The sequence below is a fragment of the Urocitellus parryii genome, chromosome 7, assembly GCF_045843805.1.
Source record: "Urocitellus parryii isolate mUroPar1 chromosome 7, mUroPar1.hap1, whole genome shotgun sequence".
NCBI classification, from domain to species: domain Eukaryota; kingdom Metazoa; phylum Chordata; class Mammalia; order Rodentia; family Sciuridae; genus Urocitellus; species Urocitellus parryii.
The window spans coordinates 122,898,385-122,960,154 of record NC_135537.1 but is presented as its reverse complement, the minus strand read 5'-3'; the positions used below and the strand labels follow the sequence as shown (position 1 = coordinate 122,960,154).

Here is a 61,770-nt window from a genome sequence, read left to right as displayed (position 1 = left end):
ACTATGTAAGTCTTGAAAATAATGTGGAGGAAATATATTTAATGAAATGAGGATACATTCGTGATGCATACATATTGCACTTATCGTTTTCTGGGGCACTTGCTATGGGCCAGAAATTGTGCTAAACCTCTCATTTAATACCTACAATAATCCCACAGTGAAAGAGCTATGACCTTCTAAGACGCCCAGAAAGCTGGTCAATAGCAGAACCAAAATGTGAACTTTGGTCATCGGAAGCCGAGACACCATATTCTTAACCACTCAACTCTCTCAGATGTATAGTCTCAGATTTCTATCATGATAATAATAAAAGCAAAACCCAAAAGATTTCAAAGTTGGAGGAACCAATGAAATTGCGTTCTTTTAACACTACACATCGTGGTTTGGATCTTAAGGGTCCCCCAAAGACCATATGCTAAAAGGCTTAGCATTCAGCCTTTGGCACAATAGGGAGGAAATGGACCCTTTAGGAGGCGAGGCCTGGTGGAAGCAAGTTAGGTTTCTGGGGGCATGTCACTCCCTTTCTCTGTTTAATTCCTGAATTCCATAAAGTCAAAAGCTTTCCTGCACCATGTGCTTCCCACCACAATGCTCTGCCTCACCTCCGGCCCAAAAGCAATGGAGCCAGCCCACCATGGACTGAAATTCCTGAAATAATGAGCCAAAATAAATCTTTCGTCCTTATAAGTTACCTCTCTCATGTATTTTGTCATAGCATTGGAAGACTGACTAATACACTGTTTCCAAGTTCTGATATAGGATGGGGAAAACAAATTTGAATGGAGTTGAACATATAATGGGAATAATTGGGATGAATAATCATGCATCTCAGGCCTCCATTACAAAATCTGTGACTTTCTGGCTTAAGAGGAGGAAGTACACACTGGGTCCACTCCAAGGTGTGGCCAGGAGGGCCACCGGCAAGTGCCCTACTTCATCTTTTGCACTGCCTCCACAGGAGTCTCACATCCAGGCACAGAGGGAGGATGACACTATTGAAGTAAGTTGTGTGTCTCACAATATGGACGGTAAAACACAAGCATTTATATAGACTTAGAGTTTGATAATCTTATTCTGTCCTTTTAAAATCATATCTGGATGCTCAAAAGAAAAGAAGTGACCTATATCTTCCTTTATCTCGAGTGACTTTTAATGTGCCAAAAGTTTATTGGTTTATTGGTTGTTCAAAACCTTACAAAGCTCTTGACATATCATATTTCAAACATTAGTTTCAAGTGAGTTATGAACCAATAAAAAAAAATTAAAAAAAATAAAGACAGAAAATCTATTAAAAATAAATAAATAAATATACATTAAAAAAAAACCACAAAAGTTTATTGGTTTAGGTGTGTGATTTTTGAAGATTAGAATCCTTATTACCCATAGCAAAATCATGATTGACATGTGGTTCAGATAAGTAAAAGTACCCTGAAAATTATGGTCAGTTTAACCAAGGGGAAAAGCCCTGTGTGGTACCAATGGTCCATCATCTACTACTGTATCATTTTATTTTTCAGAAAATCTCTTTTTCTCTCTCTCTCTTTCTCTCTCTCTCTTCTCTCTCTCTCTCTCTCTCTCTCTCTCTCTCTCTCTCTCTCTCTCTCTCTCTCTCTCTCCTCTTTCTTTCTTCCTCTCTCTTCTTTCACCCCCTCCCCTCTCGCATTTCCCAGCCTCACAGTATACACCCATAGTAAATAACATTAATATCTGAGTTCCACTACCTTGTGAGAGTCTCAATGATTGGAAGACCTCGGGACCTTTTTTAATTTTTCATCTCACCAAGGTATTTTCACAAGTCTTCCCCCAGGGAAGACTTCTTTTAGTGTCTCACTCTTATGTACTTCAGTCACTTGATATGCAGTTATGCCTTGGTGATTCCCTAGAAGGAGACTGGACTACAAAGCCTTTCCTAAACGTACTGAGCCTTGGAAACTTTGTTCCCAGGTTATTACCAAGACTTGGGTTCCTGAACCTCCCTGCTGGCTTCAGTGGCCTTCTTCCCTGACTTTCTAGTCTTCATCAAGGTAGGAAATAAGACTGTTGTCATCTCAGAAAAGGAAAAGGCATATTTGAAGGCAGGAGGTGTTGACTAAGGACTCCGGGCCAGCTAACTTTCCCCAGACAGGGAACAGAAAACACCAGTCGTGGCCAACATTGAGTAGAAATCCCCAAGAGATTTGTTGCTGTGATCCCGGGGTGAGGAGTTGGGTAGATGTGGTCTGAGGTCACGCAGTGCTCCAAGATAGAGCCACATTGTTCCCCCATGGCTGCTCGGGCTCTCTTGTCGTATTTTGGAGAAGAACACAGTGTTTTGACTCCGGGAGTAGCCTTCCCATGGTCTTTGGAAGAGTTCCCTGGGACCCAGTTAAGGTGTTATATAAATGAGCCCAAGATGGCCTCTGCATATTGAATTGTTTGTTTCTTTTACTACAGGCTGAGACTTATTAGCTCAAAAGTCGAATGCTGTCAGATTCAAATGTTTTATACTTCTAGTTATTGTTAAAGGAATTTCAAAACAAAAACTCCATATTTTTAGACCTATAGAACTTATTTATTTAAAGTACCCCATGAAACCTCAACCCATATCTTCTACCCATGGATAAGACAGAGCCTCGTGGTTATAAGAACTCCACTGGCTACAGCCCTTCAGAGTTCTCGGACTCAGAGAACTGCTGAGTGGCATTGATGCCACCTAGGCATGGAGGCCCCACTCTCTGACATTCTCTCCCCCTAGGTATTCCTTTTCCTCTTCCCCTTTTGGATAGTGGCTCTTGAGCTGTAACCCCTGAAAAACATGCCATGCCATGAAGGGCATTCCTCCTCATGCAGGAACCACCAATAAAAGTTGTTGTGGAGGCTCCTGAGGCTGAAGCAGGAGGATCGCGAGTTCGAAGCCAGCCTCAGCAACAGCGAGGCGCTCAGCAAGTCAGTGAGACCCTGTCTCTACATAAAATACAAAACAAGGCTGTGGATGTGGCTCAGTGGTGGAATGCCCCCTGAGTTCAGTCCCTGGTACCGCCCCCACCCCCCCAAAAGTTGTTGTGTTTTACTGCCCCTTGTTGTCACATTGTTTCCTCTACTAGTCCCCAAAGTCCCTTGAATGACCCTCCACATATAGACAGAAAGAGATGAATGCAGAGGAATACTGGAACTGGGGCACAGAAAAATCAGTGATGTTCCAAGTGTTCTTGCATGCAAAGAGGGACATGAAGGAAATCATTTATCCTTTAGAGGAAAAGAAGCATCCTGGTGGTGACGGGCCACAAGCCACCCCAGCTTCCTCAAATAACCCAGCTGAAGGATTTCTTCCACAGAACCCAGGGAGAAAGTGATTGACAGGGATTGCCAATTACAGACCTCCTCAGCTGAAAGCCTCTGAATAAAAGGCCTTCGTACCATCAAGCTAAGAGGGAGATCCCCAAAATGAGGCGGAATGCACGAGCTACTCAGCTAGGGTGCTGAGGCTGATAATCAGCTGTTACACAAACCTGTGTGCAAGCCTGGTGGTCGTCCACGAGCATGCTACACAGACAGTGGAAGACGTATGCTTCCACTTTGGGGACTGAGGGAGCCATTTTTCATTCTACAATTTCAGGACCCAATTTTCAACCCTTCTCCTTGCCATACATGCTGTGTGAATGCCTTAACAGCTTCACACTGCAGCATCAGTTCCCGGTCTCTAGAAGTGGGTTTTTAAATAAAGGAAACAAAAGCCATGCAGTTTCCCTTACTAAGGTCACTGGACTGTGCGGACTTCTTCCATGAGGCAAGAGTAAACAGAAGATGACTAAGTGTATTTGGCATCCAAAGCCATCCTCAGGCAGAACCAGACTCGGGGAGAAACGTATGCTGACCATCTTAATCTCATCTCTGGGAAGAGAAGGGAAACTGAAGCCTTTTTTTAATATAATATTCTCTCGATAGATACTCACCGAGTGAGGACGATAGGCCAGGAGTCACTTCAATCTTATGCAGAAATAGCCACACATACTTCCTGGTCTCATATGCATGGCCCCTTGCAATGTAACTTTTCTGTCATCTCCATAAAGACATGGAGTCTCTCCCTCCATTCTTTGAATCTGGACCTGGCCATGCTTTGGCCAGTGTGATATTAACAATGTAGCACAGTAGAGGCTATAAAAATACTTACTCCTTGGGACCTATTCTCTTGATGATGGGGACTTTTCCACCATCATCTGAACAAGCTCATGGAAGTTTCTGGATATTATTGGTAGGCAACATGTAGAGAGATCCCAACCAGTCCAGCCATCAAAGCTCAGGCTCTAGACGTGAACCACCCAGACAGACAAACTAAGAGCCCGGCCTGGGCAAGAAGAGTTGCCAAAGAAAGCCCATCCATCCCTTAACATTAAGAGATCCAATAATTCACTGCTTTAAATCAATGAATTTGGGGTGGTTTGTTACACAGCCGAAGCTAGATGATACATTCATGTTCCTAGAACTATGGTTAGATACCAATCATTATATTTAGAAAAGGACTCGATGCCATCTGGGGCAGAGACAATGACCCCTGCCACAGCAAATTAACTTCCACTTGCTTCTGCACTTCTAGGATCTGAAAACATTGATTTAATAGTTGGCTTAGTAGCATCTCCAAAATAGCAGAGTGCAAATCCAGAGAGACTGAGAAGATTCCTAAGGTTCTGTGGGAATTGCTTGACTCAGGAGACCCAGGCATTTTCTGAGACTTTTATGGTTCTGGGTAGAATCAGTCCTATAAGTCTGAAAAGAGTCCTAAGGACTTTGGAGAATTCTAAGTTGCATTGTAAAGCAGGCCTTCTCAAACTAACTGTGGTGAGGTATTATGTTGGCTTGTTCTTTATTTCTATTCACCATGATCTACAGGTCATGGGAGATAGACTTGCCCACTGACTGTGCATTTGGATGCCCTTGGAACATCACATTGCAATAAAACTGTCTAAATTCTTACTCTCTTCATCTACATTTATCTCATGGTAGGCGAGTAATAGTCTACAAACTAGCATGGTTTTGCTGTGCAGCCTACACTTTGAGTAACTTTGCTATAGGGTACTCTGAGATAAGCCTTACAGATATGCAGTCCCAGGCCTGGTACCATGAATTCACATCTATGACACGAGTTTGACTATTAACACTTTTCTTTGAACACTTATCCAAGTGGTGTTTCTTCCATCCCCAGTGCAAGGCCTATGGAAAATCAAATAACAGGAAATCTTTTATGAAGAACAGAACTTTTCTTTAGGAAGGGTGCTAAATTACAAAAATAAGAACTCTCCACACTTAGCATCTTATTGGCTGGGGGAAAAAATAGTTGGAATAGAAAGCATTGTTCTACAACCAGGTGTGAGTTTTTGCCAGCATTGATTCAATGGATGCTGATTCTTCCCTTAAAACTGCTTCCAGGACCACTGCGTGCAGTTGGAAATAGCTGCAGGAACATCTCACCTTGCTGTCTGTGCTGCAGTTGAGCGTTTTACCAAAACTGTATTGCATTCTGAGGGTTCCATAGAACAAGTTCAGTATTTGTCAGGGGAAAGTCCAAGGGAGATTTCATAATAGATATATAAAAGAATTCTAAAGGAACGGAGAAGTCCTGCAGTAAGAACAAAATGAAAACCTATCTACAGCCTGCTTATTAGCCTATTAGCATTCTTTTCTCCTGAAATCCAAAATGGGTGATAGATGGGTTGCTACCTGGTATTTCTGACATATAAATAGCACAATCTATTGGATCTGGGTTGCCTTTTTATTTGTCTGTTTTGACCTCGGGTACTCTTCCTTTTCACTGGGCCTGGAAGAACGGCCTTGCATAGAGGATGGTGAGAAGAAGGGCTGTTTTTCCATCAATGTAGCGGTGATCCAAGAATACATCATCAACAATCACAAGCATATCCATGGAGTGACGTTTGAGAAGCAGGCCTCTCGGTAACTCAGAGATTTGGGGATTTGCCGTGAAGGAGATGGGATTCCAGATGCATGCATGAATTCTAGGCTCAAGGAAGCTAAGTCAAAGGAATCAGGATTGTCCCATATTATTCTTGTGGGTAATTGTCCAGGAGTGCCATGAGGATGAAGTTTGGCCAAACAAGCTCTTTACTTTGGTGACCTATGTCCCTGTTACTTCTTTAAAAAATCTATGGAGATGAGAACTGACTACTGATTGTCAAATAAAGTTATAAAACACCATTTCAGACTCATAGCAGATATTCTGAAATGGTTGTACAATAAAAGTAATGATAGCTGGGCACAGTGGCTATAATCCCAGTGGCTCAGGATGCTCAGATAGGAGCATCGTGAGTTCAAAGCCATCCTCAGCAATGGTGAGGCACTAAGCAACTCAGTGAGATCATGTCTCTAAATAATAGTGGTGATTATCAAAATAGGGCTAGGGATGTGGCTTAGTGGCCAAGCGCCCCTGAGTTCAATCCCCGGTTCTCATCCCACCACCAAAAAAAGTCAATGTTAAACTTATAATTCTGAGCAGAAGGTAAGTGGCCCAGCATGTCCCAGGCATGAATCTTTCACCAAATGTTTTGCTTTGTTTTGTTTTTCGCTTGCGCTCTCACAACACAAAACCGTAAATCTGATTGTCATCCTGTTGCCTGACGAGGCAGAGAACCTGTGACAGGTTGTTCTTCACGCAGAGGTAGTTACTGACAGATGGGAAGGGGGCACCTCAGGCTGTCTTAGCTGAGCCTAGCTAGAGGACTGGAAGTTAGTATTTTATTCAGCTTTTTCACTGCTGTGACAAAAGTCCCAACAAGAACAATTTTAGTGGAGGAAAAGTTTATTTAGAGATCAAAGTTTCAGAGGATTGCTCTGGGTCCAAAATGAGGCAGAACATTATGGGAGAAGAGGAAAGCAGGTCAAGACACGGCACCAGGAAGCAAAGAGACCCAACTCACTAGGGACAAGATATATACCTCAAAGGCACATCCCTAGTGACCTACCTCTTCCAGCCACAGTTAATCTCTATCAGGGGAGTAATGCACTGATCATGTTAAGGTTCTCATAATCTAATCATTTCACCTCTAAACTCTCTTGCAGTTTCTTACAGCTGAGCTTTTGGGGAACACTTCACACCCAAACCATAATAGAGAGGTAAAGATTCTTGAGTCCCTTTATGTTCCCAGTTCAAGCTCACAAGTTCTTTATAACAAGCCTCCTTTCTCTTCACCTCTTGCTATTTTTCACAATCCAAATGCCTAGTTCACACATCAAAGTTTTTTTTTGTTGTTGTTTTTGTTTTTGATACTTCTCAAAGTCATAGTTGGAGATTCATTGATTTAGGTTACAAGTGTTAAAATAGGCATAGTTTTATCAGAAAATTCCTCGTGGTGGCCGATGAAAGAAGTTCCCTAGAGGAGGACCCCAGGGATCAGAGAGAGGGACAAGAGATGAAGAGAGAGAATTCTAGAAGGAGGCAGTTCCCTGGGATAGTGCAGGCTGCTGCTGGGGCAATCTGGTAGGTCAGGGGATACCAGGAGGCAGCTGGTGCTTGGGTAAGGGGGTACCAAGAACATGCAGAAAAAAGACAAGCTAAAGGCAGTTAATGGGCACAGAATGTCCCAGATCCTAAATGCTTATTGCAGTTTCTTATGTACCTTCACCGTAACCTTATAATCCCAGATTAATGAAGTCTCAGAGAAATTCAATGAGATACCCAAAGTCATGCAGTTATTATAGGCTTATAAAGAACTACTACTATATGGATCCCCAACAAAATCACTTTTTTTTTTTTTACCACTAATGATCTGATTTTAGAAATACTTTATTTTTTTCCCCCTCAACTCTTCTTAATGCTTAAAGTGGACAATGTTGGTACGTCAACCAAATACTGTCAAATCCCATCTTAGCATTTCTTCTTCTTTTTTTTTTAAAGAGAGAGAGAGAGAGATACAGAGAATTTTTTTAAATTTATTTTTTTTTTAGTTTTTCAGCGGACACAACATCTTTGTTTGTATGTGGTGCTGAGGATTGAACCCAGGCCGCACACATGCCAGGAGGGCGCGCTACCGCTTGAGCCACATCCCCAGCCCCCATCTTAGCATTTCTGTGTGCCTGCTCCTCACCCTGCCCCCCATCAGTGGGCTTCCAACGACCTTTACCTATCTTTCTCCTTTGAAGGGCTGCCCTGCCGGACCACTGTATCTACCAGCAGGAGAAACTAGAAATGCCTGGGAGCTCACCTGTCATCCTGCTATTCCCACCTTGACCCCTAATCAGAACTTCAAGTTGAGGATAATAAAGTCCTTTGCTTTGGGTTGGGGCAATTCTTAAATGTAACTTACCCTCCAGTGTTCCCTATGGGATCAGGATTAAAAAAAAAAAAAAAAAAAAAAAAACCTTCTGCAGAATTTGTCCTGAGCTCATGTCTTTGTTTGGCTTCTCTGGCTCAGCTTCTACTTTACCAGACTTCCCTGGGGGCAGTTGATCAATAGATCACTCAGGAATTCTCTCCTTACTGCCTCATCCTGGGGAAACTGATCCAAGGCAACACCTCACATCTTCTTGGAGGAAGTTGAAAAGGAAAGAGGAGAAGGGAGAGAAGCTGAAAAGTGGGAACAATACATTCACATTGGATTACCCTTCGTTGGTTGTGGCTTCATCAAACATTAGCTTCAAGTTTCTGAGACATTTCTTTCCACACCACTGCTTAATAAAATCATTGCTATTATGTCTAAAATTACAAAGATAATTTGACATTTACAGTTTTTCCAAAATACTTAAATAAACTGGAGGGATCTCTCAGAGGTTGAAAACCGACAGCTGATAAACTAAACTCAGCTTACAGACGTGTTTGGTCTATATAGTACGGGGCCACTGTGGCTTAAAATTGAATTCATTATCAGCATTTTGAACTTGGAGTCACAAGAAGATCTCTATTTCTGACTTCTCCTGAAAAGTTGGGAGATTTGATTTGGCAATGCCAAGCCTACATTACTCTGTGGCAGTAATGATTTGAAACTGAGTAATGACTTATGATTAAATAATGTATTAGTCAAGATAGAATGGGGCCTACTAAAACAGCAAATAAAATCCCAAATCATAGTGACTTGATCCAGTGAAAGATTATTCTCATTCACTCCAAGTCCAGTTAGAGTTGGTGAAGACTATACTCCAAGTGGTGACTCAGGCAATCAGGATGCCTCCTTGTGACCCATCCTATCAACACGGAGCATCCAAGGCAGTTGGAAAGGAAAGAAAGGTTGAAGGAGATAATGTTGGCTCTTAATCATCTGCACTATATTTTTTTCTCTTCGGATTTAAATGATTTAATTGGCAAAAATTACTCCAGTGGACCCAAAAGCAGGTAGGGAGATGTAGGAGAGCACACATTACCTAATGAACATTTTCTCTGCATCCATGGCTGTGTGTTCTCTGTTTTACCAAGTATCCACAGATCATATGGCCTCCCTGATACCGACATTCATTTGTTGTTTATTAGCTTACACAACCCTCTTCACTCATTATGTTACTCCAGGTTAGAAGAATCAGTAGGAAGTTAGGGAGTCTCTGGATCCATAAGAATAGCACTCCCTGCCTTCAAGACCTGACCCTCGGGTAGGCCTCCCAGTCCTTCCAGCCATCAGAGAAAATCTCCATCCACTGCCCCAAAGATGCCCTTTACCAAGCAGAGGTGACACCCAGTTATTCGCAGAGGTCAGACCCATCAAGGGCATCTCTACTTTCCCCAAGCCCTCTTAAACACTGAGTATAGTCCCCTCTAACTCCTTTTAGATGCCTTTTCCTGAGTCTCAAGTTGTTTTTGCTTTCTCACACATATGTGCTGATCAGTTCTCTGCAGATTTACTGAGCTCACTTGTCCACTCTCTCCCTTATCTTGTACTCTAGTGCTCTGAACCCCAGCTGCCTCACACTTCCCAGACTCTCAGCTCTTTCTCCTCAACTCAGGGAGTTCCCTGGGCTCTTCCCAGATTCCTCCTCACTGAGCCATGGGCTGGAAACCTCAGCATTGAAAGCAGGGGCTCTCACAACTTATTTATTTATTTCTCATTGCTCAGGAATCACTGTTCTTTGTTGTCAGATGCCCAGTGTCTCGAATACTGTCATCCTATTTACTTTGTCTGGTGTTTGTTTGCTTGTTTGTTGTCATTTCTGGCCAGAGAATAAATCATGTCCCTAATACTCAGTCCTGGGCAGAAATAGAAGTCTCCTTGTTTTGGGGGTTTTTTTTGACCCATGTTTTGCAAACAAGTGAGGGTCTTTCTCAACGCTTGACAGGATTAGCACATGATTTATCCCCCAAGCATCTGATCCAAGACCTCCTCCTTTGCAAATCTCCTGTCATCTACCACCTCCCACTGTGCACTGTACACAGAAGAGAATCTTCCTATTCATGAGGGATGCTTTCTGAGCATGTCATGATTTCCCATATTGGTCTCCACCCATGCATTATATTTTTTCTCTCAAAATGTTTATTTTCTGGGTAAGAACAACTGCTCCCTCCAAAGATTTTTAATTTCTCCTCACTTCTGTCATGATTCATTGAAGATGGCTTCTGTCTCAAGGTGGTTTTTCACAACAATACTGAGATAGCATTATAGCACATGCTGCGGCCGCCATGGAGAACCAAGCGTCTCTGAGATACGGGTGTTATGAGAAGCCAGATGAGCCCCTCAATTGTTTGGTGACTTGTCCCTGCTTGTTACTCTCAAGCCCCTACATTTCATGCTGTGCCTCAGCAAAATGAAAATCACTGCATGTCACAGATCTGGGAGACTGCTCACAGACTGCTGACACCATGAATAAAAAATCCAGTTGTTATGGACATAATTATGCTTTGCTGCATAATTCTTTATTGGATTACTCCCAGTAGGATGCAAGCCTGTGAAAGACCAGGTCTTGTCTTACCATTTTTATATTCCTATGCCTTATTATACTTGTGGTCATAAAATATATATTTGTTGATTGAACGAATTAATGAAAATATAATTGGAAAAACATACAAATCTCCAGACTTCCATGTATGAATAGAATGCCTACACTGTGATGACCCTGTGTTTAAGTGCACCACACTTCAGCAGTTAAATATTGCTTTGAACTTTTTTTTTTTGACGGGGAGGGGTTACCAGGGATTGAACTCAGGGTCACTCAACCACGGAACCACCTTCCCAGCCCTATTTTGTATTTTATTTAGAGACAGGGTCTCACTGAGTTGCTTAGCACCTCACTTTGGCTAAGGCTGGCTTTGAACTTGGAGTCCTCCTGGGTCAGCCTCCCAAGCCATTGGGATGACAGGCATGTGCCATCATGCCCAGCTGCTTTGAACTTCTTGACAGCTCACTTACTTTTATTATTTCAAACTTTCCAATCTAAGAAGTCATTGAGTGTCCATTCTGTCATTTAGACTTTAAGACAGGATTTAGGGGGGGGGGAAGGAAGAAGAATGTGGTACTGTGATATCAGAGAATGTCTCCAGAATACCTCGTACATTGATAAGCACTTCTTGAAAAGACTCTTAGGTTATTCTTCTTATCTCCATCACCTCTGATGCTTCCTGAATGCTTCTTAATATGCAGGGACTCTGAGGGTTTTCCTAGGACAAAGCAAAGTCCCTTTTGTTTTTCAATTTGATTAATAATTTGGAGGCCGCACATCTTTCTTTTATTTCATTTTAGTAAGTCTTTTTATCGGTGCATTATAATCACACATGATAGCTGCTTTGTCATTACAAATTTGTACAGATACATAACATAATTTGGTCTTTTCATTCTGTTTTCCACCCCTCCTCCCTCCTTTGATCCTATCCCTCTATTCTACTGGTTTTCTACTTCCATGAGATTTCTCTTATTTTCCCCCTTTTTTTTCTCTTTATCTTTCATGTATGAGATAAAGCATATGACCCTTGATTTTTTGAGTTTGGCTTATTTTGCTTGACATAATAGTTTCAAGTTCCATCCATTTTCCTGTAGATGACATAATTTCATTATTCTTTTTTTTTAAGTACCCTTAACTTTCCCTCCCCCTCCCTGCCCTCATTATTCTTTATGGCTGAGTAAAACTCCACTGTATACATATATCACATTTTCTTTATCTATTCATTGATTGACAGACTACCTAGGCTGATTTTATAGTTTGGCCATTGTGTATTGTTCTGCATTAAAATGGGCAGGCATCTATCACTGTAGCATGCTGACTTTAATTATTTTGTATTAACACCAAGGAGTGGCATTACCTGGGTCATATGGTTCCATTCCTGGTCTTTTGAGGAGACTTCATACTGATTTCCATAATGGTTATACTAATTTACAATTCTACCAACAGTATATAAGTGTTCCTTCCCCCCACACACACATTCTTACCAACATTTATTATTATTTGTAATCTTGATGACTGACATACTGACTGGTGTGAGATAAATCTCCATGTAGCTTTGTTTTGTATTTATCTGATTGCTAGAGATAGTTGAGAATTTTTCATATATTTGTTGGCCGTTTGCATTTCTTCTTTTGAGAAGTAGGAAAACACATCTTTCCTATTATTTTAGACATCAGGAAAATGAGATTCAGAGACTAGAGAAACTTGCCAAAGACCCTTAGCAAACCTGACTGCAGTTGGGTCCTGCTCATCAGCATAATGCAGTTCCAAGAGCTCAGTCTAAAACTAGCTTTCTTAGTGGATTGCTTTTATCTCAGAAGGATAAACACTTCATGGTGTTTGGTTACTAGAACAGTGGATCTAACACTTGACCGGCCGCTGCCTGCAACAGGATCCAGATTTTATGTGAGTTATTTGAAGGCCTCTGATGAAGTCCGAGTATAGAGTCATATTCCAAGCATCTAAGGGACTGAACTATGTTTATCCAGACCTGGCAATTCCTGTGTGAAAAACTATTTTCCTGGAGCACCCTGGAGGGCTTAGTCTTTGCCAGAGAATGTTCTTACAGTGTCTCTCTGGAGTCAGAGGAAAGCACTCGCCCAACTCTGTACGTGCAGATGACGAGAGCAGCTGTCTGTTCTGCTGCTCACAGGCAGGTCACAGGGATGAGGGAACACACAGTTTTCATCCAAACTCTTATAAACACCCCCTTTCGTTGTAAAGCCTTCTGAGCAAGTGCATGGCGACACTCTGACCATATGGATTTCCTGATCATCAGACTGGTTTATGGACAAGCCTTTCTATATAGCTTAGGGATGCTATTGCTCTCTTTCTACAAATTCCAGCCACAGGCTGCCTACATGTGAGCCCATGGATCTATGACAAAATGACAGCAGCTGCCATGTAGGACTTCCCCTCTGGAGCCAAAAGGCAGCAGGGGAATTGAATGGCATTGATCCCTGGACAGACCGCCCCCCCCCCTTTTTTTTAATGGTTAGGGTCTCAAAAAATCAGTCATAACTTACAGGCTTTAATTTAATTTGTATTCCATTTTGCTGTCTTCCAACTTTTATGAAAGCTTACTTTTTGTTTGTTTGTTTTTGTTTTTGGTAACAGGGATTGAACTCAGGGGCACTTAACCACTGACCCACATCCCCAGCCCTATTTTGTATTTCATTTAGAAACAGGGTCTCACTGAGTTGTTTTAGCACCTCACCATTGCTGAGACTGGCTTTCAGAACCTCCTGTCTCAGCCTCCCAAGCGGCTGAGATTACAGGCGTGTGCCACCGTGCCCAGCTATGAAAGCCTATTTAAATCCATTCTCCAAACAACACCAAAGAAGGACCATTTTTTTTTCTCACATATCCCATACTAGTTTGCCAAGGCTGCCATAGCAAAGTACCACAGTCTCAGTAGCTCCAACAACAAAAATTAGTTTTCTCATAATTCTGGAGCCTAGAGTCTAAGATCAAGGCATAGTTGATTGGAATTTTCTTAGGTCCTTCTCCTTGTCTTGTAGATAACTGTCTTTGTCTTCTGGGTTCCAATCTCTAATTATCAAGATGCCATTCAGATAGGATTAAAGCCCACCCGTATGACCTCAATTCAGATGAATCTTAATCACCTCTTTAAAAGGATCTGTCTCCAAGTACAGTCACATTCTGAGGGGCAGGGGCTAGGATTTCAACACATGAATTTGGGGACAACAAAATTCAGCCTAGAACATACCCCTACACGGCTCAGTGTGTTGGGCCTTGGTGATTCATAAAAGGGTTACAAGGGAAGGAAGATTCGGGTGAAGAAAATGGCAGCTTTGAGTCTGAACTCCCCCCCTCCTGGCAAAGAGATTTTTCTTCCAGAATAGCTTTGGATTTCTGGTTTCCTCTTTACTCATAAGAATCACATCTATTTGCAGTCTCTCTGTTGGCCAAACACACTTTTGGCCAAACCTTATCCCACCCACCACTAAATCTGTTGCCCACTCCCCATTCTCCCTTCCTCCTTCCCCAGACCCACACACCACATTGTCTTCCCAAAGTACAGCTCAGGCCCTTAATGTATCCTCAAGGACTTGTATGTCAGGTTCAAATGACTCCACCATATGGTCCCAATAGTCTTCCCAGTCATGTCTTTCTCCACCAATCCCTGTTCCCTGAAACCTTCATTCCAGGCAACTAGAAAACTCACCAGAAATTCTAAGGCTACCATGGAAGGAGAATCTCTCTGGGAAAGGGACTAGACTTAAAACCCGCCATTTTGTTCTTGCAAATCTTCCTTCCCTTGGGATCCCTCAGTAACTGCCAAGGCTCCACGCCCCACCCCTGGCATGTGCAAGGCTGTGTTATGGGATGAATTGTATGGTACCAGAATGTATGTATTGAGGACCTAACTCCCAGTCCCTCCCTTTTGATATCTTTACTCATGCTATTCCCTTTATCCTTTCCGACTGTCTTAATCCACCCAATTCACTGGTGTCCTTTAAAATTCTACCTCCTGAATTAATCTTTATCTGATTAAAAATGAATAAATAAAAAGAGTACACACTCATTCACTTGGGCTTACACTTGCTCTTGCTCATATCTTCTCTCCCCCTCACTCCTGACCCCATTTATCTTTTTCCAGTGGTGCTTATCTACCAAATCTTCCATGAAATTCCTCCCATGACCTCTTGAGCCCAAGGGTAGCACTGTTTCCTCTTCATACTACTATGAAATGCCTTCTGCATTATCTGGCCTTGCCTTCAACACAAGTTTAATTCATTAATTTTAATTGTGCTAAAAAACACTGGACATGAAATTTGTTATCTTAACCATTTTAAGGATACATTTCAGTGGAATTAAGTACATTCCCATTGCTTGTTTGTTTATGTGTGTATTTTGGGGGTAGCAGAGATTGAACCCAGGGGCACTTAACCACTGAGCCACATCCCCAGCCCTTTTTATTTTGAGACAAGGTCTCACTAAGTTGCTTAGGGCCTCACTAAATTGCTGGGGATGGCTTTGAACCTGTGATCCTCCTGCCTTAGCCTCCCAAGCCACTGGGATTACAAGCATGGGCCACCACACCAGACAGGTTCCCACTGTTATGCAACCATCACCACCATCCATTCCCAGAACATTCTTCATCATACAAAACTGAAACTCTGTACCCATTGAACAATAATCCCCCATTACTTCCCCCTCCAGACCCTGGAAACCACCTTTCTACATTCTGTCTCTATAGATTTGGTTATTCTAGGTCCCTCACTTAAGTAAAACTATGCAGCATTTGTCCTTTTATATCTTGCTGACTTCACAAAACGTTATGTCATCCAGGCTCATCTCTGTTTAGCATGTATTGTGATTTCCTTCTTTCTTAAAGCTGAACAAAATTTCATTGCATAATTGCATAATATATATTATATATATTATATTACATATATATTTATAATATATATATATATATTATAAAATTGCATAAATATGTTGTTAAACTATATGTTTTATATCAATGATCTGCAAATATTTTCTCCCAGTCCACAGGTTGTCTTTTCACCCGGTTGATGGTATCCTTGGATATGAAGAAGTTTCTAATTTCTATGGAGTTCCATTTATCTAGCTTTTTCTCCTGTGGCCTGTGAGTTGGTGCCTCTTCTACATGAGCCCTATCATCATATTCAACTAACTCTTTATTGCCACCCTAATCTTTTGAATCATTTCATACTAATGTCTACTAGAAGCAATGTGTTTCTCTATTTTTTTCATAATTTGGCCCATAGAGAAGTGGATTTTTCTTTCTCCTTGCTTCTAGTGGAATATTAAAGAGAACATATTTATTCTTCCTTGCTCGATCCCCTGCCAGGTCCTTCCCAGGAGAGGAACAGGGATCATCTGACTTGAAATATATGTGGTTTGACGGGGTCACTGTGCCAAAGCCAGTGCACTTGTGCCACAATCTCTTTCTGGTGGCTTCTTAAAACAGTTATCTACCATTTTGCAAGAGTGCCAGTAACATTCGGGAATCCTCTTAATGCCCAATCTCTCTCCCTCTATTTATTGGCACCTGAGAATGTGGGTCCCCAGATTCCAAATCTGGGGTAGTGACCAGAAAGGAAAACACCCCATCTCTTGTTAAACCTGAGAAGTCTTCTGGAATCCAAATATAATCTGAGGTTTGCATTGATATATCAGGGCTCTTAATTTGTCTACCCAATAATTCGATGAAAAGGAAGCATGAAAATGAAAATATGTCTTTGTCGCTCAATAAGACTTGTGTATGTATTCCAGCAGGAGAAAACTCTATTCATGCTGGAGAAATTGATTAAAAGTCAGATGGGGAAACAAGGTCACTTTAATAATTGGGAGAGCTCTTGCATAAAGGAGAAAATACCTTAGTTGAGTGTATTAAGAGTGACATTGTCTGATAGCATGGAAGGAAAAAAAATCAAGTTGTCTGGAGATTCCAAATTTTTACCTTTTTGGATAATTTCTCATTTTCTGAGAATCAAAGATAAGGTCCTACGCATTATCACTCTAGGGATTCAGAGTTCTGATTTTTTTTTCCACAAGTCACTCAAATATAGGATCTTCAAGGCATGTGAGTTATCTCCCATTTAAATACTTTACTCAGAAATATTATAAACTTAATTTCTCAGTAAATCACCTTCATAATCCATCAATGGGAAAACATTTCTTGTTGAAGATTGTAGAAGATGAAATATATTTTAAAATCTATTTTTATCAAATATGTCCATTGGGTTCAATGAAACCTACCTTAACTCATTTATTACTCAACTTTATTTTTTTTTTGGTAGATTATTTTTGTGTGTGTGTTTTAAATTTTTTCTCCTTATTTTGTAGTTGCTATTCTGCTGTATACATTTTCAGTTCACAAAAAAGAATTGATGACTCAAAAAGTGGTTTGTTAAAGAGTAAGAATGTAATGAAAATAGTAATATAAACATCACAGCTCTAAATAACAGCATAAATATAAATAGGAAAGAGGACTCCAGTTCAAATATAGACCATGAAACTACATGGACTAGAACAGATGATAGCCAAATATGTTTCTTACAAACAGCCCAAACTGAGGAGATGAATGGGAATTTTGATTGGACTAACCAGAGCAATCAGGCAAGATTGGACTTCCCTGGACCAAGGCATCTGCTTCTGCTTTTGCAATGATGTCTGATTAGAAACTTTTATTAAATAAGATTGTGATGATTATGCATCATTTAAAAAATATTTATTTTTTATCTTTTAGGTGAACACAATATCTTTATTTTTTTATTTTTATGTGGTGCTGAGGATCGAACCTGGGTCCTGTCCGTGCTAGGCGAGTGCTCTACCGCTGAGCCACAATCCCAGCCCTTATGCATCATTTTTCATTTAACCTTTTAAATAAACCCATTGAGATTTTTTTCAATCTTAGACAAAGTGCAAGATATTGTTTTTCCAGCTATTTTTATCTAAGAAGTCTAAAACACATAAACAACATTCAAAGCTTTCTCCAAAGCATAAACATCTTTGGGTCAAAATATTTCCCCAAAGTCTTATAAACCCAATTTTATAGTTTTTGATGTTTATGCTCAGAAAGGGAACAAAATAAGCTTGCTGAAGTCACTGGTACTGTTCACTACCTACTTCCAGATCTTCGCCCTCAGTATACATCATAGAATTCCACTGTTCTGCTACCTATGATATAAGGTGTGACCACATGATCTGCTTCAGTCAGAAAATGAGAGTGGAAGAGCCAGTATGTGATTCATCATGGTTTATTCCCCCTGCTTCCATGACAACTTGGTACTGTTCTAGTAATGACTGGTCCACCAGCCTGGGTCCCAGAGTAAGGAAGACATATAGCAGAACTTTCAGCTGACAATCTCTGGACATGAAAATAAGATTTTGAGGGAAGTGGAAATTGTTATTGCAGCATAACTTAGCCCAACCTGAGGGGTACACAGTGACTGATGGAATTCTTTAATCATTAGACATAAATTGGGTGATGGAGAAAATCAATATCATGTAAATTGCATATAATGATCAATGTCTTGTAGTGGGGCAGGAGTTAGGGATTGTGTGTCACTTTGGCTTATGGTTAGATTAAGCCACTTTCTCAGTAAATTAGTGCTGTTACAACAGAATATCACAGATTGGGAAATTTATAATGAGCAAAATTTTATGTGGCTCACAATTTTGTAAGATAAGAAGCATAACTCTGGAGTCTGGTAATGACTTTTTTTGCTATATTATCCCATGGCAGAAGGCAGAAAGGCAAGAAAGAGCACCAGACAGGGTATGGCCGGCTTTTAAAACAAACCCTCTTTCCTGGTAACAGCCACTCTTAAGATAACAAACCACTCTTAAGATAATGACACTAAACCATTCATGAGGGCAGAACCCCCACCACCCCATCTCTTCTTAAAGGTGCTACCTCGCAACACTAATGCATTGTAAGTTTCCAACACATGAACTGTGGGGGCACATTCCAACCACAGAAACCACTGGGGTAGCAACTTCTGAATTTATTCTTGGAATAAAAATGACATAAATTGAAAAAAAAAGTGGCTGGTGACATTTTCTGTTGGAAACTTATGCTGCAGGAGCAGAGGTGCCAATTTTTGTTAACAATTATTGTGTGAGTCATGGGGAAGACTGGAAAATGTGTGCTGGAGTCAGGGCACGTTGAAGAAGGGCAGTGCTAATTCACTATTGGAATATAGGAAAGCTATTGATTTTTGTCTATTGATCTTGTATCCTCCTTTACTGAAATTGTTTACCAGCTCTAGAGGTCTTCTGGTGGAATCATCTACGGGTAGAATCATGTCATCAGCCAATAGATAATTTGACTTTTTTTTCTTATTTGTATCCTTATAATTAATATCCTTCTCTTGCCTGATTGCTCTGGTTAGAGTTTTAAAGACGATGTTGAATGGGGAGTGGGGTGGGGCGGGGAACTGAACATTCTTGTCTTGTTCCTGATTTTAGAGAAAATGTTTTTTGGTTTTTCTCCACTCAGTATGATGTTGGCTTTGGGTCAGGGTAACGCAAGTCAAAATTACATTGAGATTTCATCTCACTCCTGTTAAAATGGCAATCATCAAGGATATAAATTAAAATAGATGCCGGCAAGGATGTGGAGTAAAATGTACATTCATACATTGTTTATGGGACTGCAAATTAGTACAACCACTTTGGAAAGCAGTATGGAGATTCCTCAAAAGACTAGCAATGGAAATATCATATGACCAAGCTATCCTATTCCTGGGTATTTATCCAAAAGAACTAAAATAAGCTCACTACATTCATGTCAACTTTCATAGCAGCGCAATTCACAATAGCAGAGTTATGGAACCAGCCCAGGTGCCTGTAAACAATGAACAGATAAAGAAAATGTGGTATACATACACAGTGGAATTTTACTCAGCCATAGGAAGAATTAAATTATGTCATTTGCTGGTAAATGAGTGGAAGTGGAGAACATCATACTAAGTGAAATAAGCCAGACTCAGAAAGTCAAGGGGTGAATGTTTCTCTCATAGGTGGAAACTAGAGGAAATAAGAAATCCAAAAGAGAGAAGGGATCCAGGAAGATAGAAATGAGATCAGTAGAGGAGAGAAAAAGGATTGAGGGGGAGAGAGGAGGAAAGAAAGAAGAGGAACTGCCAAATGAAATCGGCCAAATTATGCTATGCCTATGTATAATATCTCATGGTGAATTCCATCTTTATGTGTATCTATAAAGCATCAATTAACAAAAGCAATAATAAATTAAAGGAAGACCAGCAGTATAGAAGAAGAGGAGCAAGGAGAGGGAGAAGGGCAGGGAAAGAAGAAGTGGATCAGATTATATTGCATGCATGTATGAATATGTCAAAATGAACCACGCTATTACATATTACTATAATGCACTAACAAAACTTTTTTTAAAGAAGGGCAATGCCATGAAAATAATTTACTCCTCAAAGTCACCCTTCTCACTAATGCACACTAATTGTGATACAATAGTGAAGGAAATACATGAATATTGGAAATTAAAATTACGTGGTTCTCATTTGGTGTATGTCTTTCAGCAGGCAATGCAAAGGGAGGTATTGACCAGGAGTTTAAGTATTTTCCATACAACACTGCATTGAGTAAAAGACACTCAAATGAGTATTTGAAATCAGTCATTTATTTGTTGCTTTGTTTCTTCAGCATTATTGCATGGCACTGATGAGATCATGTAAATAGTGCCAAGTGATTTTTCCCATGCAGCCTGTGGAATATCTCAGATAAATATCGGGCCGTTGATGAAGATTCTTAAAGAAATAAATACTGGGTACCAACTACTCACTACAACCTTTTCCCAACATTTGATGATTTTCTTTCATTACTAGAGGAAGAGATACATGCTATTTTATTTGGCAGACAGTACTTTATAACTGTAACCAAATGTGTCACAGAATTTGAAGAATTTCCCAAGCCCAATTTGATCAAAATGGATATGAACCATTCACTGCCACCTCTAGCTTTGGAACGTTAATATACTCTTATTAAAATTTTGAATGTTTAAATGGATACAGAGACTGTGAAGGTTTCTTCCCACAAGCTATATAGTTCTCCATCACATGTTTCCTGACAGAGCTGCTTAGGATTTGCTTCTAGTCTCAATGACTTATACTTACTTGTAGGCTGTGATTTTGTGGGGTTTTTTTATATGTTGAGACTATTATTAAATGTATCTTAATAATACATTTCTTTTAATACTTTCTTAGATTTTCAAATTCTGGGACTTATGTTAGCATATCTCATGACATTATGATCTAAATTTTGAATTATCGCTTTCACCTAACTGTGATGAGCTGTTGATTTTATTGGTTTCACATACATATGCAAGACCATTTTTGGACTTTTCATTTTATTGATCTGTCTGCCTACCCTGGTTTTACTACCATATTCCAGAAGCAAAATATCATATTGCCTATGGAATAATCAAATAAGAATGACTGAAAAAAACTCTTTTTAAAGGTAAGTCTTACCTTTAAAATAACTTCAACATCATCATCAAATATTTCATCTATCACTAAAAGATAATACCAACAGGACAATCTTTCTAATATATTTCAGTTTCTCACTCAATGCTTATAAATGTGAACAGGTTTTCTCTTTGTTGAAGAATTGTGCATTGACTTCATTGTGTTTTCCTTCTGGTTGCTTTTCTCTCTTTCCTTTCATGGCTGATCAACCCCTGTTACCCATGGAGCATATTCTTCTTTCTCTTAAATTCCTTTGTTATCTGACTACACTGCACTCCCCAAGAGAACTATTAAAATTTATCAGTGACCTCCTTCACGTCCTTCAGGTCTATTTCTGATCTTTGACCTCCTGTGACTCCTTACAGAACATGACATCTGTCCCCACACTGCCTGGACTCACCTCTTTTCCTCTCTCGAGTACCTGCCCTGGACTTTCTCTGAACTTTCTGGTGGAAAAGTCTCTGCCTCTTCCCTGCATCCTGGCTCTTTCTGAGTGTGCTCTCTGCACGCAGATTTCTTCCAAATGTGACTAGGTGGCCTGGCACATGCTATTTAACCTCACTCTTTCCCATATTCTAAGAGCATGAAGTGGGTTATGCTGTGTGGACCAAGCACCTGCTGAAGATTTTCACAGCTGGTTTTGCTGCCAGGTAACAACATCTCCCCTGTCTAAGACAAATTTCTCACCTTCCTGTGGACTCCCAAATTAATTCCTCTCCTAGACATTGCAATATCACTATTTGTCCCCAGCGCCTCTGAGTCTACCTTCTAGATCTGAGAAATAGGAGCCCCTAGGCTGCAAAACCTTACCACCTTTGAAATTCTCCCCTTTCTACTCTAACACCACCACTAGTATATCCATCCTCATTCCTACTTCCTAAGTAGTTTCCACTGAAATTTAATTAAAAGCTTCTCTAGCTTCCTGCTTCCAGCTGCATAAAGTCTAAATGTCTTAACCTGGCACACAGGACCACCAGAGTCAATGCACAGACTCTATTTGCATCATCTGTGTCTACGGAGACACTAATACTCAAATCACTAGGATCTGGATTCCAATCTGGACTTGGTTTCCAAGCAGCTGTGGGTATTGAGTAAGTTACTTAGCTTCATTCTCACCAAACACGTGGGGTGGCATAAGTGGTATTTACCACAGGGAACCTCGGTATGTCAAGTGCTAAATGCTCTCCAGTGATCAAGAGCCTTGCTTGTCAAGCACAGGGGCAGAGCAAGATTCATGTGAAACACTAACAGTAATGGCACCTCTGGACTGCAGAAGGTGAACAGAGGATGCTCCCTACTTTCCTTGGGGTTCTGGAAGTATAACACAGGGACTTTCCCTTATCCTTGGCTCTTGGAGTTTGACAAATTGATTCTTCTTTTATTGCTTTCCCATCTTTGACCCAATGAAGCTATTTTATTTCTTAGAGTCACCCAAAGATTTACTATATTTAATGGGCCTTCTATAAAACTTTTAAAATAAGTGGTTTCATGAGACCATCCTTTTAGAGTAAGGAGAAAGATCACTGAGAGCCAGCAGATCTGGGTTTATATAGGTTTCACCCTATTCTGATTCCATGACATTGAACAATTCCACACCTTTGCTGAGTTTAAGAGTTCTAAATTTTCATGTGGACCTCTGGTTAGTTTTAAGACCTACTAGTGATTGACAGCTACCATTTTGAACAGAGAAGATACAGAACATTTCCATCACTGTAGAATATTCTGTGGGGTTGTATTGAGGGAACAAAGCACCATAAGAAGGGTGGTGTGGCTGCCAACAATGACATAAAATAGTATTTATGGGAAATGCTTTGAACAAAAGCTTCACAGACAACAGAAATATGACGGCACTAAGTGGAGGAGGCAGCCAAGCATCTCTGGGATGTACTCCAGTTGTCTATGAAATTAGATTAGTGGAGATTCAGACAAATAACTGAAAAATCTCACCCTAATCATCTGGTTCATTGAATGATAGGAAGGAAGAGGGAAATGTTACCATAGAAAAGTAGCTCTCACTTACTCAGGGGCCCCCTAATATTAAATCAAAGATATGAGGCAATTCCAAAAGATATTTTATGGCTTCCAATGGGAAGTAGAAGCTTGCAGATTTTTAAGTTTCTTAATCAACTTGAGAAATTGAACCTTGCATTGAAAAGGCAAAGGAGCCCTGGGTGGTATTTAGCTCAGAGAAAAGATTGAGGAAATGCGTAACAAACTCTAGTTTATCCCAACCAGGAGACTCTATTATATGAATGTTTCCGCCATCAATTCCCCAGGATCTTCTTTCATACATTTCTATCATGTGTTACTTTTAAAATAAGCTCTTCGGATTTGACATTGACAGATACACTCTAATTTCATGGAGGGCAATAACTTTGTCCATCTTTCCATTTTTCACATCTCAACTGATGTGGTCCTTTAGGAATTGAGATTTATGTCACTCCTTACCTTGAAACCCTCCAATGATTACAAATTATATTTGGGATTAAGATGAAATTTCCATATCCAGGACTGGCTACATAATTTGAGGGACCCAATCTACAATGGAAAGGCAGGACTCTGAACCTTGTTGCATTGAGCATGAGCTTTTGAGTGGAACAATTTCTGATTCAAACCATAACAATAGGTCTCATGATACAGAATCCACCTGTATCTAACTCCAATATACAGGTACTCGAATTTTTCATCTTTTAAGATGTTTTCTCTCTACTTAGAATACCTTTGGTGGCTCTCTCATTGCCACCACATTGCATATGGATTTTTTATTTTTCAGCTAATTGTTTAAATGTCACAACTTCAAGGAAGCCTTCCATGGTCCAATCTACTTTCTCCTCGTTAACTTAGTTCTCTGTGTGATGATTTGACTCACGTTGATCTGATCCACCGATGGTATGCTCCATGAGGAGAGACCGTTTTCATCTGTTCATCATATTATCTCCAGCACCTATGATAGCACTAGCATAAAGAAGGCACTCACCCAATAACAACATATTTCTCAAGTGAATAAATACATGGATGAATTGACATGTTCCACATAACATATCTTCAGAGAACTGAGTAGTGGGAATGGGAAGAAGATTGCCCTGGAAGAGAGCAGGCCAAGTCCAGTTCTCCATTCAGTTCCACTCAAGACAGCTGACTCAACCAGCCAGGCAGTCGGCCCAAGGTGTGGATACTTATTGTTGATCATCCTGCCAGCCCTGTGGGGGTCTCAGTGTGTTCTCTCTTGCCACTGGATCTGACTTGCTTATATATTGTTTAAGAATCTTTATTGAGGAGCATGTTTCTCAAAGTTCTATGGGTTTTTAACCTCTGCTTTGAAGAACATAGCAATAGCTTCCAAAAGGACAAAAATGAAAACAGTCTTTAGATCTAAAAGCATGAGCATGTCTCACCAAACTGTTAAAAGCAGTCAACCCTCAGAAGAGAGGGGCTCTACAGGGGGATAGTCGTCTTAGAACCTGACCTTGTCTGATGTTTCACCATTTATATTTCTTACTTTCTTGCTCCTATTAATGTAAAATTTAAAAAGGTTTTCACTTTTCTTACAATTGTACAACTTTCTTATTCTAGAAAATTAGAAATCAAAAAGAGCACAAAGAGAAAACAGCAACATGCCACCATCCCAAAACAACCATTTTAAGATTCTGATTAGCTTCTCTAGCCTATTTCCTTAGAGTATGTATTCCCGATGATATATAAAACTTTGCATCATCTTCACATGACTATTACAGAAGATATTTTATCTTTAAACATTATTCATAAAGATAATTGTAATAGGAGCTGGGGTTGTGGCTCAGTGGGAGAGCGCTTACCTCGCACATGCAAGGCCCTGGGTTCGATCCTCAGCACCACATAAAAATAAATAAATAAAATAAAGGTATTTTATTACTTTAATTAATAAAATAAAGGAATTTATTAGTATTAACTACAACTAAAAAATACATATTTTTAAAAAAATATAATGGTAACATAAGATTTTATCCTATCACGTAAGTTACTGTTTCATCATTTTTAAAGGATAACGTATTTCTGTTAACAAATAATTTTCAATAACATTAAGATATAAAATGTAAGTCTTTTGCTCCATTATCTTGGCCCTCCAAAAGTTAAAACTTAAATCCTTAAAAACTAGTATGTCCTAAACCAAATATATGTGTGTGTGTGTGTATGTGTGTGTGTGTGTGTGTTTTAAAACAAACACCTGACTTGATGATAACAGTACATAGTTTCCTAAGCATTTTATCATTTGACTGATTTTGTGAACTAATTTCATTCTTTAGCTGTTTCAGTCTCTTTGTGGAGCCGGAGTGTTTCAGTAACACTGGGTCTGGTATTCAAATTTTTATTTGATAATTATTTGTCTCCAAATTACACTCTAACCATGAAGCCAGTCTTCTGTAAAATCATCCAAAGCAAAAGAATCACAAGATTTGTGCCATCTTGTCCTTCAATGTCACCAGTCTGGGGTTTGTACCAAGCCCTTCAATTGCCACATATAGCCCATGCCTCATCTCACTCTTTCTCTCCCTATTGTCCTATTCCATCTCAAAGTTTGTATTAAAGGATTTCAAGCTCTTTTTGCTTTTTATCAACAGAATTAAACTATACTAGAATACTGCTTGTGTAGACATGGATGTATATTGTACAATGGTCATATTTCTTGATTTCCAACAACCATACACTTTTAAAGTCATTTTTATAGATCTTATTTTCCCCTGAATGATACAATTCCCCATTTTCTCCTGGAATGTTATAGGGGTACAGCTAATTAAGATTGCATCATGTGATCTTTTCCATTTGAGACATTCAGGCATTTCAGGCCTCAGTTTATCTCAGGTCCAATGCAGCCATCAATGCCACAATTGATGTACAAATATCATAAATCTAAGCTCCAAAACTAAAAACAGGGATCCTTGGCCCAGCTGTTCTATTTATTAAATTGTTAAAAAAAATAGGTATATAAAGTTACCATTGTAGTATTTCGGTCTTGCCCTTAGTCATCTCCCCAAGCCAGAGCCTTCTGACTCTTAGTAGGGATTCAATAACTTCAATAGCAGGATACAGATATTCCATCCCACAGAGACACATTCCTGGTGATAATTGGCCAGAGAAGAATGGTGGATACCGTTCGTCTGAGCACATGCCCTTCAGTTTATTCTAGGTTTCCTCTTCACTCCCCCAACACTCTCTGATGTTCCCCAGTTCAGTGGCTAAATATCAGCTGCCACTTGTCTTCATGATAGTACTATTATTGTTGTTTTATTATAGTAGAGTTATACTGGGAACAGCAGTCTTCTGGTTGGACCTCTCAGTTTGCCATCCCAGATCTACAGCCTTTCAGAGAATTGACACTCAAGTGCCTTGGGTTGTTTTGGCGCTCAGATTTGGAAACATCTAAAGCTTTGGGTCACCTGTTCTATGCTTGGAACACCTCCACTAGTCCTATTTTCTAAATAAGTGCAAAAGATCTAGTCTTAGCCTGCTATTTCTAAGCAATGCATTGGGCACATGCTCAATTGCTTGGCCAACACTACAGCTTGCCTTCTGAGAAGGACAGAATCTGAAATTCACAGTGGAAAATGACCAACCACCAGAGAGTTCTTGCCCTCATCAGTTTCTTTTGGCTGACGTATTAGTTAGGATAGGCCAGATTAGGATGCAGTAACAAATAATCCAAAAGTATCAGTGGCTTCAGAAATACAGATATATTTCTTACCTGTGTTACATGGCCACAGTGTGCAATCAGGTGAATTCTGCTGATTGTGCTCACTCAAAAATATCTCAAAAGTTTCTGGTTTGTTATGTAAAAAGAAATAAAATATGAGAGAGTCTCACATTGGCAATTAAATACATAAGCCTTAAATGACTCATATATCTTCCACTCAATCACATAGAGCTACTCATCCACCAGAGACCAGGGAGGTGTCCCCTCAGAAGCTCATATGTGATGTGTGAGACAATGCAAGAATATTCAGAAGAGAAACGATCGGATTATGACAGGTTTAATCTAATCAGTGGTTTCATCCACTGATATAGATTAACTGGTTGGTAACTGTAGGCAGGTAGAGCGTGGCTGGAAGAAGTAGGTCACTGGAAAGCTAAAATAATAGGGTTCAGGAAATACTATTGGAGCACTATGCATGCAATGCTGGTCTTGGCAATGGGAACCAATGGTGCATTCAGCCCTCCTGGGAATGGTGCAAGAGCCAAGGCCAGAAAGAAGCCGCAAGGAAAGACAGGAGGTACAAAGACAAGAAGCAGCTCTACCCCACCCCAACACCACCACCACCATGTGCTCTGTACACAAAGGGTAAAACAAAAATTATAAACTAAAACTAGACTCCATGGTTCAGCTATTTACAGCATGAACTCAGGAGGCGAAAGGGCTAGGTGAGAGGTGTTTATGACAACACTCTCCAGAGACATAAATGGAAATTACTAAAATTATAGGTGGCTTGGCTATTTAGGGGCAATTACACACATTTCTAAATCTGAATGATGCTTGGGTGAGTGGAAGCCTTGGGCATTCCAGCAACCCCTTCTGAGGCCACATAATATTAAAGATAGTTTGGGCCTAAGTAGATTAAGCCAGATCATGTGCAGATATTTGTAGTCCTGAGATTCTTAAATATAATAACATTCTCTAAGTCTTGGCTGCTTGTAAACTTCAGTGCTGGAATAAGTGCTCTCACAAAGCAGCAGCAATGTTTTAAGCTGGAAACCAAATGTTTATTTGCAGAATTTAGCCTTGCCCACAGTTTACCAAAATAACAAGAAAACTAGACTTTTTTTTTCTATGTCTGCACTACATACTTCTTCCCATCACAGTCTTGTAATGCCAGGAATATGGACTTAAGTAAAAAGACCACATGAGCATGTATTGCTCAAAAAAAACTTAAAAATAATGCCATTCATAGAAAAGATCAGGAAGCTTGTCTCCAAGCACAAGAAGTACGAGATATGTGGAATTTATATTTTTGAGAACCCATACCATCGTGACTGCTAACATTTGATTACTCTAATTGGTCAACGTTTCTGTGGCATCCATATGTCTTTCTTTCCATTAGAAGCAAAGGGAGAATCACAAAACCTACAATTTAATTGCCAAAATGATATACTCAGCCAACAAAAATAGACGCGGTGCCCGTTTATCATCCATATGTCAGCTCTTCTGACATTTTCAGGTGTCTTGTGAAATTGACTAACCAAGGTCTTAAAGCACTTTTAAGAAACAGAGAGAAGGAGAGAGAGGAAAAGAGAGAAGGGAGAAGAGGAGGAGGAAAGCAGAGACACATCAAGAGGCAGAGGAGGGGGAAGAGAAGGAGAAAATGGAGTTTGGAATTAATGGTTAAGGCAGAGCAAGAAAAATGCAGGCCTACAGAGAGAAATGCTAATAGGATGGGGGCAGCAGGGAGGGGCACAGGAGTAGTGAGAAATATGAAAGAGAGAAAACCTCTGCCTTCTACAGTCACATCTTCCCATTTCACAATTTCCAGAGCTAAAGAATTCAAAGTTAGTATACAGCCCACACCACCCTGAGGGATTCCAGACAGATAAGTGGAATTTAAGAAATTGTAAAACAATTAGAAGTACATACTCTTGGAACGAGAAAGTGTTTTCTGAGAATAACCCCAAAGGTATAAATCATACAGAATACATTTATATGTTTTTGCTTCTGTATTTAAACACACACACACACACAACACAACACACACAGACACACACACAATGTAAAGGCAAGAGACAAAGAATATAGAACAAAAATGTCATGTTGACAGTTTGGCAACTCTTAAAAAAAATAAGTAGGAAAAAAAGCCTTAAAATACGTTTTTATAAAAGTTAAAAAATAAGGTTAAATGATCAAAAATGTTGTTGTTGCTATAACTGGATATCATAACGTGGAGAATTCATTAAAAAAATCATTCATCTATGAGTGGATTGATTATTCCTGAAGACAAAGCCCTCAAGACTCAATCAGTCCCCCCAAAGGCCTCACTTGAACATACCATTAACATATGTCTTTGGGGATTAAGTCTCCAGTATATGAATTCTGAGGGACATACTCCAATCATAGCAAAAGTTATTTTCAAAAAATAATCTTTGACATACTGTAGCGTCTTCTGGAATGCAAGCAGTTTCTCCATTTTTTTCACCCCATTTAGGATCAACTTCTTTTTGTCATCCTGGGTCCCTTAGCACCCTGTATGTAAAGATGTCCCAAGTCCTGTCTACTTGTTATGTTTTGTATGTCTCCTTTGTCCATTACCATTTCTCCATTTCAAATTTTCAATGCTTTGTGATGCCTAGAAGAGAAGGGGGTGGGAGACTTTCAACTCCAGTTTAACAAACTGGGGGCCTGACAGGGGTCTCTAGGTAGGGAAATGTCAGCTCCCCAGGTTGTTAAACTGGAGTTGAAAGTCACCCCGACCCTTCTCTTCTAGGCATCATACCTTTCCACTTCTATGTGTCCTTTAAGGCAGAGCTCAAAATGAAACCTGCTTTTGGGTGCTAGTCAGCTTTTGATCACTATAACAAAGTACCCGAGATAATTTACTTATAAAAAGAAAAGGTTTATTTTGGTCACAGTTTGGGAGGTGCTAGGCCAAGATCTGTTGATTGATTGCTTTGGGTCTCTGGGGTTCTAGGAGGCAATGGTAAAGAGAAGTGGAACAAAAACAAAACCCTGCATACCTCTTGGCCACAAAAGAAAAAAGAGGAACTGGTTGGTCTACAATCACCTTCAAGGGCAGGGCACAGCCCTATGAATCAATGGACCTCTCACCAGGCTTCATATCCCACGCCTCCCTAATAGAACTACAGGAGAGACCCAGCCTTTACACAGGGCCTTTGAAGGACATTCAACTTCCAAACTACAGCATTGTGGTTCCTGACCTGAGTGGCTCACAGAAAATGCAGTCCTGCTTTCCAGCCCATTTATGTTAAACACAGAGTAAGTTTTATGGTTTAGATAGAAGATGTCCCTCCAAAGCTCCTGTGTAAGACAACAAAAGACATTTCAGAGGTTGAACTGATTGAGAGCCTTAACCTAATCTCCTGCATTAATCCACTTGAATGGATTAAGTAAGTGGTGATGACTATAGGCAGTAAGGTATGGCTGAGGACATAGGCCACTGAGTATGTGCCTTTGGGGTCTACATTGTGTCCCTGGTGAGTGAAGCTCTACTTCTGCTTCCTGGGGTCTTGTCCTTGGTTACTTCCCTCCACCACACTCTTCCACCATGATGTTTTACCTCACAGTGGTCCCAGTACAATGGCGCCAGTCATCTGTGGACTGAGACCGCTGAAACTGTGAGCACAAAATAAACTTTTCCCCTGCTCTAAAATTGCGGGTTTTTTTTTTTTTTTTCAGGTCTTGTGTCACAGCCACAAAAAAAAAAAAGCTAACTGAAAGAATAAGAATTCAACAAATCCTCTTGCCTGACTTCTCCATTAATTGATTGCATTTCTTTATTCCTCATAACCCAGAAGCCTAGAAGATGGCAGAAAATAAGGTTTTAGACACGCACAAAAATCTTTCCGAGACAAGAGATGGGTATATTTCTATCAATACAATGCTTTAATATGGGAATATATATTAGCACTCAGTTAAATGCTGAGTCAGGGCCCTGGTTCTCCTTTTGCTTAGGAGGATCAAAACCACTGTCGGCAGGGTCCTTAACAGTAGCCCACCAGTCGGAGGGTGGTGGGGAAGCTTTTGCGCATGCCCATGCATTTTTCCTGGTCGATGTACAGGGTATTGGCTTTGACAGCCAGGTCATGCTCCAGGGTAGCTTTGGTGTGGACCAGGAACTGCAGGGTGTCCTCCGCTTCCCTCAGACGCTGCTGCAGGGTCTGGATGGTGTCATCGACCTCATAGACCTCATTCACAAGGCTGCAGGAGGGAAGAAACATGGTTAGATTGGCAGGTACCACACTCCTAAGGCTTGATTTTAGCTAAATTAAGGGCATGCGTGGTGACTGAATTCCTATCAGAGATGTGTCTGCCATGCTGCAAGACACATGGAATCCCTCGCAGCTCGTGGACTACTCCAGTGTCAGCACAACTTTATATAGCAAAGAAAGCAATGTTTGTGCACGGTTCTAGTATCATATAAGGGTTGTTCCTATTAACTATGCCTCATAATTGAAAAGGTGAAATAAAATCTACATACACACACATACATACACACTTTATATATGCACATAAATGTATACTAGCTATTATATTTCAAAAGGAGGGCAACTTCTAAACATTTGTTTTTTTTTTTAAATAGTATAACTGGAGAAAATGAAAACTTAGCTAGATTTTTTTATATATTTATTTTGGCATTGAAAGTTATCTTTATAGTTGAGAGCAGAGGGACATCCAACTGTTTTTAGTGGCTAGAATTCTACCTAATTTGCTAACATATCCCAATACGGGGGGCAGTTAATGGGGCACTCCCCAAATTTGAATGTCCATCCTCCCAGCACCATCCCAAAGGAATGCCACTAGGTCCAGAGTAAACACATTTATATTGGTCAAAAACAAGCTGGGTGTAGTGGCACACGCTTGGAATCCCAGTAGCACTAGATGCTGAGGCAGGAGAATTGCAAGTTCAAAGCCATCCTTAGAAACTTAGCCAAGTCCTCAGTAACTTAGTGAGAACCTGTCTCAAAATAAAAACAATAAAAAATAAGGAGGGGTTGGGGATGTGGCTCAATGGTTAAGCAGTCCTGGGTTAAATCCCCAGCACACACACACACACACTCAATACAACATGAAAATGATACTGAATGAAATCAGCTACATAAACTGTGAAACAAGTTGCAGGTCTAATTGTGTTCCAATGATGAAAAACATCATGCATTTTTCATTAAATAGAAAGGAAAAATGCTATGATTTCATGGAACATCTGGTATCTCTTCTAATTATTTTAATCAACATTGTTTTAGTTTTCATTTCTTTGTATTATTAGTAGATTTTACCTAAATGTCTATTACCCATTTTTTCATTTCTTCTGTTAAATGCCTCTCCCTGTCTTCTGCTCATTTTTCAATTGGGATGTTTCTATTTACCTTAGTTATTTGCATAATGCTCTGTAAATATATTAGGCATATTGATGGTTGTTTTTTTTTTTACTGTTATGCTTGTGGAAAATGTTTCCCTAATTTGCCTTTTGACTTCATATATTTTTTGTTATGCATAAGATTTCAATTTTTAGTAAGCCAAATATTTCCCTCTTTTCCTTTGGAATTTCTTCTGTTGTATTTATATTTAGAAAGTCTTTCTCTTCCCCAAAGAGCAATTAAACTAGGGCTCCCTTTATGCCCCAATAAAATCCCAATGGTGTGATCATATGACCCCTTAAAGAATAGGGATAGGTTATAAAAAGAAAAAAGAAAATAACAGCTCATTTATTGACTATTTCACCACATGTATATTTATCCTAAGTGCTCTACATAATAAGAAAATTTAACATTTATAAAAACACTAAGAATTAGATACTATGATTTTTCTCCATTGTACAGATGACAAATCTGAGGTACCAGGAATTTAGGTAACTCTTTTAGTTTTGTATGGAACTCCCGATCAGCTTCTTTTAATTACTACTCCTCTGAATCTAAACTGTTAAAAATGATACTCCAAGTATGATCCGTCCTTCATAGCTTCAGATTCTGTATCCAGTGAATTCAACCAACCCCAGATCAAAAATATTCAGAGGAAAAAATTGCATGTATATTGAACACGAACAGATTTTTTTCCCTTGTCATGATTCTCTAAGCAATACAGGATAACAACTATTTACACCATACTAGGTATTTATAAATAATCTAAAGATGAATGACAATATACAGGAAGATATGCTTAGGTCATAAACAAATAAGGCACCATTTTATTTAAGGGACTTGACCATCTGTGGATTTTGGTAACTGAGGGGGAGTTCTGGAATCCATTTCCCATGGATATGGAGAGATGGCTGGACATCACATTTTAACCAGTGATGCAAACCTACAATAATTGTCTTTATTTTGGGAGCTCATTTATTTGAATATTGACATGAAGTTAAAAATACAAAGAGGACAATGACTATGAACAAATAGGGATGACGATGTCCCTAAAAATAGAAAAAGATTTTGTGATGTCAGAAAAAACATCCAGACCACGTGAAAATCTTTATACCAAAGCAACTGTGTGGCTTCACAGAGATTTGCAACTGAAATAGGAATGTTCAGAGATGGTCGAACCCAGCTTCTTTGTTTTACAGATGAGGAAATTGAGCCTGGAGGATTGATGAACTGCCCTCTCCTCAAATATACAGCCCGCATGTGTTTATAAACCAGGCCAGGTTATTCAGGAAGCTGAGAAGGAAATGTGGAGCCTCGGTGGCTATACTAAGGACCGGGTACCATTTCCTGCCCCCTGCCTCAGCTCCTTGAAATTAAAGAGAAGAAGCAGAGAACCAGGAAGTTGTCCTCTGTGGGCATTGGACTCCTTGGAGGATGACTCCTCTCATCATTCCTTTCCATTAGTAATTCTCACACGATGCCCAAAAGAACTTGAATTTCAGACAAATGAGTAATTTGTTTGGTGCAAGTATATTTTTCAATTGCGGAAAAATATACATAACATAAAATTTACCATGTTAACCATTTAAGAGTACACAGTTCAATGCACTAAATACATTCATATTTTTGTGTTACCATCACCATTATCCACCAAAAACCTAGCAAAAATGAAACTCAATTCCCCTTCCTTCTTCCCCAAGGCCCTGGTAACCACCATTTTACTTTTGGTCTCCATGCATTTAACTACACATGGCACCTCATATAAGTGGAAGTATAAAGTATTTATCCCTTTGTGACTGGTTTACTACACCGAGCAGAATGTCCTCAAGGTTTATTCTATTTGTACCATGTGTCAGTCACTTCTCTTTTTATTGCTGAAAAAATTCAGTACAAGCATTTCCATTTAGCCTTAAGTGGTTTTAATATAAATATTGCATGCAATAATTGGGGTACTTTTATGCAAAAATATTCTTTGATTATCCAAAACTCAGATTTAACTTGCTGTCCTGTGTTTTAATTTGCAAAATCTGGCAACTCTGCCCAAAGGACAGTTTGTTATCTGGCACAAAGTGGGCTTGTCTCAAAGAATATTAAGATGCTAATCAGAGCAAGAATTCTTGTACTAAAAAAAAGAAAAAAATCCCTATGCTTCTCTTTTCCTAAAGGACAAATTGTGAATGTTTTCAAGGAGATACACCAAACCATCATAGTTGTTATTTAGGTTGGAGCTCATAGGTTTGCAAAAAGTACAGTTGAATGAAGGGCCAACTTCCATGTCTTGGGTGAAGGAGGTAGGCTTGAAAGGTAGGGAGCTTCCCAAAGCTCCAAATCCATAAAATTGAACAAGGGAAGACAAGAGCCAATGGGAAAGAAGACCAAATGGAAGAAGCAAAGGCAGGAAGAATCTGGAGATGTCCATTACTGAGGTCACTGCATCTAGCCTCAGAGGGTAAGGGCACTTGTCAGCTCCCATAAGAAAAAAAAAAAAAAAAAAAGAAGAAAAGCAGGCAGTGGAAATATCCACCCCATGATCTCCTTTCATCTGACAAACTGTACTGCTTTCTCCATCCCAGTGGAGAAGGCAAGAAACTAAAACTAAGTGCCCAAGTTTCATTGGGTCTGGGGATGAACACAAGATCTGAGAACTCAGCTGAAAGCATATTTTTGTTGCTGCTGTTTAGAGCAAGTTGAATTAAAATGAAAGCCTTTTTTTTTAACCAAAGATCCCAAGATATAAAATATCTCTAGCAAAGAAAAAGAGCTTTGGAGAGGCTGCTGCGGATGGCTGGGAATGGGATTTATGACGGTGGTTTGTTTATCAAACCATGGGGCCTGCCTCTCGTCTCCCACCCCTCGATGACTTCAAAAGGAACCCTGAACCGAAAAATGTAAGAAACAGAGCGGGGTGATAAATGATTCTTTACTCTTCATGGCCAAATTCTAGTCCAGTGGAAAATGTATCTGAGGGATTGTTTGAAAATGTATACATTAAAATATCATGTTGAAAAGAAAAGAATTTAAGATCCACAGAACACAGACAGTAAAAGTCTTTGTCTCCCCACTGTTGTGAGCACAGCTAGGGGCTACCACCATGCTCCCTGTCAACTTGAACCATTAGAAACACATCTTTTCACCATCTTCAAGGCTATATTTCACTAACTACCAGTTTTCCTATTCTTGGTAGATTGTAGAAAACTAGTCTACTGAAGGCACTCAATTTTTATTTTTTGTAATTACAGATGTGAAAATCACTTTGCATTCAAATGCAAGTAAAGCTACTATTTGGGGCAGGTTTTTTTTTTTTTTAATGTCAAGATTATTTAAGTAAAGTTTATCACCAAAGATGCCAAGGAGGTTTAGAATCACTTTTGAAAGAGCCATTTGTAATATTTTCAGTGAAAATACAAGTCTTGAAATGAAAACAGCAATTTTTTCTCCATCGACACTCCACTGATCTTTGCTTTTTCTTAATCTAGAGAGCTAAATGGTTGCTTTCAGAATGACCAGGTTAAGAAGGAAAATGATCCTCTCCCCCTAATAGTAATCCTAAATATTTTTGGCAAGGATATTCATCCGGGAAATTTTGAGAGAAGCAAAAGGAGGTGTTGTCCTAAAATCAATAAAGGAACAGAAGGAATAGATAGACTAGGAAGTTAACGAAGCAAAAGAAAAAGCAAATTCCATTTAGCTGGGAAAGGGGGAAAAGAGAGTAAAAATCATTCTGCCTCTCAGAGGAATCTGTGGAATCATTAGGACGTTGGTCAATCCAAAGTCATCTTAAACTGCTGCTCAAAACCTTTTATGGACTGGGGATATAGCTCAGTGGTAGAGAGCTTGCTTAGCATGTGTGAGGCCCTGGGTTCCATCTTTAGCAGGTCAAAGGAAAAAGCAATTCTTAGTTTGTCCAATTGCTGGCTAAATAATTTATTCCTAACCCTACTTGATGATTCTACAGAAATTTTTGGAGGATAAAACATCAGCTCAGCTTCTCTTAATATTTGCCAAAAATCATGATTTGTGACCTAAGCTTAACTGGCCAAGTGGGTATGTTCTGAAGCAGGGAGACATTCCAGGCTGGCTGTGCTGAGTCACTTCTAGCCTCTGGGGGTGAAGGGCACTTTATCCCAAATAATGTGCTCTGTAGGAAGAGGGGTTCTATGGAACCCATTTTAAGAACCATGCAGCCTGGGTAAGCACCTATGTGAAGCTAATTTAGGGAATGAAGTCTGTGTATAGAGGCTCCTTGACTTATGATGGGGTTATGTCTTGATAAATCCATGGAAAACTGAAAATATGGTAAGTTGAAAAGTGAATTTAATACACCTATCCTACTGATTATCTCAGCCCAGCCTTGCCTACCCTGAAGATGCTCAGTGCACTCGCGGTAGCCTAGAGTTGGGCAAAATCATCCCACACAGAGTATATTTTATCATTGAGTCTTGACTATCTCCTGTAAATAATTAAATTATGCACCGGAAGTGGACAATAGAATGGCTGAATGGGTATCCTTTCAGGGCATTTTAAGTCAAAAGCTCTTAAGTCAAACTTTCTGCATATTCTGACGCCTGTTTCATGACAACACGTGTTGACTTTCCATGAGGGTGCTACACATGGAGAGTGCTAAGCAATACTGATCTCCTCTGTGACCCTCTGTGAGAAAAGGAGACAAGGATGCTTCACCTACTTTGTCACATCATCTATTACGGGCGTTAAGAAGGTCAAATGAGATCAAAGACATGGCCAAGGACGGATAAAGCATGATATACTATAGAAGATGGGGAAGCAGAAGAGAATCATTTAGTTGAATAGAGTTGCTTTTATGGTATCTCACTACCTCCCAACTCCCCATGACTAAAACATCATTGTCTGTCATAAGACAGGCCAGGATTTAAACCATGGCTCTCACCTACCACCAGATGTGACCTGGGCCAAGGCATTCAATTTTCTCCTGCTGTAGTTTTCTCATTTGCAAAACGAAGATACTACCCAGGATCAACCCAGCTCCACACAGAGTAGATGAAATATAGGAGCAGCTATTATTGTCATTGCTTTCATAGTTATCATCAGTATCTTAATTATTATGATGGTCATCAAAGTCACCACTGTTGACCTCACTCACAAAGGTCCCGTCCTCTCCCCCTCCAGGAGCTCACTGCCTCCCACCATGGCTGTTCTCTGCAGCAGTGTCCATAACAGGCTTATCCTTAGGAGAAATCCTTCTTGATGATAAAGAACTTCCGCCAGGAGACCAGGTAGGAGACCTGACAAGTTGCATCTGAAAGGCTTCCGGAGTCCAAGCATAGCCCTTTTGTTCCTCCATGAACTATCCATTTGACTCACATCTGTAGGGAGTGCTTCATGACCTAAGGACAGTGATGATGGACTCCAGAGAGAAAAGGCAGGCTGACAGGTATTGAGAAATAGGAAAGGATGCCAGAAGGAGGCTGAGATGAAGGGAATCTTGGCTAGTTTCTTAGAAGTACATGCTAAAAGGGGGTCTTTACAGTTTAAATAATAATAAGATTCATGCAGTGTCTAGTAGATAGACTGTGGAGTCAGACCCTTCCTGCCATGTGTATGCCAAAGCTGAGCTTGATGAAGACCAGCTGTTTTTATTTCTACTGAGAACAGAAAATACTAAAGGAAGCCCAAATGCAAACTTCAGGAAAATCAGAGGATCCTAAGGATGAACTTAATGGCAAGAACAGATATTAATGCCCAAAAGAGACCACAGACAGCAAATGAGTGGGGACGGTCAGAAGAATCGGTACCAAAAGTATCTTTTTTTTTTCACAAGGATCCCCCACACTGAGAAATACATAGAAAGCCAATAGCCTCTGACTCCTACAAGTAAAGATAGGTGAGCTGGAAACTCCAAAGACTCCAGGGTAGTTCTCAGAAACACACACATCACCTTGAACACCCTGAAGGAGTTAAATGTTTATCAACACATTTTTTTTGTGTGTGTATGTGTGTGTGTGAAGTTTTGATATTATTTCCTTTTTTTAAAAAAAAAAGCATGGCGAAATACACATAACATAAAATCTATCACTTTAACCATTGCAAAGTGTCCAGTTGAGTGATGTAAGTATATTCACACTGCTGTGCAACCCTCACCACCATCCATCTCCAAAGCACCTTCATCATCCCAAACGGTAACTTACCCGTCCATTCCACAATTCGCCACTGTTAACACTTTTAAAGAGGCACCTACATGATGTGTGTTGTCAGAAACTGCCTCTATAGAAAGCTGATGGGTTGTACTGGGGTAAGCCTGGTGCCTTCCCCTCCCGCCCAGGTGTGCACCCTCCACCTTACCGTACTTGAGCGATGTCTCGACAGAGCTCTATATTGGGTCTCCTCGTCCGCTCGTCCAGTCTGGTCTGGGCCACCTTCAGGAAGGCAGACTTCTCCTTGATGGCCTTCTTGATGGATTCTATGGTCCTCTCCGTCTGGAAAATCTCCTGCAGTGTCTGTGATAAAGAGAAGCCATTGCCTAAAGCTCTGTGTGAATGAATCTCTTGGCAACCTGCTTCTGGCCTCTTGCCTGGCCACCTGCCTCACTCCTGAGAGGAGAAGGAAGCTAATTCACTGAGAACCACGTTTCTTCCTACTCCTTCCCCCAGAGAATCTGCAGTGAGGTGCTGGATCTTGCTTGGATGGGCTCTAGAGAGCTCACTGTGTGCTTCTCTTCCCAAGTCTCGATTCAGTGACCTCACATGGAAAGGGACCAGGGTAGGAAACTGGCAGCTGCTACAGATCAGGGCTTCTCACTGTGCACACCATTCTGGATCATCCTCCCCTTATTAATCACTTAACCAGTGCACATCTGCATGTAAAGAAAGGAAAGTGGGCCCATGAGATTTGAAAGGCCCTCACCTTGCTCCTCATATCAAGATATCCTTGTCTCTCTGTCCTCCTTAAGAGAGTTGTTTTCCTGCTATCAAAAGTTTGCCTTGAAGCTCATTGGGTTTCAGCTTTCCAATAACTCACTTGCAAGGGAAGAGCGTCAGCAGTTTTTTTACCCCTGATTTTAATCTTTGTGTCTTACAGAGGTTCCCCAAATTGCAAAAAGTTAGATCCTCTCCTGGTTCCTTCTCCTCCTCTCTGCTTCTCTCAGCACCTTGATCTTTGCACTCTGAGAGTTCCACAGCTTCCCCATTATCTTGGCTTATTCCTTCCCCTTGGCTCCTTCCCTGTTAGGTACAGACATGCCCAAGTGTCACCAAATTAAAAAAAAATTTCTCATGTATTTGCCTCTCTCACACTCAACCCCAACAGGCTCCTCTCCCATCTCTCTGCTTATGTTCAGTGACAAACATATTCAGTCATGGCCTGTGAACACTCTCTCCACTTCCTACCCATCTAATCTCCTGGTGGCCCCTGTATTCTGTCTGTGTTCCTCCTTGCTCTCATGAAACTGCCTGTCAAGTCAAAGTTGAGGCCTTGACTAGCTCCCTGTCCTGGAAACCTGTCTCTTTTCTCTGTCCACCTGCTGTGCTCTCTACCTACTCCTCATTTATTCCAAGGGCAAGTTTTGTCTGGGCAATTCCAACACTACATCCTTTCTCCCCCCCCCCCATAGAGAACTACCCAGTCATGCACATTTTTAGCACTGTATAATTCAGGAGCTCCTAAGTCTGACACATAACCCTGGACTACTTCTCTCCCAAGCTTTCAGCAACCCATTAACAATCATTTTACACTCTTCTCTTCACCAAAGCCTTCTTCAGATGTCACCTACTCCATAAGGACATGCCTGTTTCTCACCAATGGAAATAACCACTCCTTTTATTAAACAATCTCAATATTTTGTCTGTAGTTACAAGTGGTTCTTTCTGAACTCTGCCCAGTGGACCAACCTTTCTATGTGCATGTCTTATCCCACTCTAAGACATAGGAGTGCAGATCAATGTGACATTCAGATGAATATATCCCCAACGTGCCTGTTATACTACCTTGCATGTATTTATGAGATGAATTGTGCATCTCTTCCTAAAAAAAAAAATCAAATGTTGAAGTCCTAACCCTTAGTATCTCAGAATGTGGTCATATGTGGAGTCTTTACAGAGGCATTAAGTCTCTGCAGAAGTATTAGAGTGGGTTCTAATTCAGTATGAGTGGTATCATTATAAACAGAGGAAATTTGGATACAGATATATACCCAGAGAAGATGAAATGTGGATACAGATAAATACCCAAAGAAGATAATGCAAGGACACAGGGAGAAGATGTCACCCTAGAGGCCAAAGAGAGAAGCCTCATAAGAAACCAAACATTAGACTCCTTAAGCCCAAACTTCTAACCTCCAGAACTGTGAAAAAATTATTTTTTTTTCCTTTGTTGAAGCCACTCAAGACTGTGATACTTTGTTACAGTTGCCTAACAAACTCAAATAGTAGTGAATAACACTTTGGTTAAAAAAGGAACTCTATCACATCAGCTGTCCAAAAGACCTTTAAAAATGCATCCTGACCCTATTCACCTTCCCAACAATGTCTTCTATAATCTGACTGCAACCTACTTTTCCAAGTTTTTCTCCTACCACACACTCTGTCCAGGTCAGCCACAATGGCCTTTTCGTAGACCTGAACTTAACCTCTGATTTGCTAGCTCGAAGACTTCATTCAGGATGCTGTCCTACTTGGAATGTTTATTTCTCCCTCCACACCCCGAAAACACTTTCCACATTTGTTATTTGGCGATCACGATTTGTAATTTCCTATTGTTATGCATCGCTCATTTTTTTTTCATATGCACGCATCTCTTCTCCCCAAATACAAGCTTCTTGGGAATAAAAACGACATTCTGAGTTTCTCTGCCCTTCACAATGGAGCAACTTGTCTGCCTCAACTAGTATTTGCTGCATAAAGAAGACAGCATGAGAAGGAACTGTGAATTGCTGTAGCCTTGGAAAACCACTTTGAGCTGGGCATTACCACCCTAGAGCAACAAAATAGCAGAGTCAGGCTCTTAAGAAATGACCGAGGACATGCAGCATGGTCCCCAGAAATGCTGAAGAGTTACAAGAATGATGCTAAATAAAGAAAGAGCTATTTGTTCATCTCGAACCATATGACTTTCTTTTATTGTCATTGTAAAACCCTTACATTGAGAGTACTTAAACATTTACAACATCAGGAACACTTTGAACTACCTAATAGTTTCCTGTATTTGGTTCTATAGTCCAGAAAAAGGGTCTGAAATCATTGAACAGAAAACACTCCTACCATATGTTATAGTAATAAATTCACTTTCTAGTTATATAAAGTGAGCCATTAAACTTTAATAATAATATTTTTGTTTTCATTAAATATGAAAAAACCTTTTTCCCTACATAGTGCACTCTTTGTTTTCCAAACACCAGTGGGTTCCAATTTCATTTTGACACCTGGCTACCTGGCTGAAATAAATGGTAGGCTTTGTAGTGTTTTTAATTTTTCCTACTCTACGTGGCCAGGAAGGCATGTGCCTTACGGTGTCTTTCTGGGAGTGGTGAGAGATTTGTGGTCCCAGAGCACCCTGCCTTGTCCAGGTCAGGTAAGGGGTACCACATGTGGTTGACTTACCTTTGATAAATGAACCTGGATCTTATTCTTAGCATCTGCAGTCTCAGCAATTCGATTGGTGAAAGCCAAGTTCACTCTGTTGAACTGATTCCACATCTCGTTGGCAGTCACAACCAGAAGGTTTTCAATCTCATTTCTTAGCTTGGCAGAAGCTGCCCGTTCACACTGAGAGCGGAGAATATTGTCATCTGTAAATTTGGCCCAGGACTCAGGCACCGAGACCCTAAAAAAAAAAAGGGAAGGACATCCAGATAGTGGTGACAATAATGAATCAGCCTAGTGAATCTGCAGGCTACCACTTAGACTGTGAAAGAGAAACCCCCCAAGTCACCCGTCCCAAAGCTTATTTAAACTTTTCTTAATTGCTCCTTATTTTATTCCTAACCCATTTTCTATAAATCCAGAGCATAAACTAACTCTTCTGCCAATTCAGAGGCAGAAAAAAAATTAATGAAGAAGGTCTGCTTCTTACTCATACCTGAAGAATTTAAAAGTTCAAGTTGGTAACTGGCACTGTGGCTGGGACAGGTGAGCCAACGGAGGTGGGGGCAGGATATGGAGGGTAAAGCATTCCAGAGGAGAGAATCCCCTTAGGGGTCACTTTAGAAGTGGGCGGGGACATAAGTATGGGAAGAAAAATGGGAAAACTTGAGGAGACTGATAAAAAGACACTATCTTGAGAGGCTGGGGCTGTAGCTCACTGACAGAGCGCTTGCCTAGCACATGTGAGGCACTGGGTTCGATCCTTAGCACCACATAAAAATAAATAAAATAAAAGCATGCTGTCCATCTACAACGACAAAAAAGAAAAAAAAAATAAAAAGATAATAGCTCCAGAGTGGTTTTTGTTACATAGGCATTCAAATCTGTCAAAACCCATTGAAATCTACATTTAGACTAGATGAATTTTATTATATGTAAATTTTCACCTCAATCAATTGGATTATCTTTAAAGTTATTGGCTGGCCAAATCCATGAACTCTGCTCAAGATTGCATCCAGGAGCCTGACAAAAAAACCATTAACAGGATAAGTTTAACTAGCAGTAGTAAGAAAGGATTTGGCTTTTTTCAGGCTACCACAGAGTCCAGGATATCCAAGAAGTAACAACATGTGATTTTCTTTGTGCTCATCTGTGTATCTTGAGGTTCTGTAGCACGTAGGTGTAGTTTCCATAGCTCAAACAATAAAAAACAAATATTCTTTTTCCAAAGGATACAGGATGATGTAATTGTCAAGGCCTGACTGCAGGATGTGCTTGTTGAATGCTCACTCAACCAAAGCTGGGTGTGTCCCTCACCTCCAGACATCTGACCCGTGCTACGGTCTGAATACGATGTGTCCTCTCCAAAACTCCTGTTAGAACTTTGATTGCCATCATGGCAGTGTTGGGAGGGGAAGCCTTTAAGGAGTGATTAGGTCATTAAGAAGTATCAATGTCTTTCTTGAGAAAATGGGTCACTTCTCATGGGAGTTGGTTAATTTTCCTTCAAGAAGGTTATTATAAAAATGAGTGAGCCCAAGTGCAGTGGTACCTGCCTGTAATCCCAGCCATTCAGGAGGCTGAGGCAAAGGATCACACGTTGGAGGTAAGCCTGGGTAACTAAGGGACACCTTGCGCAAAATAAAATTAAAAAGGGTAGGGGTATATCTCAGTGGCAGAGCAATTCCCAGCCTCCATGAGTCCCTGCGTTCCATCCCCAGGACACTGCAGCAGGTGTGGGGGTTAGTGAACTTGCCCCTCAAGCTTTGTCTTTTACGTATGCTTGCTTGCCCTTTCCTTTTCAGTACAAAAGCCCATGGCAGAAGTTTCATCATGCCTTCAGACTTCCCAGTATCCAGAACAGTGAGCCAAATAAACCTCTGTTCTTAATAAATCATCCAACCTCAGGTATTCTGTTATAACAAGGGAAATTTGACTAAGACAACCCTAAACTGTCTTATTTTGAAAAAAAAAAGAAGGAAGGAAGGAATAGATAAATGAATGAATGACATAAAAAAAAAATCTCAGAAGTGGCTGGGAGTTGTCATGCACACCTATAATCCCAGCTACTCAGGAGGCTGAAGCGGGAGGATCTCAAGTTCAAGGTTAGCCTGGGCAATTTAGCCAGACCCTGTCTCAATATAAAAAAAAATAAAATAAAAAGGGATGGGGGTGGGGATAGCTCCATGGTACAGTGGCCCTGCATTTAAAAAAAAAAAATGCCACAGAAATAGCATGTGCCTGACTTACGTCGCATCCACCTTCTCCACTCCACGGAAGAAGCTGACACCCTCTGAAGTGTTGCGCAGGTGGTGACATTTATCATCAATCCGTTGAGCTGCTTGTTTATCGCTTAGGTCCTTCTCCAGCTCGTGCTGGGCGGCTCTATTAGCTCTGGAACGTGAAATGGGTAAATGAACCTTAGCATCCATGCCACAAAAAAAAGGGGGGGGGAGGCTTCCTATGGCCAGGCTCTCATTCTCACTCTCCTCATCTCTCCTTCACACACACTCTACTTTCCAATCAAAAGAAGCATTCTTTGGAGGTAGCCTTACTTGTGAGTCATGGGAACACTATCCTGCCCTGGGGCGGAGTGGAACTGGGGAGAGGTGTAGATAAACAGGAGCCAGGCATCTTCTCAACACAACCATTCCTGACAGCTCACTGGTTTAAAGTTATCTGTTCATCTCTGTGCCTACTTTTCCTTCTCCTTCTTCCTCTGCTATATCCTGACCATCATCTCCTCTATTTTTGAGTATAGACTATTGCCCAAGAAATTATGAGGTCTTTATAGCCAAGCCTCCCTCTGTCCATCCACGACCTCAGTTTGTGTTCACGCTCTGGCTAAGAAGTTAGCCAGGAGATAAAAACCATGTGTCAAAATTAACCTCCAGGGAAGGAGCTAAGGAGTTCTTTAAAAGAGATTAGGAGGGGCTAGGGATGTAGCTCAGAGGTAGCATGCTTGCCTAGCATGTGTGAGGCCCTGGGTTCAATCCCCAGTACCATAAAAAAGAAAAAAGATAAAAACAAATTAACAGACAGATCAGGAATTTGGTGCCCTCTCTAGCATTATTTTTTTTAAAAATTAAATAGATAACAAATTTTATTATAATAAATGTAATTGGGAAATGGCATACAAAGACCTCTCTAGCATTATACTCCAGCAGTCCCTCTTCTAGAAAGAGACCCAGGTGAGCTCTGATCTGGCTTTCCCTGCCAGATAGAGGCAGACCCACAGCTCACTCCTGAAGAGACAAGCCAAGGGTGAGGGGTGAACATAACTGATAGGTGAGTTACATCTTTGTTCTTGGAATAAGTTTTCTCAGCAAATAATCATTCAGCGCCTACTACATGCCAGGCACCATGCATCTGCGAGCCTGGGATGTATCCATGGATGAAAGAGACATCTCTCCTCTAAGGAGCTATCTCTACTAGGAGGAAACAGAGGGATACACATAATGAAAGGAGTTTATGTCATTAGAAGAACTGCAAAAAGCAAAGTAGGATCAAGGGGTCTAAGAGGGTGAGTTATGATCATAAACAGGATAACCAAGAGAATGTCTCCCCATGTTACATTAAGTCTTGTAAAAGGGAGAATCAGATCATGCAGTGCTGTGTTGCCCATTGGAAATGGTCAGGCTTCCCTCCGAATAAAAATGGAGACTACCAGCGTGCATTTTAAAAGGATCATTCCGGTGCTAGGCTAAGAATAGGCTGCCTGCCTATAGACTCCCAAAGAGACCCATTGGGAGACCACTCCAGTGACTTGGGTGAGAGATGGTGGTGTCTTAGACTAGGGGACAGCATTAAAGGAAGCAAGAAGTGACTGTATTCTGCATGTATTTCAAAGATAGATCCAAGACAATCTCCTGAGATTGGACCTCAGTGAGAAAAAAATTAAAAAGATAAATAAACAATTAAATTGCCATGGGGATATAGTGAAGGCTGTGAGGATATAATCAGGGAAGAAGAGTCTTTGAGGAGGGATGAAAAATAAATATAAGCAAGCCACACATCACGAATTTACCAACTGGTAGGGCTGAGCACACACAAGTCCACCTCTTATCGAGATTAAAGGTTTTTGAATTGAAAAATCTTAAGACATATTCCCAGTGAAAGCAGAAATCCTTTCCATAGGATCTCAGAATTATTGCTTTTAAAAAAATTTAAAGCAAATATTCCAAGCTCTCGTCTTAACCTTTGAATACAAATATGTGTGTGCATGTGTGTGTTCTTATAAGAAGCTAAGAAAAATATGAATAGGAGGCATGACAGAATAGATCAATGGTAACTTTTAAATCGTATAAAGAGGTAAAGCTCTTACGCAAGTTGGGCAATAGCCTTATCCAAATGTAGCTTCATTCTTTCTTGACAACATAGAATAACATCAACTTCCTACTCAATTGAAAAACAAAAATACATTAATGTTTTCATTATTGAGCATAACAAAGTCAGCAATAAGAAAAACTTTTATTTCTTGAAAATTGTTAAGCAAGAAAGCAATTTTATATCTACTTATTTACCTATATGTCCCCATGATATTGACTTCTAAATAGGAGATTGAGACTCATTCCTTACAGGGCTTTAGGAAAATTATATTATGGATCAAGTTGGGATATGAGTAATATCTAGGGGGTTTCTCCCTTTCTTATCTTTATCCTTAACTAAAATATTAGAAAAAAATAGAAACCCTTGTAATAAACAAGTTTGAATTTAAGTGTGTGTTTTCTTCTATAATAGCTAGTCTATAAAATCAAAGTAAATCAAGGATAGAAAAGGTGAAATCAACAGGAGCTTGTCCTTGGCAGTATATATAATCCTCAGCAGACCCAACTCTTTGGTCCAAACTGGAGGTCAATACATTGTGATGCTGTTTATGCAAAGACCATGTCAGCCATACCTTTCCACTTGACCAGACATGTAGCATTTTGATGTATTCTCTATTTCATGGAGGATGTATGCTCTATTCCACAAGCATGTGCTATATCAGAGATTTTTAAGATAAACATTGATTGCTCTCTGAAATTAATATTCACCATAGAAAATTCATGAACTCTGAACAGCACCAAGAAGACATTTTTAAAAGATATACATAATCACATAATCATCCTTATCACTTTTTTCATCAAAAGAGTTCATCGTGCGTATGCTGTTTTGTGGCACTTGTCAACTTGAGCATTTTCCCATGACATTAGACAATGCAGTTGTGAACAACCTTAATAAATGTTTAAATGCTGCCAAAGGGTATGATTTTCTCCAAGGTTTTGACAAGTATAGCCAATGTGCTCTTCCAAGAATGTATGTGTCTACAACGATGAATGTCTTTACTTGCCTTTGTCCCTTCCCAAGTAGCCATTATTGATCCTGTAAATCCTTGCTAATGTGATGGCAGCTTACTCAAATAAACAGCCCACTTGTCTGAATTTGCAGGCTAATATAGTATGTAGTTGTTTCTCATTTGACTTTCTTTTGTAATCTGTTCACAGGCTTGTCTATTTTTTCTGTTGTGTGTTTAAAAAAATTAATTTGTAAGGATGTTTAAGGTATTTAAAATTCAGTCCTTTCCCATCATGTACATTATAAATATATTTTTGACCATTTTGGCCCTTGCCTTTATATTTTGAGGGCATGGTATTTTTATATAGATGTTGAAATCTAGCAAATATCTATCAAATATAAAAAAAAAAAACCTTCTTGGTTTCTGCCTTTGCTGTTGTTATGGTTTGAACATGAGGTTTCCCCCGAAAGCTTCTGTTAGTGCAGAAATATTCAGAGATAAAATGATTAAATTATGAGGGCTGGGACCTAATCAGGTTTACATGGACTCACTGGCTGGTAACTGTAGGCAGGTGGGGCATGGCTGGAGCAGGTAGGTCACTGGGAGTGTGCCTTGGAAGGGTTCATCTTCCCTGTAGCCCCTTCCCTGTTTCCTGATTATTGTGTCCTGAGCTGTTTTTCTCTGTCACACCCTTCTGCCATGATGTGCTGCCTCATCTCAGAGCCCAAAGCCATAGAATCAGCCAGACTGAGCCTCTGAAACTGAGACCCTAAATAAACTTTTCCTTCTCTAAGTTGTCCTCATCAGGTCTTTTTGTCACAGAGATGAAAAGCTGATTAAAACAGTTTTTTTTTTTTTTTTTTTGTGTGTGTGTGTGTGTGTGGTGCTGGGGATCGAATCCAAGGCCTTGTGCATGTAAGGCAAGCACTCTACCAACTGAGCTATATCTCCAGCCCCCAAATAGTTATTTTTTTATTATAAAGACTTTCTTCACTCTACTCTAGCACTAATTATTAAACACCTATGTAGTTGTCTTTTTTTATTATCTAACATAAAAAAATATTGGGTGCACCTTCAGCGACCAGCCTACTGTTTGATTCTTCAATACTCTGAATTAATGGAGCAAATGAGGAATTAAATTCCCATCATCACACGTTGGCACCAAAGTTCTCGCTGCTCTTACAGGTGGCCGAGTTTTCTTACACAGTGTTGCTGTCGGTTGTTACATTAAACTTGAATTTTTGTGTTGCTCTATTTCATCTGTCTCAATGACTTTGTGTGTGTGTGTGTGTGTGTGTGTGTGTGTGTGTGTGTGTGTGTAGTGATGAATGAGATGCTGGTAAAGGATGTAAGTAGTCCTCCTTGCCAACACCATTTAAAACCCCACAGTTTTCACACAGCACATAGAGGAAATTCTCCTTGGACTTTTAGTGGGGGAAAATGCATTTAATGAGACTCTTGATATATTTTTTTTTAAATTTAATAATAATTTTTCATCTGCATTTAAATAATGTCATATAGTGAATGTCAGAATGGTGGGGGCAGAGGGATCATGAGAACCCAAAGACCCCTGGAGCTGTCCCCCATGTTAACTTATCAGTCTATGTTCAAACATAGAGGTGACCTTGAAATACCATAGCAGAAGTAAATGGAGGGCAAAGCATTCCCTTACCAGCTTACAAGAAGAAGACTTTCAGAAGAAAGTGGGTACACACAGAAGGCAAAAGTGTGGGAGAAGCCTGGATCCAGTAGACCTGTGTCTGCAGCCTCCACCTCGGGAAGCGAAGGTGCTGGCGCAGCATTTGAGAACTGCATATTTACGAGGCTGGACAGTGGTTCCAACACTTCTGGATCCTGACTTGGTGAGGAATAATGGACTCCATGAATGGCATGCCGCTGGCTACTTCTCTGAGATTCTCGGAATCTCAATGGCCAAAATGATTAAAATGTGACCTATTTTGTAGAGCTCTGGATGAAAGTGCAATAAGGAATCGTGTCCAGATGTTTGAAGAACCTTCCATTTATCCTACCATTTGAGCAGTTGAAATTTCTGTGAAGCATCTCTCATTACAATTCACCTATGGCTGGCAACTGTATTCTCTGGACAAGGGTGAGGGAGGTAGAATACAGACTGCAAAGTCTTGCTAAACATCTCCTCTGTTGCCTCACACTCCCAGGTCTTGGGTGGAAGAGTGGCTAAAGACATGCTGGCATCAGACAGTGCTAGTTCAAATGCTGGCTTTTCCATTTGCTAAACTGTGACCAAAGTCAAGTTATAAACTAAGGGTAATAATACCTTTTCCAAGGCTGTTGGGTAGATAATGATGTGCCCGGCAGATGGTAAGTGCTCAGAAAGTGTTAGGTCTTTTGATGTTGCAAGAAGAGCAATTTGCATGATGTTAGAATTTAAGCTTCACTTTAGAAGGGAGCTCTGCTCTACTTTCAGCTAAGAAATATGGACCATTGGGAGGAAACATATGTGAGGAGAGCAGTTCTTATTACTGGTGGTCAGAACCCACCCAAATTTCTTTCCATCCTGGGATCAGGGCTGTGCTGGGCTGAAATGCTGGGATGTCTCTCCATCTTTGGAATTCACTGCTTGCACATTCTCAATAAGCCTCTGCAGTTGGAGTGTTTGTGCTTTCTCCTATATCAGTAAGGAGGGAAAGTCACTTGTGGGAAGGAAATTGGCCAGCCAGCTGGGGCCAAGCCCAGAGCCTCAGCCTGAGATGTGAGTAGAAAGCCTAGCCTGTGTCCCAGAGCAAGCAAGGCCAGGATGGGTTGCATAGGAGATGATTCTCTGGGTTCATTTATCTTCAGACTCGAAGGGTATTATCATGGTCTGGGAGTGCTCTAAAGATGGGAGCATGGTAGATTCCCCCAAAGAAGCCCTTGTATAAAAGTTTGCTAAATCCAATTTGAGCATCTCTTATCAGAAATGCTTTGGATTAGAAGTGTTTGAGATTTCAGATTTTTTTTTTCAGAATTGGGAATATTTGCATATGCAAAATGAAATATCTTGGGGATGGGACCCAAGTCTAAACACAAACTAACACGAGCTCCATTTATATTTCAGATACACATGGTTTGAAGGTAATTTTATACAACTGCATGTTATATTTCTGTGTTTTGACTGGACTATTACATGAGGTGTGGAATTTTCCTCTTGAAATGTCAAAACGTTTATGATTCTGGAACATTTCAGATTTTAGATTTTTGGATTAGGGATTCTCAACCTGATTCACAAATTGAATGTAATAGCCAATAGAATCCATGAAAAAAATTTTCACTGTGCCCATGTCTTTCAAAAGTAGGCCTTTCTTTTCTTTGCTCATTTATTCATTCTAAACCTTGAGACCTATTTGATAAAGTGATGATGATGATAATAATAATAATAATAATCATAATCATAAATATATGCCTACTATCTTGAATAAGTGACAGGACACACTCACTACTTGAATTAATTGGCAGTGACAAGGCACCCCCTCAATTCATGAGCCATTACTTTAACTGCAGATTCAAATTTTTAGATAAAGCAACTTTTGCTATTGACCCTTAAAGATAAAAAGATATAAAAGTTTCTTCTTTTTAGATAGCTTTATAGAGATAAAATTCACATGTCCTAATTTAACTATTTGAAGTATACAATTCATTTTTTTGAGTATATGCAGAGTTGTTAAACTCATCACCATAACCATATTCAGCACATTTTCATTACCTCCCCATAAAATAAACAGGCAGCCATTAGTTGTCCCCCCAAATTTTTCATCCCCCAAGTCTAGGCTGGCAATCACTTACCTAACTTCATACTCTATAAAAATTCCCTTTTGTGGAAATTTCATATAAATGAAATTATACGATATGTGGTTCTTTGTGACCAACTTCTTTCACTTAACATTCTGCTTTTGAGCATCATCTATGTCAGCACATGGCTCAATACCATTCCTTGTATGACTATACCATATTTTATATATCCATTCGTCAGCTGATAGAAATGTGGGTTTTTTTCACTTTGGGGTTGTCATGAATATTGTTGCAATAAACAATCAGGTACAAGTATTTTGGAGAGAGGGTATACATTTTTTTTTCTCTTTGGGTAGATACCTAAAATTAGAATTACTGGATCATAAAGTAACTGCATTCCATCATTTTCCAAGCAACTGCCTCATTTTACATTCCTTCCAGCACTATGTAATGGTTCTAATTCCTTCACAGTTTCATGTGTTATTTTCTGTATTTTTGTTGTTGTTGTTGTTGTTGTTGTTATAGCCACACTAGTGGGTATGAAGCTACATTTCATTGTGATGTTGATTTACATTTCCCAATAATTAATGATGTTGAACATTTTGTCATAGGCTTGTTGGTCTTTTGTATGTTCTCCTTGGAGAACTATGTATTCAGATCCCTTGCCCATTTTTTAAATGGGCTATTTTTCTCTCCAAAGATCATAATAGTCATTTATATATTCTAGATGCATGTCCCTTACTAGATATATGATCTGCAAAGATTTTTTTTTTACTTTGTTGAGCATGTTGTGAAGTACCAAAATTTTAATTTTGATGATGATCAATTTACCCCTTTTTTATTTAATTGCTTGTGCTTTAGTGTCATATCTAAGAGGCAACACCTTCTTCAATGTCACATATTTATAGGCAAGTTTTTTCCCAAGAGCTCCATCAATTTAGCTGTTCCATTTAAATATTTGATCCATTTGACTTATTTTTTATATGGTGTTATATAAGGATCCAACTCCATTTTTTCATACATGAATATCCAATTGTCCAAAGCACCATTTGCTGAGGAAACCATTCCTTTCTCACTGAGTTGTCTTGGCGTCCTTGTCAAAAGCTAATTGATGGCAACTATGAAAGTTTATTTCTCAACATTTAAATTCTGTCCCAAAATACTGCACTGTCTTAAGTACTGTAGCCCTGCAATAAGTTTTGAAATTGGGAAATGAGAATCCTCCAACTTTCCTCTTTTTCAATATTATTTGACTATTTGGCATCCCTTAGATTTCCATGTGAATTTTAGGATTTACTTCACCATTTCCACTAGGAAGTCAGCTGGGACTTTGATAGAAATTGTGTTGACTCTATGGATCAGTTTGGGAAATATTGTTCTCTTAACACCAATAAGTCTTCTAAATCATGAACATGTTATGTCCATTTATTTAGATCATCTTCCATTTCTTTCAGCAATATTTTGTGGTTTTGAAGCTCTTGTTCTTAATTCTGACTATTCATTAAGATTTTCAAGGCAACTATTATCTGGGTCAGATTGAGATATTATAAGAATAGCTTTATGAAAGTAATACCATTGGAATAGGTATATGATATTGATAACAAAATCATTTAGTTAATGTATCTCCTGGTTAAGTGGAGTATAAACTATTACTGGAAAATGTGAAAATCCATTACAAACTCCCTCTGATTTATTTTTGGAAAAATAAATATTTTATTCAAAATTTTACACTTGGTGTTATCTGTACAAAGCTGTAAAGTTTTTTAAATGGGGAAAATGATTATCAAGATGATGTAAAAGTTCAATATTCTATATTCAATTGACACTTTGTTTACAAAATTTATAATATACAATAGAAGTATTCACTCAAATAAACTTACAATCATAACCCCAATAGCTTCCAGTCATCTCATCCACTTACAGCCCTGTATCTTAGGTCTTAGGGTAGAATTTACATAATTTCCCCAGTATTGAATTTGAAGTTTTCTCATCTCACTAGTGTTGAGATTTCAATCTTTAAACAGGATTGAAAGATCTAATATGCACAAGTGATTATGGATAACAATGTAATGTACATTTCAAAAATCTAGAAAATAGGATGTTGAAAATGTTACTATACAGGCATGGTAAAAGTTTGAGGAGATAGAAATGTTTAATCTGACTTAAACATGTATTTGAACCTGATGCAATACATACGTGCATAATGTATACATAAATTGAAACATCACATTACCCTGTTAATATATAGGTCTTGTTTTTATGTATAAGTTAAAAATAAATTTAAGGTTAAAAGCTAAAAACTATTTCCATGGTAATATTTGAAAACCATTCATGCTTAGTCCCCATTCCAGATCTCAATCAAAATCTCTGGGGAAAAGACCCAGTCACTGATATTTTTAAAAACTTCATCACATGATTCTAATGTAAAGGCATGTTTGAGGGCCACTCCCAGAATAATAGAAATGCTAATGATAGCCAAGTTTCAAAAAACATCTCTTGAAAACACCATATGTATGTTTATGAGCAAACTGCTGAACTGTAGTTGTTAAAAGTAGCTTATAGTTTTCTTCCCATTGGACATCTCAGGATCAGTGAGAACAAAAGGCCAAAGAACAGATTCTGGTAAATTCCTTCCCATTTAAGATGACAAAGTACATGACAGATTATTTTAAGAATCGCAAGATTCATCAGAAGCTGGGAAAAGAGAAACAACAGATCAGGGACCCATTAATGCAAAGCCATTTCATTCAGGATTTCCTATTCATAATTACTCCCATGCAACAGGAGGGACCATGATTTTTACAAGTAACGTGCATAGACTTCCTGTAGTGGCCAAAGATTTCCTGATTTTATTTTTTCAGTTCATATTTCTCTCAGAGAATCAGACAGTGAAAGAAAGGAAAGAGCAAAGAAAAAACTTTTGCTTATCATTTTTTAAAATACCTTTATTTATTTATTTATTTATTTGTAGGTGGTGCTAAGGATCAAATCAAGGCCTCCACATCCTAGGCAAGTGCTTTATCACCAAGTTATAACCCAGCTCATGCGTATCCTTCTTAATGTAATGAGTTAATGAAAAAAGACTAGAGCACCAATAAAATATAAAGATGTAATTACTCGGAAGACCACATTGTTAGATCATCATCAAGGACTCATTCTTACCAAGGATCAGTCGAACAAAGGCAAAGAGGTGGAACCCTGCAAACCTAGTTCAGGGATGAAGAAGACAGACTCACAGCAGAACTGTCATGATTCAGAAAGGGAAACAAAGCTGAGATGTTAGATGGGAGCCAGCAACCAGAAGGCCTTGGTGGTTTTCTCCTATAGGAATTAGAGTGTCAGGGAACAGTTTTTTTATCTCAAGGAAGAAATTGGTGACAATATATATTGTCTAGTAGAATTTGGGAAAGGAAAGGGTCTGGGAATTTCCCAGTACCCAGCTGGAAAGAAGAACTGAACGCTTATTAAAGGGATTGAAGAGACCGTGGCTGCACCCCAAACCGTGACTATGTGAGAACACTGGAACCATCAACAGAAAGGGGTAGACAACAGAGTACAGCAGGTTGAGAAGGAGCCAGGAGGATGAAGGGAGATTGGGATAGATCAGTGTATGCTGTTTGCCTGGGTGGAAATATCACACTGAAACCCATCAATAAGTACAACTGATACCTGTTCAACAAAACATTAAAAAAATATGTTGAGACACCTAGGGATGTAAAACTCATGCTTAAGAAAATATCTGGGCAGGAGAAAGAAATTGGGAAGGGCCTCAAGTGCATAATGGCTGAAATCTTAAAGGCAGAGATCTCATGGTGACTAGTCCAGAAAGTCAAGATCAGAGAACTCAGAAATAAATCAAGATTAATGAGTGGAAGGAGGAAGAGAGACTGTGGAAGAGAGAATTCAGCAGAATCGTTCAGATACAACTCTCAGCTTCTGGGTGGCAATTTGCGGATGTAAAAAGGCTTTTTTTCTTCCAAATACATATTCCCTTTTACATTTCCTGAAATGTAATCTAAAGAGGTAACAGAAGTGTGTACAGTTACACAGTTATCAATAGTAATAATTTTACATACTGCCGTATGTAACTAAAATTGAGAAAGAGTGGCAGAAGGAAACAACCTAACTACTCTAAGAGAGGATCAACTTTTTAAAAAATGGTAAGCACCTTTACATTGTGGAATGCTGTAACACTAAAAATAATATATTCAAACAAAATCTAATGATAAAAGAAAATTATCCCAATATAACTCTAAATAAAACACTATGGAAATTCATAAACACAGCATGATCCTAATCTTTAACCCATGTCAGTGTGCCATTGTGTGAGTTGGTTGGTGTGTCTAAGCATGTTTAATAAAATGAAACACTCCAAAATTGATGCCAATTTCTGTCCAGTGAAGCTGCAAGCAATGTTTATCTTTATTATTTTCTATATTTTCAAATCCCCAGTTAACACGTGTTACCTTTAAAACATGAAAAATCTACCTTTTTAAGTGCTATAGACATCTGGTATGCTCTTATAAGTGACTTTATGTAACAGCATTTTATTTCTACATTAAAAACACAAGTTAATTACTGAACTTCTCATTATGGAAGCATTTCCCTCATATTTACCGTCAGCAGTTGTTTCTCAACTTCGTCATGAACTAGATCAATTCCCATTCTCTTCTCTCGATGAAAGAGACATTCTCGAGCAACCTAGAGATCAAGAAATAATAGAATATGTCAATTTAAGCTGACCATAACCAGTGTCTATCAGTTCTAAAATAATGTTTAATAAATGTCAATAGACGCTCCCAATAGCAACTTTTGAAACCATTTTGTGAGACTCTAGCATGAAAATGACAGTGGAACTAAGAAAATCTTTGTGCTAGTTAAAAGATAAAGAATTAGCTCTTCAAAATAACGTGAAAAGCCGGGTGCAGAGATGCACACTTATAATCCCAGAGGCTCAGGAGGCTGAGGCAGGAGGATCAAAAGTTCAAAGCCAGCCTCAGCAAAAGCAAGGCACTAAGCAACTCAGTGAGACCCTGTCTCTAAAAATACAAAATAGGGCTGGGGATGTGGCCCAGGGGCTGAGTGCCCCTGAGTTCAATCCCTGGTACCGGTAATAATAATAATAATCATATCTTGAAAAAATTCCCAATTTGGAAGGTTGACAAAATTAAGCAGATGACCTCTATTCGATCTCCACAATAGCATCTGAGAAAGTTAGCCAGCCTTAGTTTGTTCAAGAGAAATATTTCTATAACATGAAACATAGACTTAAAGATATTATTTCCAAATATTTTCTAAGGAGAAGAGTAAGGAAGAAATGAATGATCATTTTTCAAGATATCAAATATATGTGTAGCCAAAACTTCAAGGGATTGCTTTTAAAGTGTCATTTATTATTTCCTAATTACAAAAATAATATACTTTTATTAAGGAGAAAAATATAGAAAATAAGTCTTGACCATATTTCTGTCATTGTTCTGTTTTATTTTTTTAAATGTAATTTTATGTAATGCAATTTTATGTAATGCTTTATAATTGACATTAAATAGTAGACCCCTGTAACAAAGTATGCTTTGAGACAGAGTATGTTAATGACTCCAATGGAAAAAAAACTTGGATTGCTACTGGTAAATAATGTATGAAAGAACATTATGTAGCTGTTAAAATGCTTTTTTGAAAAACTATTTTATGACATGAGAGTACTGTATAATGTTAAATTTTTTAAAAGCATAAAATATGAAAGTATGTACACTATAATCCAGATATAATTGAACAATATCTTTGCATGTATCTCTCATTATTTAATATAACTTATACTTAGTAGAAGGAGAATTAATGGTCCAGGAGAACTCTTGATTATTTTAGGTTATATTACTAAATTATTTTCCAGAAAAATTTCTACCAACCCATGGTCCCACCAGTAATCTATATAAAGTACCTGTTTTTTGTTTCTTTTTTTTAAAGAGAGAGAGAGAATTTTAATATGTATTTTTTAGTTTTCGGCGGACACAACATCTTTTGTTTGTATGTGGTGCTGAGGATCGAACCCGGGCCGCATGCATGCCAGGCGAGTGCGCTACCTCTTGAGCCACATCCCCAGCCCAAAAAGTACCTGTTTTCTGCTCCTTTGCCAATCTTAGATGTTATAAGTTTTTACTACCAAAAATCTAATAGGCCAAAGATGTTCACCACATTGATTTAATGTTGTCTTATTAAATTTAGCATTTTTCCTTATATAGCTGATCATCTATATTTTGTTTTGAGATTTGTGTTTATGCAACTAACTCTAATTTTAATGAGAACCTTCTGATTCTGTTTTGACAGTAAGTGTTCAAGCATACAAGAACATCCAGACAAAAACTGAAATTAGAATCATCTTACTAAAAATCATCACTAAATCTCATCTAAAAATTAAGAGGACAAACAACTATCATTTTAAGGATACTTTCAATCCATGAAGGTAGGGTGGGGGCTATGGAATAAACAATAATCTTCAATATGAACTGGGACTCAGAGGAAGTATAGGAGGCCTTCAATTCAGAATGAATTAATTTTTAAAAATCACCATTAGTGTACTACTAATGTTTGTGCCTACCAACCTTCGTCCAGATTCTGGGAGTTTTGTTTGTGTGTGCTTGTGGTTAGTGGGGAGGGGGTTTGACAGGAAGTGACAGTGTGTAGGATGCTCAACAAACTCCTTAAACAACTATACATTCCAGCTCCTTGCTCTCCAAACTCTCCTACCTACAGGTACCATATTAAAGACTCACTGCAAATGCTTTTCACAAGGAAATAACTCATGCAAACATGAAGACGTTAGCTATGCTCATCAAAATGTATACAACTTCCATAATAACTTCTATGATTTGCACATATTGAAATATGGAATGTCCTCTTTCGATGGTGGAGGGCAGCATGGGATTGGAGGACCTATCATGTGGTGCAAGGGTTGGACATGATTTGAGCTCACTCAAAAGCCAGTTAGGAGACTAGTAACTAACTGGAAACTGCCTCTATGACCATGGCAGTTGTCCTAACCTCAGTCCCATGTCTCTATTTTAAAAGGTCACTCTATTTCATAAAGTGGTCTCATTTGACAATTTGTCCCCTGAAACAGAATCACAACATGTATACAGGAGGCAGCTCATGACACAAACTAAGAGAATAAAATTCTTTTCCTTAAATATTTTTAATCTTTATCTAGGGACAGCAGGGATTAAGAAGGCTTTCTAAGAATTAAGATGGTATTTTCACCCCAAACATTGTACATTCTAATGAAGTCTCCTTAATTAGTCTTACCTGCTTTGCATTGAGAACTTAAGGTGGTTGCATAGTGTGTTGAAATGGCAATGGTTTTACCATAATTGAAACCAGTTACAGATTCATCGGTAGGGGATTGTGTCTACAAGTGAAATAAAGCATAATCTGATAAAAAACATAAATAACCTCAGAAATTCAACCAGTTGGGCTATAATCATCAAAATGCAATGCCTTTTATCGTAAACTCTATAGTTACCTGAAGGGGGGCTTCAGACTCCGCCAAAGCCCTCTCCAATCTTTTCTTAACATCAGTAAGTGCATTTGTCTCCCCAATCATTTCATCCAACTCATGAGTGATTTCAGATTTCCAAAATCCTATGTCATTGACACGTTCTCCCAAATTTTGGGTGGTGTCGGCCTGGGTTTTTCTTGTTTGTTGGTACTTGTCTTGAATGAGGCGAGATGTGTCTACTCTGAGTCTCTCTGAATTGTGCCGGGATGTATTAGACTCTTGGAAGTTGGTTAAATTGGACCTGTACCAATCATCAGGAGTATATCTTGTGAAGAGAGTGGTTCTGTTGGAAACAAAGGGAAGCATACTGCTCTCTGACACCCTCTGTGATCTGGTGCAGTATGGGCCCAAGGTCGGAAAGTTGGAGGCAACTTTGTAGTATGTGCTGGGTCTCCAAGGAAGGCTCAAGCTGTGGGTAAAATTTCGATGGGGAAAGGAGTTCCTGTAGCTGGATGCCAGGGTGCTGATAGCTGGTAGAAAGCTGGTTGGTGCTGGTGGAGGGCGGGCATAAGTTGCTGTTAAAGTGGAACCTAAAGGTTCCATGGTGCCCAAACACGATCTGTAAATCTGTCCTGTTTTGACCCAAGAAGAAATAGAAGGTCATATTAATTAATCTCATTAAACATACCAATAAAAGGCCAAATCTTAGTATCAGTTACAGTGCTTCCTAACTCATTGGATATTTGTTCTAAATCATTCCTCAGGCTTCTAAGTGGTGAACAAAATAAATATATTTTCTTCTCTGTGTCTCTAGAATGTAGTAAGGTTTCATTTTTTAATTGGCCATTTGAATTTTTAATTTTTTTTTAATTAAGAGAGTAGTACTGTTTCACCATAACAAATTCAAATCAAGAGCTTCTATGCAATCTAACAGATAGGGATTAAAATATTGGCCCTGCTATTTACTAGGTATAGGACATAGGGCAAATTACTAATCTCTCTGTGCCTCGCTTGCCTCATCTATAAAGTTGCTTTTTGAAAAAGCAAATTCAAAATAACTTGAGGCTGAAAGGTCCCAAAGATTGCCTTGGTTCTCACCCTTTTTCCATGTCAAATCTAGGAATAATTTAGTTTTCTTCTAGCAAGAAGTTTCAATGGGAATAGACCACTCCTACTTTACTTTGGATAATTCTTAACAATAATGGATCCAATAACCAACAGCTCACTTGGTCTTTTGACCATGGAATTTCCAGTGCAGAATGCCATTTGAGTTTTTCCAATACCTGCTGTGTTGACATCTTGAGATATCTCAACCCAGAATTGTCAAATGTTGAACCATGAGCCATCTCTTCCCAGGAGATGCTGGTTCATAAACCAAGGGAGATATGTGGACTGAGAAAGATAAATCTAGTGTAGATTAGCACTTACAGATTTGTTTTTAAATTAGGGATGGGGTGTCACTTTGAATCTGGAATCCAAATCATAAAACTCAGTTATTGAGAACTCAAGAAGTAGAGCTGGTCATGTATGACAGTAAGCATCACATGAAGAGACAGTATTTTATAGCCACACTTGGAATGCAAGCTCCAGCCAACCGTCTTTTGAAACTATTCAGAAAGACTGAATAAAAGACATTGCATGATGATATCTCACCAAAGTATTTCACCATCATGTATTTTTATTGTTGTTGTTATTGGCCAAGAAAACTGAAGTTGTGTTGACTTAAAACACTTAAACTCCTACCTCCAACCACGATCGAGGAATAAAATTCACACTAGACTCTTACTTTCAAAAACCTACACCAGATATATGAAATTGCTCTTGTACTTTGGACAACAAGCAGCACAGGACTCTTACCCCTGAGAGAAGAGAAACAATTAAGATAATTCTCTGATTATAATGGCATTGCACATGAAGGCAATTTCCAAACCACCGTGGAAAAAAAAACAGATAAAAATAAAATAAGCCTGGCAGCCTTTGTGAGCCAAGAAAGTAATCAGAATTTGGGGAGACTGAGGCAGCTAGACACTGTGAAGTAGGATTCTGGAATAAAGTGAGCTCAACAGACAAAGAGCTCTAGAAATCTCCATAGGGCTCCATGTAAGCCTTCACTGAGTCGGAGTCTGCACACACATCATGGGACCTTCCATAAATGTCAGCAAAGAGAGATGGCAGAGCTAGAAGTTGAACAATTTCTAGAGCTCACTGAGGGTGGAGAAATGTTTTGAACTCAAGCTAATGAAATATGAGAATAAATGGTGAATATTCGAACCATCCAATGGAGACCTCAGAGGAGACACACATTTCAGGTAAGGCAGAACTGTCCCTGGAGGGAAAGTACCACAGACCCACTGTGGCAAACAAAGCCTGAAAACAGGCCTCAAAGATAGGAAACTGATCCACAAGTAACTTACCTGCCAGACAACAACAAGACCGTCCACTATGTAATAACACAATGTCCAGCACCCAGTCTAAAACTACCAGACATCCCAAGAGATAGGAGAATTCGATCCCTAATTAGGAAAAATCAGTCAATGGAAGCAACTCTAGAAATGGCAAAGGTGATGATTCTAGAAAGCATTTAGGACAAGTACATAATTAAGAGAGAGATGTAAGATTAAAAAAATAAATAAACCAAATGGAGCCCCCTGTGTGATAGCATATGCCTGCAATCCTACCAACTATGGAGCCTGAGGCAGGAGGATGACAACTTCTAGGCCAGCCTGGGCAACTTAGTGAGACCCTGTCTCAAAATAAAACATAAAGCAGGGCAGGGATGCAGCTCAGTGATAATGCACGTCTAGTTCTACCCCAAGTGCTGCAACAACAACAAAAGAGCCAAATGGAACTTTAGAGAGGAAATATATAATATGTACCTATACAATATATACTTGCACAATTTCACTAGATGGGATTAATAACAGATTAGGCATCAGATAAATAAAGATTGGTGAGCTCAAATCCTAACCAAACTGAAGCACAGAGGGGTTTTTTAACACTGAAAATCAAAAGTAAAAAGTCATCTCAGTAGCCTATATAGTACAAGAGTAAGTGGTTTAATATCTTCTATTTAAAATGTCATTAGGAGAGAGGAGAGGGTAAAAACATGTGAAGACATATGATCATTTTCCAAATGTGATGAAAACTATAATTTCCACAAACTCCAAGAGAATAAACACACACATATGCATACACTCCATGACCAGAATTTCCACCAAAGGCTCATAGAAGTCAAATTGCTAAAAATCAGTGAAGAAGAAGGAACAAAGATCAGAATTAGTTTAGAATTATTGTCAGAAACTATGCAAGCCA

General features: G+C 39.3%; 1 protein-coding gene across 1 annotated transcript; it reads right to left on the bottom strand.

Moving 5' to 3' along the window:
- Positions 1-31,016: 31,016 nt before the first annotated feature.
- On the bottom strand, positions 31,017-59,061 carry Tekt3 (tektin 3). The gene is made up of 7 exons (XM_026409421.2): positions 58,483-59,061; positions 55,584-55,667; positions 46,266-46,336; positions 44,192-44,335; positions 41,960-42,182; positions 38,709-38,863; positions 31,017-31,233 (listed from the first exon to the last, which is right to left on the bottom strand). The coding sequence occupies exons 1-7, from the start codon at positions 59,059-59,061 to the stop codon at positions 31,017-31,019; spliced, it is 1,473 nt and encodes a 490-aa protein (XP_026265206.1).
- Between the last annotated feature and the right edge of the window lie 2,709 nt (positions 59,062-61,770).

Bases quoted from the DNA above. Each gene is read 5' to 3' on its own strand.
- Tekt3 (XM_026409421.2), bottom strand. From the start codon at position 59,061: ATGGAACCTTTAGGTTCCACTTTAACAGCAACTTATGCCCGCCCTCCA. The intron at 46,337-55,583 runs GTAAATATGAGG...TCAATTGAGTAG, and splicing joins TTGAGAAACAACTGCTGACG to GAAGTTGATGTTATTCTATG. The intron at 42,183-44,191 runs GTAAGTCAGGCA...TTTTTTTTTTAG, and splicing joins GTGGAGAAGGTGGATGCGAC to GGTCTCGGTGCCTGAGTCCT.